The sequence below is a fragment of the Canis lupus genome, chromosome 5, assembly GCF_011100685.1.
Source record: "Canis lupus familiaris isolate Mischka breed German Shepherd chromosome 5, alternate assembly UU_Cfam_GSD_1.0, whole genome shotgun sequence".
NCBI lineage: Eukaryota > Metazoa > Chordata > Mammalia > Carnivora > Canidae > Canis > Canis lupus.
The window spans coordinates 19680114-19752022 of record NC_049226.1 but is presented as its reverse complement, the minus strand read 5'-3'; the positions used below and the strand labels follow the sequence as shown (position 1 = coordinate 19752022).

Here is a 71909-nt window from a genome sequence, read left to right as displayed (position 1 = left end):
TTCAACGACTTGGAAAACACACGGTATTTTTAAAGACACAAATCCTGTCAAATCACTGCCTTGCTTAAAGCCTTCAAAAGATCCCCTTTGCATCCATGAAACTTTAGGAGGGCAGGTTCCTGCTCATTTTATTGCCACCAGGCTTGTAGTAGGAATTTGATAAACATTTGGGAATACAAAAGAATTAACTTACAAAACACAAAAGAATTAACAAGACATTCACAGGTGGAACATGAGAAGCACAGAACAGAATGTTACTTGCTGAGTTCCCTGGAAGACTGTTATTGATAATTGAGTGTTATAACAAAACTAGCATTTGGGTAATGTCTAATTTAATGTCAGTTGCATGGTTGGTGCTTCCTAGCTGCTTGTTAAATACATGTGGTGCTTGGTAATTTAAGGGATTTAAATTATAATATTTTATAATCCTTACAACACCTCATTGAAAAAAATACTGAATTTCTTAAAGGTTAAGTAAATTTCCCCAGATCACTCAACCAGTAAGTAGTGAAGTCACACTTGGATCTTAGCACTTTGGGGGTGGGGGGTGCACAGAATCTGTGCTCTTTCCTTGTTACTCAGCAAGTAACATTCTGTTCTGTGCTTCTCATGTTCCACCTGTGAATGTCTTGTTAACGCATTTGTACTTTGTAAGTTAATTCTTTTGTATTACCAAATATTTATCAAATTCCTACTACAAGCCTGCTGGTGGTAAAATGATGGACAGGAGACAGAATGTGTGCTCTTTCCCTGAAGCACAGAGTCCACATACATGTGAAGTGTAGCACGAAGGAGCCCTTCGCACAGGGGACACCCGAGCTGGGCTGTGACAGATCAGTAGCATTTGGATAGAACAAAAGCCGTATGGAGACGAAATTCTTGGTGAGAGGACCAGCAGGAACACAGGAATGGAAAGGGGATGGCACCCTGCTTTCAAGGGACAGAAAGGAGAGGGTCTGCTTACGGCCAGGGCCCTGTGGCTGGGGAAGCACCCTGCCCAAGGCTCAGGTTGAACGGAAAGTGCTGACTCTGAACAGCAGCTCTTTGGCTCTAATAATTTGGCTCTAATAGTTGTGCACCAAGCGGTTGTAGATTACAAGCATCCTGAGCAAAAAAGAAGCATAACTAACACATGGCTTGCTATCAAAGAAGAGAAAGGACATCATATGCTTCTCCGCCCTCAATAGTACAAGGCTCCCTAAGATGCCAGTATATAGCCACAATGCTGGATGTGTCTGTGTGCACATCTGTGTGCATGTCCCACGTTCGTAGGACCAGCAGAAGATGCCTATTCCTAGACAAAGCTGTGTGACTCACTGGAGTGCGGAAGGCCTCGAATAAACTTGTAGTGTAAAGTTATGAGCTTAGGAATCCCTGGGTGGCTCAGCGGTTTAACGCCTGCCTTCAGCCCAAGGCCTGATCCTGGAGGCCCGGGATCGAGTCCCACGTCGGGCTCCGTGCATGGAGCCTGCTTCTCCCTCTGCCTGTGTCTCTGCCTCTCTCTCTCTCTCTCTCATGAATAAATAAATAAAATCTTTAAAAAAAAAAAGTTATGAGCTTAACTGCTTGCAGATCCTTCAATGGGTACAAAGTTTCAGTAATGCAAGGTGCCTAAGTTCTGGAGAGAGACCATATGATACAATGTCTAAAGCTTACAATTCTGTATTGTGAACTTAAAACTCTATTAAGAGGAAAAACGTTTATTAAGAGGGTAGCTCTACTGTTAAGTATTATTACCACACGCAGACTCACACAGAGAGAGACTGCAAGGAGGCACAAGGGAAGTTTGGAGGTGACAGATAAGTCTGTTACCTTGATTGTGAGGGATGGTTTCACGGGTGTATGTGTCTGTCCAAACTCATCGAATTACATACAGCAAATATGGGCAGTATTTGCACGTGTCAATTATACTTTGATGAAGCTATTGTAAAAATAAAATTTGTAAAGCATCCAAAAGGAAACTAGAGAATGTAGCTCTAAGATACAAAGACCAAGAGGAAAGTGGAGCCAGGTTTGGAGATGTTGGTGAGAGGCACTGCCTGGGGCTGGGAATGGCCCTGTGCCTGTGGTGGAAAGTCTGAAAGAGGCTGCGGAGTTAGTTGAATGAAGCCTATAAGCGTTTAAACCTTGTTTCAGTTGAATTTATTCCATCTTCCCCAACTCAATTTTGAATACTTTCTTCATACTTACCAAGGAGACTAGGATTTTCTCTACACTAAATGTTTTATCTAAGCTTACATTTAAGTGATTTTACATCTTCTGGCTTTCCCTTCCTTACCACGCACGCTGGCGGCTCCTGCACTCGAATCCACTTAGTAGGAATGACAGTTGAGCAAAAAGAATGAAATGCACCCACAATCTCAGCACCTGTTGACAAATATTTTTCCCAGAATCTTTGGATGATTTTTAAAATAAAAATAAGGCCATACTATACATGCTATTTATATTCTGATTTTTTTTTTGTTTGGCAATATAACATTGAGCATCTGTTTGTGCCAATAAATATTCTTCTGCAGCATCTTTTTATGGCTGTGCAGTGTCCCTTGGTGTTGGTGTCACTGGGAAGCTATTGTTTGACATCTGAGTTTCAGATCTCATAGTCGTGGCTGATGCTTCAGTGAGTCTATGTGCCACCTTGAATTATTTCCTTAGGGTCCCTCGCCTCCCTTTCCAGCCTCCCTGCTTATCAATCCCTCATTCCTACTTCTCTTTCTGGCCAAATTGAACTTCTTTGGATTCCTTCAGCATGCTGTGTTCTCTGCCTCTTGTGCTTTCCTATGGCCTAGAACATTCTTCCTCCACCTGCAGCCCCATACCTCCCTAACCCCGAATCATCTTACCAAGATTGCTTCCTTTTTTTAAAAAAAAGATTTTATTTATTTATTCATGAGGGACACAGAGAGAGAGGCAGAGACACAGGCAGAGGGAGAAGCAGGCTCCCTGCAGGGAGCCCAATGTGGGACTCGATCCAGGAACCCCGGGATCACAACCCAAGCCAAAGGCAGACACTCAACCACTGAGCCACCCAGGTGCCCCTCTGACATTGCTTCTTCAGATTAACTCCTCCCGACACCATATCATCCCATCACAACCATGGCCTGGGACAGCTGTCTTTGTCATGGTGGCTACCACCACCTGGCTTCATTCTGCTAGAGCGGGAATCACATCTGTTTCCCCACCTCTCTCCTTCACCAAGTTGTAATGTCCATAAAGATTGGGATTCAATCTTTCTTGGTAAATGTACCTGGACCATACAATATATGTTATATAATTGGTACTTCATAAAAATCTGTCGAATAAATAAATAAAACGGCTGGGACAAAGGTATGTGCTCATAAGGCTTAGGACACAGATTGCCAAGTGGCTCCCTCAAAAGACCTTCCTAGTCTAATTTTTTTTTATAATGTGTGTGCTCATCTCCTCCACAACCCGGCCTTGCCAAAAATTCTGAGGATAATTTCCCTGCACAGGGCTTTATTTAAGGATCACTGACTGGAATGATGTGCAGTGGGTTATTGAAAAGTCTCAACCCAGTAGTGTATAAACACGAAAGTTATTTTTTTTCCAGTCACTGCTTTCTGCTGTGTTCGGTCAAATCCCTTTCCCCATCATTTAATGATATTTTGGGCAGAAAGTGAATGTTCCTGTCACTTTCAGTTATTAAGAACTCAGGCTAGTCAGTGTAAGACTCCAAAGCCACATCTGATTCAAAGCTCTTCCTCCCCCATGTCCCCAAACGCCAGACAGATGGAGGCCCTGGGGACCCGGAGGTGGAAGGAGCAGCAAGAGGTCTGCCTTCACCTCTGCTCCTTCTCCTTCTTCTGTGTCTGGCTTTCTCAGCCTGGGGGCAGGAAGGGGGGCTGGGGAGGCTTGAGGCCCCTCAGTGAGGCCAAGGGCCAGTGGTGGTGAGAAGGCACCTCCCATCTCAGCCTGGTTCTGGTCCCATGTGAGGCTAGGGGACCCTACTGAAGTGACAGTCTTCATGCGGAAGGTAGCTGGTGGTTTGGATTAAAGCTCAACTCAACCTGGGTCTCCTCCTCTACTAAGACCCACTCAGAGAAAAAGTGGCAAAGTCCCCCTTGATTTGGGACTATGGCCCTCAACCCTTTCTGGATGAAGGCATTCCTCACTTGTCCTAACAACCATCTGGGCAGCCCCCACCTCCTGACCCTCCTCATTCTACACCCCTTTAGGTGGAACCACAGGAAATGTGTGGACTTCCTCTGTATTCTCCAAGGGCTGAGGGGAAAGTGGGATGGGGGTACCTCTAGTCCTTCCTTCCAAAGGCCTCTAGAGCCCCTTCTCCTTCAACTGCCATAGGCCACCTCCATGGTGGCCTCTTATAAAAGTCTCTAGCCCAGAAGTAACCGATGGTCTCTGTGATAACGCATGTCTCCCAGTAGAAAGTAAAAGGAATCATCTCTCACCACAAACACTGTAAGGTTGGCAACTCTGATGCCACCTCCCCACATGGCCTGGTCTTCCCCCTCTGTATGCAAGAGTGCTGGAACAGGGGTCAGGATGGGGGGTGGCTTGAAGGTGGCAGGCTGGTTCCTAAACCTGTGGTTGCAGGGATCCCTGGGTGGCGCAGGGATCCCTGGGTGGCGCAGGGATCCCTGGGTGGCGCAGCGGTTTGGCACCTGCCTTTGGCCCAGGGCGCGATCCTGGAGACCCGGGATCGAATCCCACGTCAGGCTCCTGGTGCATGGAGCCTGCTTCTCCCTCTGCCTGTGTCTCTGCTTCTCTCTCTCTCTCTCTCTGTATGTGACTATCATAAATAAATAAAAAAAAATTAAAAAAAAAAAAAAAGCTAAACCTGTGGTTGCAAACCACATTGTCATATTGCCAGGCTGCATTGGCTCTGCTCCTGGGCAGCTCTCTTTAGAATGCAGGGTTCCTCAGTGCCTCTTGTCCACTGCTTTGGCTTGGACCTTAGCCACAATTCTGGGACACCAGACAAATCTCCCTCGTCATCTTGTTGCAGATGTACCAGTCGTGGTCCTCAACAATATTTTTACGATAATTGCAGAAACAGATTACACATGGCTATTTCTTGTAGCAGTGCTAGATAAAAGCTGAAGGCAAGACAAGGCACATTGGAATTAAAGGGAAAAGAGCCACATAAAACAAGATAGATGGAGTCCAGAGCTCTGTGATGTGGGAGTGGGGGAGGGGCCAAAGGGTGGACAACGAGGGAGGAGAGTAGGCGCTCTTATGCCTCCAGGGGCATCTCTGGTCAGGGGACCTTTCGGTCCAGTCTCGTCCGTTGTCAGGGGCAATCAGACATCTCATGCAAAGAAGAGAGTTGGAAATAAAGGGGCCCCAGTGAAACCCTCTCGCCCTACCTCAGTCCTCTCCATGCAAATGTCACATCCAATTGAGCTGATGCTCTGGCTGAAGCCCCTCCTGCACCACTGCTAATGGCCATAATCATCCACGTGGCCACTTCCTGAAGGCTGAGCTATTACAGGCTGACTGGGTAAGTGCTGCAGAGGTAGCCACAGGATGGCTAAGGATTGTTTCCAGCGCCTAGCATCCATGAGAGAAGGAAGCTTGGACAGGGTTTCAATGAATCAATCACAGTGAGAAGGGCCCTCGTCCCTCCAAGCTCTCTGGCATGGTTTGTGGAAATGAGCTCCTCAATATTGCAATTACAGTCAGAGTGTTGGGAGCCTTGGGATTCATTAATCTTGACTTCAGCATCGATTTCTTGTTCAGTAATTAGCTTACCAGAGCCCCTGATGGCATAATCGCCCCATTTACATAATTAAGACATAAATCTTGAGCCTGGATAGTAGTGAGGACACTAAGGACAGTGGACACTGAGGGTGGCAGGTACTTGGCAGCTGGTAGTCCCAGTTCTCCACTCTCAACTGCTGGTTCCTTTTGCCTCCATGACTTCAGTGGGCTTAGAACTTCTACTTAGAAACATTTTTTTGAAGGTTGATGCCAAGGAGATCAATCCACTTAAACTGGGCTTACAGAGAGTCTGGAACGTTTCTTTTTTATTTTTTTAAATACACTCACAATTTCTTCAACACTTGTCCTTCAAAAGGTGGAGTCTTATTCCCTATCCTCTTCAGTGCGGGCCAGAATCCATCAGCAGCTTGCTGCTAAAGAACAGACTGCGGCAAGTGGTGCATTATTTCCAAAGCTAGTTCAAAATGATGGCTACTTCCTTCTCTGTCTGTCTGTCCCTCTTTCTTTGCCTGATTCGGGGATCTCAACTGCCATATTATCACAGTATTACAACAGCCTATGAAGAGTCCACACTGAGGGAGAAACCGAGGCCTTCTATCAAGCACTGGCACTGACTCACCAGCCACATGAGTGCACCATCTTGAAAGTGGATCCTCCACATTCAGACAAGACTTCAGATGATGCAGCCCAGACTGACATACTGATGACGCTCTGAGAAATCCCACATCAGGACCACCCAAGCCATTCCCAAATTTCCAACTCACAGAAACTGTGAGAATAGTCAGTGTTTATTATTATTTTTATTCATCAAATATAAGAGTAATTCGTTACCCATAATAAATAATACAGAGGGCGCTTCCCTCCCAATGCTTCTTCTTCAGGAGAGGAGCTGGTATCAGAACAAACCTAGCTAAAACTGTTCATACTTTGGGATCCAGCAATTCCTCTTGTACGAATTTACCTTTTCTAAATATATCATATATATTTGCAAAATATTTGTATAAATGTGTTCATTGCAGCATTCCTTGGAACAGTGAAAACTGAAAGCAATTAACATTTCCATCAATAGAATTCAATGAAAGAAAGAAAGAAAGAGAAAGAAAGAAAGAAAGAAAGAAAGAAAGAAAGAAAGAAAGAGAAAGAAAGAAAGAAAGAAAGAAAGAAAGAAAGAAAGAAAGAAAGAAAGAAGAAAAACTGAACAAGTCTATGGAAGAATAAAAGAAATTGAGTTAGCAGTAAAAAAAGAAAATTTCTACATGTAAAACTCCCCATCCAGATGGTTTATCAGTTACTTTACCAACAATTTATGGAAGAAACGCTTGAATTTTTATACAGTCATGAGGAATTTTTTTTAAAAATGGGGGGATCCCTGGGTGGCTCAGTGGTTTAGTGCCTGCCTTCAGCCCAGGATGTGATCCTGGAGTCCCAGGATCGAGTCCCACGTCAGGGTCCCTGCATGGAGCCTGCTTCTCCCTCTGCCTGTGTCTCTGCCTCTCTCTCTCTCTCTCTCTCTCCCCCTCTCTCTCTCAGACTGTGTCTCTTGTGAGTAAATAAATAAAATCTTTAAAAAAAATCTTTAAAAAAATGGAACACTGCCCAACTTGCACATAACCTTAATATCCAAACCTGACAGAAATATTAAAAGAAAGGAATATTGAAAAAAAAACTCACTCTTGAACATAGATGCAAACATTTTCAAAAACTTTTAGAAACTGAATTCAACAATTTATAGAAAGATATATAACATGAATAAGTAGAGTTTAATGCAAAAATACAAGGCTGATTCAAACTTCAAAAAGAATCTAAATACTTGGGGATCCCTGGGTGGCGCAGCGGTTTGGCGCCTGCCTTTGGCCCAGGGCTCCCGGTGCATGGAGCCTGCTTCTCCCTCTGCCTGTGTCTCTGCCTCTCTCTCTCTCTCTGTGTGTGACTATCATAAATAATAAATAAAAAATTTAAAAAAAAAAGAATCTAAATACTTTACCTTATTAATAGGACAAGGAGAAAACTCTTGTGACTATCACAACAGATGTAGAAAAAACAATCTTCTGGTAAAGTGCAACACTCATAATTTTTAAAAGATTTTATTTATTTATTTGACAGAGCACAAGCAGAGGGAGCAGGAAAGGGAGATGGAGACTCCCCCTTGATCAGGAAGCCCAGTGTGGAATCATGACCTGAGCTGAAGGCAGACACTTAACCGACTGAGCCAACCAGGCACCCCAAATTTATAATTATAATTTTAAGGAAGAATCCCTTGACAGAATAGAAATAGATAACTTATAGATAACTTAGTATATATATATATATATATATATATATATATATATATTAGTTTTTATATTATTATTTGAGATCTTTATTAACAGGTGCCTGCAGTTTGTGGACTTTTTTGAAAACACTCAGCTTACAAACTTTTTTTAGAAAAGATGAGAGATACAGGGAGCAGGGAGAGGCAGAGACATAGGCAGAGGGAGAAGCAGGCTCCTTGTGGGGAGCCTGATGAAGGACTTGATCCCAGGACCCCGGGATCATGACTTGAGCCAAAGGCAGACGCTCAACCACTAAGCCACCCAGGCTCCCCAATAAACTTTTATTACAAATTAAAAATGTTCTTAAAAATCTTAAGCCAATACAAAACTATGTTAAAGCCTTTAAAGATGTATTGAGAAAAACCAGACTTAAAAGAAAAATTACAATAAAACAGGTTTGCTATTACTAAAAAGAGATATTGCAGTTAGTTCCGGTTATCTGGTCAACGGGGAAATAGTAAGCAATTAAGGGCTTCTTCGCCCACAATCTTTTGTTCATTGTTTATTGCTGAAATTTCATATTCATTTCTTCTTGTTTGACTACACCGGATGATGGCCACGATGGGAGGCCGGCAATGATTCAGCCCTCCCCACCCAGCCTTGGAAAGGAGCAGATGAATTCTCAGCTGGTAGATGAGCTTCTTTTGTCTCCTTGCCTTCCTGTGGCTTAGGGTTTTCGGCAGGGTTGTAGATGCTGAGATGGCTGCTGACCTTGGGTCTGCTGTCCTTGGTTTTCCTTATCTTCTTCACTGCCATCCTGTCTTGGCCAGGAGGCCCTGCGGAATGGTGGCCTCTAACGCCAGTGCTGTGTCGCTGGTCTACCCTGCCCCTGGCTGTCAGCCCCTCCATCCCCTCTCCCTGCACAGGTGAGCTGGACCACTGTGCTCCAACGCTGCCCACAGGTTCTCCACTGGGGGCAGGGGGGCACCTGGCCTGTGATGGGGCTGGCCCTGTGGGCTGAACTGCGGGAACACTCCCTATTGCTCCTTCTGTCCCCACTCCCACTGGTAATTCTGGTAATCCTGCTGTAATCCTTCGTGGGATCCTACCCTGTGGGTGGTGGCTAGAATGATTAGGGTCTCCTGCATATTGACTGCCTTGCCCTGGAGCCCACCGGGGTCTGCGACATTTGGCTCTGCACCTCTTTCTCAGCAGCATCAAACTCGGCTCTCTCTCCATCTCCTGCACCATGAAGGCACTTCTGGGGTTATTCTTCCTCGTGGCAGCCAGGTGTACCAGCACATCTTCCTTGGTGTCATTCCCACCGATGAAACTTCTTATCCGTTTCTCACATTGAGCTCTTTTACGGTCCCCAAGGATTGCTATGATGACTTTCTTGGTGCCAGAGGGGAGGCCCCCAGGCCACCTGCTGCCCCCAGGCCCCTAGGCCCCCAGGCCACCTGCTGCTCCACCTGCAGCACCTTGCAGGGCTTTGGGGTCTCCTTCCTGCTGGGGGTTGTTGTCCTGGTGCCCTGGGCTGAACCTCTTCCCTGGGTAATGGCAGCTAGTCGGGTGGCCCTAGGGCAGCTCGGGGCTTTCTGAGAAGCTGTTTTCCTAAGGTGGTACAGAGTGTCTGTAAAATGGTTAATAAAAAAAGCAACAGACTTGATTTAATAGTTCTACTTACAGGAAACATATATTATTTTTACATCAGTGGAACATTTGCAAAAATTCATCATGTATTTGGGACAAAGCAAAGCTTGATAAATTACAAATCGTAAGACTTGTAATAGGCCATGTTCTCTGACCATAATCTTTAAAAATCTGAAACTCAACAATAAACAACACTCTCCTTCCAAAAATAAAACCCTAGCAGTATAACGACTAACTGAAAGCAAGGTACACTTCTGTGCTTGTAATTTCAGATACAGTCATTTCTTTCTTAAATAATGCTACATTTAAATTATAACTAGGAAATAATTAAAAAGAAAATACTACACATCAAAACGTACCAAGCATAGCTAACTCTACTCACAGAAATTGTAATGGTCTTAATTTTCCCCTTTTTCTATTAGAGAAATTAGAAATAAATTAGGTAAGGGGGCACCTGGGTGGCTCAGTTGGCTAAGCGTCTGCCTTCAGCTCAGATCATGATCCTGGAGTCCCAGAATGGAGTCCCATTTTCGGCTCCTTGCTCAGTGGGGAACCTGCTTCTCCCTCTCCCTCTGTTGCTCCCCATCTGTGCTCCTCTCTTGCTCACTTTCTCACTCTCTCTCTCAAATAAATAAATAAATAAATCTTTTTAAAAAATTAAGCAAGTATTCAACTTAAAATCAATAGAGGATATGATAACAAAATAAACCAGAAGAGGCTAGAAAAACTAATAATAATACATGTTTAAATTAATGAAATGGAAAACAGTAAAATATTAGAAGAGCAAACAGTAAAAAAGCTAGGGTTTTTAGAAAAAAATATGACATAAGATAACCCCTGTTGACTAAAGGCAAAACAGAAAAGGCAATGTACATAATACTAGGGAAAAAGGATATAAGTAGCCACAGGTATGCAATACAGACAATAAATGAATATTATGTGCAACATATCTGAAACTCTAAAGGAAACATTTGATTTTTCTAGGTAAATAATAACCCCCAAAATTGACTCAAAGAGAGAAAAGAAATCTGAACAGACAATAAATGTATAAGAAATTAGAAAGATGGGATGGATCCCTGGGTGGCTCAGTGGTTGAATGTTCAGCTTAGGTCATGATCCCAGGATCCTGGGATCGAGGGCCGTAATGGGCTCCTTGCAAGGAACCTTCTTCTCCCTCTGCCTATGTCTCTGCCTCTCTCTCTCTGTGTCTCTCATAATAAATAAACAAAATCTTAAAAAGAAAAAAAAAAAGAAGGGGAGGGTCTCTGGGACTGAACAGAAAAGATCTAGGAAAAAATCTCTCTGTGGGTTGATTTTAAATGTCACATAAGGGGTCTTATAAATTGATAAAGAAGACAAATAGTGTGATAGAAAAATGAGCAAACTATAGGAACTGGTGATTTATAGAAGGGGAAATACAAATAATCAATGAAGTTTCAATCTCATTGTGTAATGGAAATGCAGATCAGAGCACATATGAGATAACCACTTCAACTCAATAGATCCACAAAATATATACTTAAAGAATATTGATTCTAACAAAGAGCCTGATTCATCTCAAATTACTAGCTGTGTAAACTTAGGCCTCTCTGTGCCTAAGTATCTTCATTTTTAAAATGAGAGTAGTAATCATATCTTCACAGGGTTGTTGTGAGAAAGAAATGAGAATTTAGAACAATAAAGCTTAGAATGATGGTGTCTGGCGTGAAGTAGGTAGTCAATAGTGTTAGCTCTTGTTATTACTAATATAACAATTGGGGAAGTGGAATAATGGGCACTTAATGCACCACTGGCTGGTGTAAATTTCTCTCAGCATTTTAGAAAGTCGATTGGGAATTTATTTTGAAAAATTTTGGCCGGCACCTGGATGGCTCAGTGGTTGAGTGTCTGCTTCTGGCTCAGGTCATGACCTAGGTCCTGGGATCGAGTGCTGCATCGAGCTCCCTGCAAAGAGCCTGCTTCTCCCTCTGCCTGTGTCTCTACCGCTCGCTCTCTCTCTCTCTGTCTCCCATAAATAAAGAAATAAAATCTTTTTAAAAATTAAAATAAAAACACCAGCATATTAGTACATATTTGCTTCATTATTGTTTGTAGTGACAAAAAACCTGGAAGTGGCCTATCCCTCAGTAGAGGGATGGTTGACTGGGGGTGGTCTGTCTGTGGAATATTACATTGCCATTGTTGGAATGAGGAAAAGCTAGATCTTTCCCCCAACTCTTAGCCTCTGTCCTATACTGTGTCTCAATAAAATATACATTATAAAGAGTATTTTTGCTTTTCTAATAAAGACATCTTTAAAAAAAAAATTAAAGAAGTCAGCCCTCTGCTGAGACTCTAGGTATTCCCCTAGACTCTCCTAGAGATGGAAGGAGGGAGAAACCTGCCTTTGCCCATCTTGCTCTACTCTATAAGCCCAGAACCTCCTTCTGTCTCCTCCTTTATTCTATCTACAGGCAGCTGAGGAATGCAGCCCTTAGAAGGCTCAGATGGGGGATACCTGGGTGGTTCAGTGGTTGAGCGTCTGCCTTCAGCTCAAGGCTTGATCCCAGGGTCCTGGGACTGAGTTCCGCATCAAGCTCTCTGCAGGGAGCCAGCTTCTCCCTCTGCCTATGTCTCTGCCTCTCTCTATGTCTCTCATGAAGAAATAAAATCTTTCAAAAAGAAGAAGGCTTGGAGGGCAGGAAGCCGAGGGAAGAACACACCACAACCATCCTGGTAATCATGGGTCTTGATCCACTCCTGCAAACGGCTCGTGTGTACACTGTGCCAATGAAGACATTTGGGGACCAAGTTTAGGTATGTGGTTCAAGGTTAAGGTTCTGACTGTAGTGTGTGTATGTGTGTGTGTAAGAGAGATAGAGACAGAAAGAGGGAAAGAAGACTGGCTTGTGTCAGACAAAAGCAGAGTGAAGAAGGAGGCAAAAATCACGATAGTCAAAATGCTATTTATGAAAATCAACAAGTGACAAGCCTTGTGTGCATGCAGGTTGGTCCCAGAGGCATTTAGAGGAGCGTGCTCTGCTCTGAGAAGTTGCATGGCTGCTAAGTGGCCCCCCCTCCACCATACAGGCCGAGTCTGGTGGGAGGGGTGCTGCACCAGGGGACTTACAGGGGATCAGAAGACCGGATAACCAGAGTTCAGACAGATGTTCTGTTCCTCCCCTTACCTGTAGGGCCAGCTACTCCTAAGCCTCCCGGACAGAAAGCAAGCCTCCTGGGCCTTGAAACCGCTGGACACCCCTCCCCGACCGCTTGCCGCACTGTGCCAATTTTCCTGCTTTGCTAAACTCTTTCCTTGGTTGAAGCAAAACCGGGGAAGTCACCCTTCTTGGAATAAATGCCCTCCTCACAGGACGTGGGCCATCTTTCCCATCCTCCATGACAAGGTCCAGATCTCAGGGGGTTCGTAAGAGCTCTGCCCCAAATCTTGAGCCAGCCTCTGCCTCGTCCCCAGCCCCTCAGCATCCTTCAATCCAACAAACACTGTAGGGAGGATGGGGGTGGCAGGGGCACAGACAGCTTCTGCTGCAGGATTGGAGTTTGGGGGCTGCCTGCCGTCGCTGGCACTGGGAGCTCTGACTCTCCTGGCTTCCACGCTGGTCTTTGATCTCAACTGGCTTCCTGAACACCCTATTGCTGGCCTGCCACCCACCTCTCCCTGACAGCCCTGTGTCCCATCGCCTATCGCCTTCGGGTCTGTGATAGCCGCAGTGGCCCTGGTGGGTGGTCACTGGAAACGATCCTCTTCTGGAAGGCCGGCCAGCCTCTATCGGCTTAGCCACTTGCCTCGCACTACCTGAGGCTGGAAGCCGAACTTAGTCTGGTTTTTATCTTCCTTGGCGAGATCGTGGCTCTGCAATGTGGCTCTGCAATTCGAGGCGGCTGCCCCGGGCTGGCCCTTCCCATTATGTCTATTGCATAACAAGCGCCTTTGTTCCTGGCTGAGCAGCGACATTACTCAAATGTGACAATGCTCCCTCCGTGCCCCTCCTCCCCGGGTCTCTGCGTCTGCGTCCGCACCTCGCCGCCCTAAAAACCGAATCAGCGGGCGCCTGCTGGAAACTGATGCGTGATGCCTGAGAAGCTCGCTCCGGAGGTAAAGAGATGCCCATTACTGGCGCCTTCCCTTGCTGTCTCAGAACTGCTTGAGGGCCCTGTCGCTCTGTCAGCTGCGCAGGTAATGAGCTGTTAAGCCTCACCTACCTCGGCCAATTGCACGGTCATCTCCGGACTCACTTAAGCGTTTCTAGAGTTAGAGATTCCCAAGCAAGGCAGTAACCCCAACAGGTCATCCAGCCCATTCTCCAGCTCCCGGGCTAACCAGACTGCCAGCCAGCTGCCTAAGAAAAAAAGCGCATCCCGTGATCCCTGCAACCCTCGTAAGCCCCCAGGGGAGGAGGTGTTCCATTTCCATATTACAGATGAAAACAACGAGGCTTCGCAGGAGTACAAGGCTAGCAGGTGGTGGCACCGGCCAGGAACCCACGCTGAGGGTTTGTTTCACTCCCCAGACTGGCCCTGCAGACTTCGAAAAACACATTCAAGGTCATCTTCCCCTCCCCTGCTTCTCAGCTCCCCCCGACAGAATAGAATAGCACTTGAAAGGGGAACCTTTGCCCCAAAGGCAAGCAGAATCCCAAGTCTCTTTTTTTTCCCTAAGATTATATTTATTTATTCTTGAGAGACACAGAGAGAGGCAGAGACATAGGCAGAGGGAGAAGCAGGCTCCCTGAGGGGAGCCCGATGTGGGACTCGATTCCAGGACCAGGATCAAGACCTGAGCCAAAGGCAGATGCTCAACCCCTGAACCACCCAGGTGCCCCCAGAATCCCAAGTCTATCTCTGTGGAGCTGTGTTCCTTATAGGAGGAGGGTGGCAGGAGGTGGGGCAGTGGAAAAGCATGACTGAGTCCAGCTAGCAGCCAATCCCCAAACTTCAGGGACAGCACCATCTCTGTAAGCCAGGGCTTTCCTCTCCCCATCCCTGTACAGGGGAAGGAGAACAGACGCTCGTGTAATGCAGGCTTACAGGGTCTCCAGGCCAAGCTGCAGCCACCCTACTGAGGGCATCCAGGCAGAGACATGGCCTGACTGAAGCCTAGAGTCACAGACGGACAATTTCAAGCCTCCTTTAATGAAGTTGCTAGCTGCCCCCCCCAACCCCAGTCTGTAAGATGAGGCTCACTGAGTATGGAGAGCCGGCCCTCTTCTCTGAGCTGGAGGAGGAGATAATCTCCCTCACTTTGATCCCCAGCCCTGCAGGGTGGCTTATCAACAACAGAAACTTCCTTCTCACAGTTCTGGAGGCCACACGTCCAAGATCGCGGTGTTCCTATGGTCAGCTTCTGGTGAGAACTCCCCCTGGATTGCAGACGGCCGACTTCTCGTGTCCTCATGTGGAGAAAGAAACAGGAAGCAAGTTCTCCGTGAGATCTCTCATAAAGGCACCGATCCCATTCATGAGGGCCCCACCCCATGACCTCATCTCATCGAAATAACCTCCCAAAGGCCCCACTTGCACCATCTCATTGGGTGACAGAGCTTCAGCAGGACATTTGGGAGGGCACAAATGCTCAATCTAATCTGTAAGGGGCTAGAAGGTTTTTCCTTTCCTTTTTTGTTCTCTGTTAGCAACAAGAGCTGCTTTCATAGCTCAGTTCTCATGGCGTGTGGAGTGGGAAGCCCACCTAAAACGTATCACAGGTAGTGGTGCCTCTGGCCTCTCCAGACAGCCCCGCTCCCCTCACCTGCCAAGCGTGGCTCAGCCTGGGTTGCCCAGGGCTCCCAGGACTTGAGTCAGGGAAGGCAGAGATGGCGGGAGGGGGAGACCCGGGCAGGACAAGAGGGGAGAGAGGAAAAAATAGAGACAATGGAGGTGGAAGAGAGAAGAGGAAAGAATAATAAAGCAAGGAAGTGATGGATAAGGGCAGAGAGGTGACACCAAGTGCTTCTCACTATGGGGACTGCATTGGTTTTGAGGCCAGATTGTGTGAGATTCCAGCCTGCTGCTCGCTCAGGCCTGGCTGGCGATGGTTTTCCTGTGGGTGATCCAGCCTGAGCAGCAGGGAATAGATGCTGTTCTAATAATGATGATAATACTAATAAATAAAATGGCTAATGTCGAGGGGAATTAGGGCTGGGAAAAAAAGCTCACAGCGGTGGGAGAAGCCATCCCACTGCCCATTTGATTTCAACTGGTGTCTAATGGGGGGGTGTTCAATGCCTTAGAACGAGTGTTTTTGAGCCACAAAAAAACCTTGGACATCTTGGGCTTTCAACCTCCTCACTTTATAGCTAAGGCTCAGAGAAATTAAGTGATTTTTTTTTCAACACCACTCAGCAAGTGAGTAACAAAATCTGACCCAGGGAAGTCTGGCCTTCCAGTCTGGGAGGTGGCTTCCCAGGTCTGAGAGTCCGAGGGCTTCGGATGGACAGCCCTGAGTTCCAGCCCCGGCTCTGCCCTCTGCCCGGCAAGAGAGACTCGTTCTTTTCGAGTCTCCTCTTGGGGAAGGGTTTTGAGAACCATCATGATGGAAGAACAGAGTCATGTCTCCCTTGAGAGCAGCAGGATTCAGTGGTAGCTTCCCCTCGTGGTGCTGGAGGCGCTTGAGAAGGAGGCCTGCGTCAGCCCGAGGGCCCGAGAAGCTCCGAGAGCCTGGCGCCCACTACAGGGACGTCCTGCAGCCCGCACAACAGGGACTTGCCATGCAAGCCCACATCGCGTGGAGCTGTGACCACGGTCCCCCTTCCCACCTCCTGCCCGGGGCCCCGCCTTACAGCTCTGCGCCATCCCATAAGGCAGCCACTAGCTTTCCTGGCTATTTGCATTTCAGTTCATTCACATGAGACAAAACATAAAATTCAGTTCTCTGCTCACGCTTTAAGCGCGGCTTGGCAGCCGGTGGCTGCCTCATTACACAGAGCAGTATAGGGCATGTCCGGGACTGCAGAGGCCCCCGGGCGCTGCCGGCACCGCGGCCGCTTCTGTAGTTCTGTTGTCCTGGGGATGCTTGTCTGTTTCTGCTCGTTCTTCTTCTTTTTTTTTTCACTTTAAATATTATTAATTTATTCATGAGAGACACAGAGAGAGAGAGAGAGAGAGAGAAAGGCAGAGACACAGGCAGAGGGAGAAGCAGGCTCCATGCCGGGAGCCCGACGCAGGACTCGATCCCGGGACTCCAGGATCACACCCCGGGCCGAAGGCAGGCACCAAACCGCTGAGCCACCCAGGGATCCCTCTTCTGCTCGTTCTTCTAAATCACTACAAGCCCACCTGTTGGCGGTCTGCAGTCCCTAGGCAGAGGGACGGTATCACTGCCTGTCCCCTGCAGGCCCAGGGGGGCAGATGATGAGACGGAAGAGGTGACTTCCCGCTACCTGCAGGGGCTCACTTGCTGGGTCTCTTTCCTCTCCGTCATCCCTGGCTTCCTCTGTCACTCCCCAGCATCCCCAGTGACCCCAGGTTAAACACCTTCGAGAACTCCTCAGGCTCCAGAGTCCTGCTGAGTGGAGCTGAGCACCAGGGGATTTATGGCCAAATTCCCAGTCGGCTCACTCTCCCCCCTCCACCCCGCCATTTCCCCCTCCTTACCGTGACCTCAATTTCCAATCTGATGTGTGTGCTAACAATAAGGGAGCAACCGTAGCAACCTGCAAATTGGAATCTGAGGAGTCTAGGCTCCTGTTCCCCGGCAATTGTTGGCTTCTCTTAGCAAGAGGAGAGGAGACACAGGAAGGAGGCAACCGCTACCTCCTGCTTCCCCAGCAAGTGCTGTTTATTTTGCCACTCAAGTGAAAGGAGACGAGACTAGCAGAAGATGATACCCACCAATTTCCTAAACCCAGAGAGAAAGCGCCTCTGTCTTTGCTTCTTCAGTTTCTTGGTCCCAACAAAAACTCTCCATTAGCTCAGCTGTCTCACACACTCATTCACTGATTCATTCACTCACTCGTCTTCTTAATCAAAGCCGCATCTTTGGCATCACCTGTAGAGTTTTTGCAAAGCACACGAACCCAAATGATAGGCAGGCAAACTGAATCTGAGTTAGTGAAGGATGGAGATGGAGGGACATGGAGAGTGGAAGGGGTGCTGGGACTGGGCTCATGTGTTTTGCAAAACATTCCTAGCTTATTCTCCGGCTCCATGTTGGGTAGGAAGCCCTGCATTCATCCATTCCCTCATCATTCCTGCCTTTATTCATTCAACAAACATTCCTCGAATGCCAAGGACGGTATCAGGTGATGGGGAGACAGTGGAGCTGATGCAGAGGTTATTGGGCTTGGCCTCACATTAGAAACATCTGGAGAACTTCTGAAATTCCTGATGCCCGGGCTGTGCTCCAGAGCAATTAAATCAGAATCCCTTAGGGCAGGGACCCAGGTAGGAACATTTTTAAAGTATTTTGGGTAATTCAAGATTGTGGCTCAGGGTGAAAGAATTCTATGAAAGTGTGGGTTGGGGAGGATGGGGGGGTGGTTCTCACTTAGGCTTGTTTGCTGGGTGGGGCTCAACAAGGCTGCCCTCTAGATGGATGTGGTGACACCGTACATGCAAGCCAGCTAATCATCTCCAGTGTCCTTCATCAGGCAGTGATCAGGGCAGAGAAGATGGGCCAGACTGACCCGGGGCAGAATTCAAAGGACACAAGTTTCAGCGCTGTCCCAAAGAGGACAGAAGCCTACCTCATGTTGGTCAGACCACAAACTAGAACTTGCAATGGTCTTGCCCCATTAACAACGTGAAATCTGATCAGGAGCAGGGACTGTGTGCTCGTGGAGACGCCACCATCTCTGGGGGAAATGACCATGGAAAGGCATCTCTCTCATCTCCTTCTACTAGTTTTACTCCTTTATCAACATATTTGTCCATGTTTTTGTCAACATTTCTCCCAGGAGTCAGGCACTCTGGCAGACACTGGGGAGCTGGTCCCAGACTTGGTCTCAGTTTCTTTATCCATAATGGAGGGCATGAGGGAGGAAAATCTCGGACTTCTGAAAGGCTCTAGCATCACTTGCTTCTATGTCACTCTGATGAGGGGTTAGAGTGGAAACAGGATCTTTGCCTCCTTGAGCTGATTTTTCTCATGGCTGGTGAATAAATGCATATAGTTTTGTGCTGTTACGAGGCTGGCCCAACTGTCGTCCACTTCTGGAAATTAAAATAAATCCCAATCACATGTCTGCAATCAGGAGTTGAGCTCTGGTAAGAACTGTGCAGTCTGCAGAGTCTGTGGTGAGACCTCAGCCCATTCCCTTTTACTCCTCAGGGCTCCTTGTCTCTCCAGTCTGCCCCATCTCAGGAGCAGTGCTGTGTAAGCAACTCCATCAGCTCTGGCATTGCCCACACATTCCTACTTAGACAGCTATTTGTCTCTGTGGTTGTTGTTGTTCAGAGCCGAAAGTCCAGCCAGTGTGCTTTTGCCTAACAGCCCTTAGAGATGGCACCTGTTCAAGAAAGTCTCACCAGGCCAGTGCTCCTTACAGCAGGAAAAGAGCCTTCCAGAGTTGAGAGAGAAGGTTAGAAGGGCTCATGCTCTGTTCTGCCAGGAACCGATTTCCTTCTGTGTTGTCATACCCTTTGAAAACTGCCAAAGGAAGGCTCTGCTATACATAAGGGAAGGCAGGAATTCTACAACTTGGAAAGAACTGGGGTCAGGGGATCCCTGGGTGGCTCAGCAGTTTGGCGCCTGCCTTTGGCCCAGGGTGCGATCCTGGAGTCCCGGGATCAAGTCCGCATCGGGCTCCTGGCATGGAGCCTGCTTCTCCCTCTGCCTGTGTCTCTGCCCTCCCTCCCCGCGTCTATCATGAATAAATAAATAAAATCTTAAAAAAAAAAAAAAGAACTGGGGTCAAATCCTGATTACTATGTAATTAAGCTGAGCCACATGAAGTTCACTATATTCTTCTGTGTTATACCCACAGAAGCACAAATTTCAGGTGTTTCGCCCTATGGATGAATCTAATCTCTTTATGTCTGAGTTTGTTCATCTGTGAAATGGGGGCACAGCTACTTACCTAGCAGAATTGTGCGGAGCTAAACGAGATGGGTACTCATCCGTCCACACGGTACCTGAATACAATCCTTTCATGTAAAACCCGAAACCTGGCATCTACTAAGTGCCAGGGCACTGGCCCCCAAACCACAGCAGTCATCATGGTAATAAACCGCTTGACGGCTGGCTGGTCACCCCTCCTTGTCTGAGCCCCAGCCCCTGCAGGGCCCATGTCACATCCTGGCACGGTGAAGGACTGGGGTCACATAGACCCCAGAGCAGGTCTGAGCGCTGCCCTTTCCATCCTTAGGGCTGGAGCAAGTCAGGCCTTCTAAGACCCCTGGCTATCCCTCTGATGAAAGGAAGGGGGCAGGAGGTGTCACTCTTCTTCCAGAGTTGTTTGGAAAATTAAATGATTGCATTTGCAAAGTGCCGGGTCAGAGTAGGTTCTAAATAAATGGCCTGAGGTCATAAGGGACACAGGGTGGGGACCTGACGGGATCAAGAGAGGGGCCAGGGGGTGAACTGGAAGCTGGGCTGAACCCAGAAGTTTCCCTACCCATCCTCTGAGACATCACCTTGGAGAGAGGTTTCTGCTAGTTGGGAAGGATCCCCTTCCACTGGAAATTGTCCTGGAAAGTGAGAGAGAGAGAGAGAGGGAGAGAGAGAGAAAGAGCGAGAAACAATTACCATAGCCATTGGCAACCAGATGCCGGATGCAGCTAAAACCCAGTGCCTTAATTGGGGATTAGAGGCTGAACTTTACCGACGCACTGCCTCGGTGGCTTTGTTAATAGCTGGAAAATTCTCCATGCAGGTGCAGTGACCTTTTGTGACGTGACCCAGAGGCTGTCTGGGCCCCAAGGAGTATGCTGCCCCCAGCCAGACACCGCGGCGACCTCCCCACTGGCCTCTCTCCTGCTCAGCAAACTATAAGTTTGCACTTATCCTTCCCCTGCCCCCTGCAGCACCAGCCCTGAGACACAGAGAAGGTAGACAGACCTACCAAGGACCTGTGCCTGTGTCTGGTGTCACTTGATAGGGCCTGAGCAGCCCTGGTGTCCCTAGATTTCTTTCCTTCCCATGGGTCACTTGGTCTGAACTTCCACCATTAGATTTAATAAAATCACTTTAAGACTCAGAACCTAAAACTTCTCTTTAAAATGCAGGTAACAGGGATGCCTGGGTGGCTCAGTGGTTAAGTGTCTGCCTTTGGCTCAGGTCGTGATCCTGGGGTCCTGGGATCAAGTCTTGTATCCGGCTCCCCACAGGGAGCCTGCTTCTCCCTCTGCCTGTGTTTCTGTCCCTCTTTCTGTGTCTTTCATAAATAAATAAATAAAATCTTTTTTAAAAAATAAAAATAAAATGCAGGTAACAGTGACCCGTCTACAGGGTTTCACGTGATCCAGGTGCAAAGTCCCATTATGATGCCATCTTGTTTGATTCCCTAGTGATCCTATAGATGGGGAAGGACAGGAGATGCTCTTCAAAGTTCCAGAAGCAGAACTCGGGCAACCTGGGGGTCAAGACCTGGTCCAGGCCCAACACTCAGTCCTCTCCCAACAGCTTTGTGTGCCTGAGCTTGGGGGGACTGGAGAGGCCAAAAGCCCCAGACAACCATTGTGATGGGGGGAGCAGGTGCCGCTGACCAAGAGGGGAGTGAAGGACTCCATGCTTTTCTCCACTTGACCTTGGTCATGGGCCACAAACCATCATAGATGAAGGATGTTTAGAACAGAAGTTGTGGGAGAAGAAAATAAGCCCCAGAGATATTCTGAGAACAAGGGTGAGAGCTCAGGATCTACCAGGACAAGTAGAGGGTCCTTCCTTGAAGCCCTTCAGCAGGGGACAGCTGCTCCTCTCCCGCCGGGCCTGGCCGACCTCGGGGGTGCACAGGGTGACTCACAAGGCCTGTTGCACAGGGTGACCTCACAAGGCCTATTGACTGGCATCTGGCGTGTCTACCTCTGACCAGGCAGCACTTTCTCTGGTCCTCCTGGGTCCAGGAGGAGATTAACCCAGCAGCCACCCAGCATGGGTTGAGACCTGCTTTGCTGAGGGTGCCCCGGAAGTCACAAAGCAGGATGACTCCCGTTTCGATTCACGGAGCCTGAAGCCTAAACGGGGATCCAGGACAGACAGACATCAAAAGATGAGGAGGGACAAGACCATCTTCAATTTATTTGCAACTTTACCTAATTTTAAAGTATTTTATTACTTGGTATTATAACCTCCTAAGTAATTATCTGGATGTAAAGCATTTAGCCATGTGCTCTTGAAAGCACAAACATGAAGCTATTGTTAGTATTTTTTTTTTAAAGATTTTATTTATTTATTCATGAGAGACACAAAGAGAGAGGCAGAGACACAGGCAGAGGGAGAAACAGGCTCCCTGCAGGGAGCCCGATGTGGGACTTGATCCCAGGACCAGGGATCACACCCTGAGCTGAAGGCAGATGCTCAACCACTAAGCCACCCAGGTGCCCCTATTGTTAGTATTATAATTTGGGTGATTTTCTACTGAACCACAAGCTGCTTGACAGGGAAGGTGTATTTTATTCATTTTCTGTCCTCTGCACCTAGTCCTCTGTGTTTTGTGCCCAAGATTGCGAATCCTAGAAACCACCAAGGAGCTGACACTGAGATGCAAGTACACGAGGGTTTATTTACAAGCTCGAGCTTGGGTCCAAGTATACTCCACACAACAGAGCAGGGGCTTGGACCCTGAAGTGGGTTACAGCTGGGTTTTTTATGGGCTGGTCTAGGGGATTTTCAGAAGGGATGGAGGAATTTTTCCATTCCAATATGGGGGACAGGGTGGGAGAGTTTCTTAAGATCTGATATGGGATTCTCTGCTGAGGGCATTCTGAGCTCTGTTGTCTTTCTGATATGGGATTCTCTGTCAAGGACATTCTGCAGTTTTTCCTGTAAAGTTCAGCTCTTATTCACAGGGGCCTAAGACGGCTGTACTTGTGCTAATGCTAAACTTGAGGTGGAATGGCCTTAATTTTTTGGCCTCCACATGTGTTCTGAACCAAATACAGAAGAAATGTTTGTCAGTGTTCAATGAAGGAAGATCTTTGAAGTTGCATGAAAAGTCTGTGGAGGGATTTTTCTTTCCTCTAAAGATAAGAAATCTGAGACGCAGGGAAAGCAAGAGTTGGGGCTAGAAGACAGTCCATGGGAATTCTACATGGAAGGTGGTCAGGGAAGGATTTGTGGAGGAGGTGTCGCTTTTATAGGCTTTTTCATAATGAGCCTCAGAGAGGCATAGAAGGAAGAGGAATCTATAAAGGGAAACTGCATCAATGAACTCCTGCAGAAGGAAGAATGTGCTGCAGGGTTTAGAGCACAAAAGGTCCAACCCAGCCAAGACCAAGCCTGAGAGAGTCTTGAATGTTAGACTGAAGGTTGAGCTTTTACCTTAAAGCCCATCAGAGCTGGGGCACCACCCGGACCATGTTCCGCTGAGAGATACCAACCTTGGTCCTACATCCATTCAACGTGGGGGCTCTGCATTGGCCACTGGTACCAGACCCTGAAAGAATGGGTGTGCCTTCCCGCCAGTGCAGCACAGGGCCATCTGCTGGGCGGCATGATTCATTCATTAGCACCCGGAAGAGAAGATGAGCAATCTGCCTCAGTCCCTAATGAGAAAGATTGGAGCCACATGCTTATTACTGAGGGGGCCGCATTAATTATGGACTCTGAAAGGGAAGGGTGGAAGCTGTGCACCCGAGCTGCGCAACATCTGAAGAGGTGGCGGGAAGAGGTGGCAGGAGCAAGGTGCATATCACTCTGGCCCAACCTCCAGGTCGCACACTCAGTGCCCCCAAGAATATTCACTCAGCTCTGTATTCATTCATTCACTCAACAAAGACTTCTTAAATACCGACTGTGTACAAGGCGGCTAAGGCCCAGAGACTGGTGACTTGTTGGGAGTCAAGTGCACAATCAAATACTCAGAAGAAAATCTGCTGGGATGGACTTACCCAAAACATGGACTCCTAACCTAATCTGGGGGTGACCCAGAGAGACAGGAGTTATCTGGAACCCCTTGTAAGCCACTTAAGAGGCTGGTTCTTTAACTTTCCAGCAAGGGGAACCACTGGAAGGATCAAGAAGGAGAGTCATGTGGTCAGATCTGCTCCATCTCTCCCCATGGCACCCAACAACACCCCTCACTGCCTCCTGCCTCTCTCTCCTCCTTCAACCTGCCTGTCCTGAGCTCCAGCTGGATTGGATGGCAGATGCCAGGATGCTCCACCCCAGGGCTTCTGGAGTTGTCATGTCCAGCAGCCAGACAACTGTTTGAAGGCAGGGTGACCAATGGTGGGAAGCATACTGCATAGACCACGTGTTCACTTTGTTCCCCCAACCTGACCTAAGGTAGAGGGCAGCTGTACCAGATCAAGAGCCATCAGGGGACCCCGGACCAAAGCTGTCATAAGACCTAGCATTGGGGCTATGGCATCCTAGAGACCACGTGGCAGGGGGCCATCTAACAGAGCTCTAAGCTCCCATCACCCTGATTCACCACTGCGTGCCCAGTGTTGAGCACAGATCCCGGAGGAATTGTGAATGAAGGAAGGAATGAGTGAATGCATGAATATCTGGGTCTCAGCTCAGTCATTTTCCAATTTGGTGACTTTGGAAGTGTCACTACTCTACCATCCGAGTCTCTCTTTCCCTCTCTATAAAACACTGATTACAAGGCACCCTGCACAGAACTGCTGAGCGGGTAATGTGGTGCCTATGAGTCTAGTACAACGTCTGACACTCAGGCAGCATCAGGAAATTCTTAAGGACATACAGCCTTGGATGTGTGTGTCTTGTAGGAGTGTGTCTAAAGTAGAGCAGTGTGACCACCTGGAGAGGCAACGATCCTTTTCCCAGGGATGGCCTCCCAGGATGGTCATTTATGAGACACTTATTTCTGCTGAAATTGAGAATTAGGGAAACCTAGTGATTTGGCACAGCTCACACTTCTGGGTCTCTGCTCTAGTCTTCTGTGATTCCATCATTCAAGAACATTCAGCAAGTGTCCATTGTGCACCCCCAGGTGCTGGGCACACCCAGCGTTCTCTCCTCTGCACCCCAGCTGGGACAAGATGAAGACTCCCCAAATGCCTGTCCTTAGAGACCGTCTTGTACACTCTCCCCACCTCATAGGCTAGGAAAAGGGCACTGCTTGGTGACAGGTACAAGGCCACTGACTGGGAGTGGTGAAGTGAGCCTCAGGACCTGGTCTCCAACCCCCAGTCTGAGCTCCTCCTTTATGTAGCTCCCTCGTCTCACTGAAACCAGCAGTCTCTTCCCAAGGATCAGAGAACAGCAATGATTACATTGCCCAGGTGAATAGGGAGCAGAAGAGAAGAGGGAGGGACTGAGGAAAGGAGGCAGAGTACAGAAGAGGACCAGAACTTGTTCCCCAGGGAAGTGAATGTCGTTCAGCAGTACCCTCCAGGAATATTCCAGGAGGCCTGGGTAAGGTGGAAGAAACTCCAGGCATGGAGTGGGGACCAAGCTCCTCCAGATGGGCTCCTAGGGTCAGCCCCAGGATTCCTGTCTGCTCTTGGGATGCCAGCTCCACCTCTACCCCTATCCATCCTTAGGCTCCATAGGGACTGTGTGGATAGGTGTGAGGCAGATGAATGGAAGCAGGAGAGGGAAGGAGTGAGGTAGGAAGGCAAGGAGGAACAATTATACTGTCAAATCCCATTTTGCCCTACAGCCCCAGAATGTGTGTGTGTGTGTGTGTGTGTGTGTGTGTGTGTGTGTGTATTCTTCAGAGAAAAGAAATTAATAGTCTGTGTGTATATATAAAGATGTATTGTAAAAAAATGGTTTGCATGATTATGGAAACTAGCAAGTCCAAACTCTGCAGGGAGGGCCAGCAGGCTGGAATCCCCCAGAGCTGATGTTTCAAACCTGAAAGCTGTCTGCTGTAGGACCAGGAAGGACCGATGTTGCAGATGAAATCCAAAGCCAGTCTGCTGGAGAATTCTCTCTTGCTCATGGGAGACTGGTTTTTTCTCTGTTGAGGCCTTTGACTGATTACATGAGGCCCATCAGTCAAGCAGGGCAATCTGCTTTCCTCCAAGTCCACTGACTTAAATGTTAATCTCATGCAAACACAGCTTCACAGAAACACCCAAGATAATGTTCAACTAAATATCTTGGGCAGCCCATGACTAACCCAAGTTGACACACAAAATCCACCATATCACAGAATGTGTGTGTGTGTGTGTGTGTGGTGCTTGGGGGAGGGGTTAAGGGCATAGTGTCTCCCACACCCATGCCACCTCCTGGCACCACAAAAAGTCCCTGCCATGGCACGTGGTTGTGAGAAGCCAACTCTTGCCCAGATGTCCTCTCAGTAGGCCTGGTAGGATAGTGCTCAGGTCAGTGAGTGTGTCCCCACCACAACGTGGCAGTGCGTGTCTCCTCCTGGAGGCCCCTGGGTGTGGGAGGCATGTGTCATTCTGTATCTGGGTCTGGGGTCAGGGAGTGAACGTGGCAGATACTGTGAGAGATAGCAGATGGCTCTCTCGACACTGGCCAGGAAAATGAGCATCTGTCTGCCGTGCCCATGCCGCTCGCCACTTTCCCAGAGCTGATGACCAGAAAGGCCATGACCCTGATGTGCAGGGCTTCACCCTGACAGCTCTCTGTGCCACCCACAGAAGCGCTAAGTGGGAGCTGCCAAGTCAAAGCACTAGGCTCTGGGCAAACTGATCATTGATCAGGGGCTCACCTATCCGGAGACACGAGCAGTGGATGTTCATCAAACCGAGAAACATCACACAGGACACAGGGAGCTGGGCAAGCGCTGGCATTCTCATAATCAGGGAGCTCCTAAATTATTCGGTGAGAAATACCACTGTTTGCCTTGGCCGACCAGTCTCATGCCTGACCCTCTTTTACCTAAAAACCTAGACTGCACCGCTTCTACTGAAATTCAAGCCCATTTCTGTTGTTCCTGTCTCTGTAGAAATGGCCAACAGCTGGCTGCACCCCCCTCAAGGCCTCACCCTTCCTCTTTGACTGGTGGTGCCTCCCTCCCCATATCCACAACCCTGGCTCTGGCTACCACCTTCCCCATCCTCTCTGTGCAGCACCGTGCTGGTTTTATTTCTATAGCTTTGAATCTGTCTTGATATATAGGCAGGCAAGGAGCCTTTCTTTCTTTGCTTTTTTTTCTCAAAATTATTTTCCCTATTTGGGGGCTTGAATCTATCATGTGGCTTCTGGAATCATTTTGTCAAATTTCTGAAATGTTCGACTGGGAGTCTGATTAAAATTGCCTCGAACATAAAGATTAATTGGGGAGAGAGGGTGGTCTCACAGTGCTGAGCCTTCACATTCACAATCTTCTCCAAAAAGGTATAGTACTTTTATGGTTAGGTTTATTGGTTTGGGGGCCCCCAGAAGCAGCCTCTGAGCCAAGGTTTCAAGTGTAAACAGTTTATTGAAAAGTACAGGAAATAGGGATAGCCTGAGTGGCTCAGTGGTTGAGCGTCTGTCTTCGGCTCAGGTCGTGATCGTAGGGTTCTGGGATCGAGTCCCTGTTGGCCTCCCCACAGGGAGCCTGTTTCTCCCTCTGCCTAGGTCTCTGCCTCTCTCTGTGTGTCTCTCATAAATAAATAAATAAACTCTTTTAAAAAGAGAGAGAAGTACAAGAAATACAGAGAGGACTAATACAAAGGAGAAAATCAGCCAATAAAGGGTGCATTAATAAACCAGCTTTCCCATAGGTGACTCGATCAAGATCCTGCAGGGGAAATCTGGCAAACGGTGCAATATACATGCATCAGAATTACCTCAGCCAAGGGACAAAGAGCCCATCCATCCATCCATCACTCATTGGTTAAGGGCTGCCCTGGGGAAGATCATTCTCAAGCACTTCTGTCCAGGCCAGTGGGTTTTCACAGCCCGACCACAAGAGGCAGGAGCTGGTATTACAAATAGTGAAGGTAGCCCAGGTGGCATGAGCACAGCATCTGGCAGCTTGTAGGGGGGAAAAGCAGGGCAATGGATGGAAACCAGAGACAGTTTAACTGGGATGAGAGCTTTCTCTGCCTACTGAAGCTGCCGTGTGGGGGTGTGAAGATCACCACGCTGGCAGTTTTCAAGCAGAGGCCAGCCGATGTGTCAAGGATGTGTATCCATCATTGACAAGTAGTTCAGAGTGGAACAAGGATTCTCAACCTTTTCCTGCAGAGATCTCTACGGTGATGCTATTAATCGGAGCTACTCATGCTAGCACAATGCCCTTTCTCATGCAGCCAAGAAGGCTATCAGAATGCAATGAAGTCATAAGCTGTAACTTCGGGTCCACTATAATTTATGGTTTTTATGCAATAAGTCATTTGCAATTTTTATTACTTGGCTGTTTGTTCCCAACTGTGTGCAGTACATGCTCTGAGTCCCGGCGACACATCAGCTGTCCCGGTCCCTGGGATGGGAACTTCAGGGCCAGATGACCTCCGAGGGCATGTCCTACGTCACCAGCTCTAGTGTGTGGACAGACCAGGGGGTTGTGTATGAGGCCTGGCTCCCCAGTCCTGAGGGCCCTTCTCCCCCTTTTGGCAAATCACTTGGAGTGTTGAGTTATGCATATTCTTCAACTTGAAGTAAACATCACAATGAATTATTTGAGCCTGAATAATCCTAGAGGGGATCTCAGCTGGATACCACCAGATGGATCCTCTGTATAGAATTATTGTCAGAACATGGCTTCCAAGTACTGATTTTTCTTTGGAATCTGGGGCTGAGTGAAGGAGCCAGGAGCACAATTGAACAATTTCCTGTAAGGAGTGGGATAAAACAAGGTGCTCTCCACCCCAGTGAGTCCATTCCACCAACTGCACTGCAGGTGCTCTTCCTAAGAGCTCGTGCTTCAGACCAAAGGCTGATGGTTCATGCTTCAGAGCTCGTGCTTCAGACCAAAGGCTGATGGTTCGTGAGGCAGAATGTTCATGGGGGAACAGGGGAGAGAGAGCTCGTGGCTAGAAGTCAGGGGGCTAATTTGCTGAGACATCCCTTTCCCCCTACCCCTTGGTTGCTCCATCTGTAAACGCAAGATGAACACTCTTGCTCCACCGTGCACCAAACATGTTCAGAGTCGACGAGTCCTTGACACTCTTGCTCCACCGTGCACCAAACATATTCAAGGTCAGGGAATCCTTGCCACAAACAGAGGGGATTCTGGGTCTTCTGGAGGCCGAGCTGCATCTGCTCCCCCAGCTCCCACCCCTGGAGGTGGTTGTCAGGAGCCAAGGGCCCACTTGTGAGCAAGACTGTTCTCACCCTCCCCTGGTCTCCCATCTCCGTAAGCCTGAACACTCAGAGCCTCCTGACACCTGGCAGGGCTCCTGGGAGCCACTCCCCTGTCTCCACCCAGGCCCCCCTTCCTGTGACCCACTCCCCAGCAACACAGCTGGGGTGATAGTCACATCAGCCTTGGACAGTCGCCTCCCCATGGAATCAGAGCAACATAAAGCCTACACTTCTTCCTTCTCCTCTCAGCAATCACCTCAGTGCAACAAGGCAAATGAGAGGCAGGAACACAAACTCTATCTTCCTGAAGCAGGAGAGACCATGGACATGTCACCCGATAATGAAGACCCAGTTAGAAAAGGAGGAGGAGGGAGGAAGTCCCAGCAGTGGAGCTCATTGGTGTTCTTTACAGAAAGAACTTGCAAAATACATTTCCCTAAGGTGAGAAGCCCTCCTTGAAAAATAAAACCTAATCTCCATGATTGCAAGAGCAGGAGCAGGGTACCCGGTGTGGGCCAGGAGAGTCTCTGGACCTAATTCCATGAAGCAAAGAAGGTAGGGCAAGACCCCGTGTCACACGGACCAGCTGTATTTGCAAGAAATGCTCCATCTTTGTGACAGTGGGGAGGAGGGACGCTTTGCCCTGTGAATCACCCCCCAGATGTCTGCCTTCCCTGGCTAAAGAGAAGGAAAGCCCAAGCCACATACATATACACAAAACCCTGCATCCTAATGAGAAATTCTGGTGGCCTGAAATGCAGCCCACCCCTCCCCACACACAGGCCAACGGTAGCTGGTTCCGGGTAAAACTCCCCTCCTTCAAAAGGGGGCATTTGAAAAAGCACTGGCATGGGATCCATAGCAAAAACTCAAGAGAAAAGGAGGAAAGAAAGAGGAAAAACAAGTAGTAGATAAAGAAGAATCAACAGGAAAATGTTTTCACAGGGCTGAATAAATTGTGACCAAGAATTTCAAATGATTTTTTAAAAAGAAAGTAATGAGGCAATTATCTCGGTGAACCGAGCGCATGGAACAAAGATAGGAAAGAAATCACTACCTATTATCTCAAGAAATAGAAGATTGAATGTATTATATAGAGAATTAACAGATCCTGTCTAAAGAAATTGGGGGTTAAGCGTATTGTATAAAGTTATGGTTATGAAGGTAAAACCACCAGGAAAATACAAACCTTCTAAATTACACTGGGTAGGGAGGATAGGGAGTCCACACAGAGAAAAATTCATAAATAAGAAAATCAGAAAGCATCATGTAAAAACAACAACAGAACTGAGATCAAACATATAGGCGGTGTAAATACATGTTAATGAGCTAACCTCACTTATTAAAAAAAACCTTTGGATTGTATCACAGAGCAAAACCAACTCTGCTGCACATAAAAGCCACACCTCGAACAAAGAGATCTAAAACTTTGAATATAAAAGGATGAACAATGGAATACCAAGCACATGCACAGAAAGATAAAGCAGGTCATGATCTAAATACAAGAGAGGCTGGATTCGGATGAAAAATAACAAAGGATAATGCTTTGCAATGCTAAAAGATACAACTCTCAGTGAAATAAAATTAGTTATGACTACCTATGCACAAATAGCCTAACATCGATACTAACAAAGCAAAAAAAAAAAAAAAAAAGATACAAAGAAAAATAGGCAAAAACACATCAGTGCTAAAAGGTTTTAACTCAGCTTCCTAAGATCAAAGATCAAGTACAAAAAAATTAAGTTTACAGAAGACCAAAATAACATAGCTTAATAATTACATTTAATTTATGTATTTCCAACTCTGTATCCTCTAAACAGAGAAAACGTCTTTATTTCTAATGCACCCGAAGTTTAAAAAGTACAAAACTTGTTCTCTGGTCATACTGCAGAGCTGTGTGGGATACAGCTAAAGTGATATCAACAGGGAATTTTATTTTATTAAGTGGTATAATAATCAAGGTTACAGAAAATAAATGAATTAAACATTCAATTCTAGAAGCTATAAAAAATAATAAAACAGCTTTTAGGAAAGCAGAAGGCAGGATTTAATAACTGAGGGAAGAAATAAATATATTAATTTGAAAAGGAAGATGTTAGAATAAATCTGAAAGCTGGCTTTTACGAGCATAAGTAGGTGACAAATCTAATTAATAAAAAAGAGAGAAAGTAAAAATCTATCAAATAAGACATATGGAGTGGGAGGAACTACACATCGAAAGGAAATTAAACCACTACTTTACTCAACTCAGTGTAAATACATTTAAAAATTTCAAGGGAATGAATAATTGCCTAAGTCATGTAATTTTCTGAATTGATTCCATAAAAGATAGAAAATCTAAACAGACCAATTATGAAAGAGCAAATAGAAAATGCTGGCAAACTTTCTCTTCATAAAACTATCAGGCCAGAATATAAAGTTACTTTTAAACCATTTTTAGAAGAAGAAAATGAAAAATAGTGATTTCCAAAAGCTCTTAAAATTTTTTAGAGCAAGTTATTTCCAATGAAGCAAGCATAATGGTGACTTCAAAACCCAATTATAGACCAGCACCCTTATAAATGTAATTTGCAAAAATCCTAAATAAAATGACAGACCAAGACCAAGTAATATTTTTTTCCAGGAATGCAAGAGACATTCAATATTAGGAAATCCATTAACACATTCACCTTATTAATAGCTAGATGGACAAAAATGATTATCTCCACAGATGCCCAAAAGGTATATGATAGAATTCAACAATCGTTCTTCTTCTTTTCTTTTTAATTTATATGTACTGTATATATACAGTAAAGAGAACAAAACTTGTGTACAGTTCAATGATATATATATATACACATACACACATTTATATAATCACCACTAAAATACAAATGTAGAGTATTTCCAGCCCTCCAGAAGACTCCCTCAAATTCTTCTTTCATGTTCAATAATTCTTCCACCAAAGTAACAATTGTTCTCACTTTGTTACCTTAGATTAGTTTTTTGTCCATTCACTAACTTTCATATAGATGGATTCATACAGTGTATGTCTTTACCATGTTCATTCATTAAAAACTCTTGGTTGGGCAGCCCAGGTGGCTCAGGGGTTTAGCGCCGCCTTCAGCCCAGGGTGTGATCCTGAAGACCTGGGATCGAGTCCCACGTCGGGCTCCCTGCATGGAGCCTGCTTCTCCCTCTGCCTGTGTCTCTGCCTTTCTCTCTCTCTGTGTATTCTCATGAACGAATAAAATCTTTAAAAAAATAAAAAATAAAAAAATAAAAACTCTTGGTTAAATAAGAATACATGAATCGTCCCTCATCATGATAAAATACATCTCTCCGAACCCCAAAGTTTAATGTGGAAACATGAGAAGCATTTCTGTAGGAATGCAGGAAAGATGTGCATATCTCCAGTAACAACACTGTTCTAGAAATATTAACCAAGGCAATGAGACATAGGAAGAGATTAGATTTATAGATATTGGAAAGGAGGAGGTAAAATTATCAAATTTTCATATGGGAATTCCAAAGATCCAACAAAGACTGAAAACACTAAATAAACTATGATGAGCAGTAAGAGAACTAAGTTGGCTGGAAATATAGCTAGTATGCAGAGCCTTCATATAAGCAAAGAACCACTGGAAGGCATAATAGGAGACAGGACTCCATTTACAACAGCAAAAAATACATATGCAAAGAAATATGAAATACCAAGTGATGAAAATCAATGATAAATGTGCAAGTTTGGCGTGAAGAAAACTAAAAACACAAAAGAAGCCCTGAAAAAAATGAAGAAAGAAGCTTGCTATGGTCTTGGCAACACTCAACATTATAAAGACATAAATTCTCTTCAATCTTTGAATTTAAAATGTATGTAAAAAAGTACTACCTAGATGTTTTGAATTTCATTTGGGAAAATGAACAAATGGAAAAGTCAGAATATCATGAAAATAGTAATAATGAAATGGCACTAGTCTTTCTATATATTCAAATATATTATAAAGCTATAAAAATGAAAGCATTGTGATATAGTATATGAATAGACTGACGGATTATTGGAACAGAATGAAAAGACCAGAAATAAACTCAAATCACTTGGTGAATTAATACATTATAAAGGAGGGATCTCAAGTGAGAAAGGATATATGGATTTTTTTTTAAATGATGATGAGAAAACAGGATGGAACTCCCCCAAACAAATGAAATTTTATTCCTAAAGCACCTACATAAGAAGAAATTCCAAATGAGTAATAGTTTTTAATGCAAAATTGATACATTAGTAATACCAGAAGAAAACATGATAGGATGTTTTTTAAATCATCTCAGAGCTTGAATGTCCTAAAAAAATGACACAAATCTCAAAAGCCATAAAAGAGAAACTGAAAAAAAAAATCATTAACATAAATATTTTTAGAGGCTGGCATAGCAAAAACTACCACATGTAAGATAAAAGACAAAGTCAAAATTGTGAAAATATTTGCCAGTCATACCACAACTCCTTTACTGTGTAAAGAGTCCACAAATCAATGAGGGAAAAACAAAACCTAACAACACCATAGAAACACGAACAAAATGATTTGGAATAGTTTGCTGAAAGGGAAATGTGAATGGGTTTTAGACATAAGGAGAAAAGTGCTTATCTCCACAACACTAAGAGAATTGCAAAATAAAACTACCCTGGAGCACCGTTTGTCACCTATCACATTGGCGGAAACCAGAAAGCTAGCTATTGCTAAATTGCTCTCTTAGATGTTATCCCAATTCACGGTCGCTCCAATGATGTATGATGACGTTCCGCAAGCTCATCCAGTGATGGTGGAAGAGTGAATTAGTGTAACTTCAATGGAATTGAGCAATAGCTAACAAAATTAACAATGCATGCACATTTTTGATCTAGAAATTGTACTTCCCGAAATCTATCCTTATCCACTCCAGCACGAGTACAATAATGCCGGTAACATCCTGAAAACTGTGTAACAGCAAAATGCTGCACAAGAGGACATCAGAAAAGACTTTAAAGAAAGTGCTTCTGTACTCATGAAAAATTGTAGCCAAAAAATTGGGTGTAGAAGTACAATATAGTGTTACAAAGTGTATCTCCACTTACATAATAAAAAGATGGAGGGTATATGTGTTTTCTTGGACATATATTAGCTGTCTTAAAGGAATGCCCCAGAAGCCAGTTACATTTGTCACCACCAGGAGAAATTCTAGCTACTAAGCGAGCAGTGGTGAAAAAAGAGATTTTTCCTTGTATACATAATTTTATACGTTCTGAATTTTGAACCTTTGTAAGTTGTACCTATTCCATAAATAGACCAAAACTGTTGATAATTATTCCACTTGCATTTATCCAGTGCTTTCTATGTCCAGTGCCCTTCTAAGACACTGCAAGCCTCATCCCATATCATCCTCACAATAACCCTATAAAGTATCTTTCTTTCCACAGATGAGGAGACCGAGGCATAGAGAGTGTAGATGGTTTGCCTACAATCAGAGCTAGAACATACCCAGCACCTGAGCCAGAATAGAATCCCAGTATTTCTACCTGGGACACTTAGGACACCCAGCTGTTCTCCACTCAGAGTCACAACCTGTTTGGACCACATCTATTTCTGAGTGCCTGACTACAAGGTGGATGGTGTATTAATATAGATCAACCCTGTCCTCTCCCAAGAAGACCTTCCTTTCAGAGACACATCCTATCCGGGCACACAGACTACAAAGCAATTCCTCTGGTCTGTACTACACTCTCTGTGCCCCCTAGACATGCATGAACGGGGCGGGGTGCGGGGGGTGCGGGGGTAAGCAGGAGGCATTAATCCTTATTTCCTTCTCTTTAGCCCTCCTACTGCCTCTACACCAAATCTCACATTTGTGACTTCCTGAGCGCCTCTCCGATGTCTCCTTTGCTCCACATTCCAACTGCCTTGGACTCCCAACAGGCTGCCATCGAATCATAACTGTGTTTCGGCACCAGTGTCCTTATTCAGTGGATAGCCGCCAGAATAATGTTTTCCCCTTTGTATTATATCCTACACAGGTAAATGTGTTTATTACAGGAAATGATTTAAATGCCATTACACAAGAAGAAGATGTCTTTTTAATGCTCTCCCTTGGTTTCAAAGGATTGGGGCTTGATAAAGTACATGAACCTTCATGTTCTAGGTTTTCTTGGCTCATTCCTTCCTTCTAGATGTGTGGAATAAGCAACCACATCCCATTTTTCTGGTGGTGTCAAGGCATCTCTCATCCCTATGTCTTGACACACTATCTCCTGAGTTTGGAATGTCTAACTGCAAATCCACCCAACCAACCTCCACTGTTGCCCCAAAATGCAACTCAAATATTCCTTTCCTAGGGAAGTCTTCTCTGCCTCCCCTAAACTCCGATCTGACTTAACTTCCTCTTCTCTTTGACTCCATAGGATACAAGACAAAACTCAGTTCAGGTACAGATCACACATACTATAGAATTGTCTACCTGTCTGTCTGTAGCCAATGATCTATGGGCTCCTTGAGAGCAGGGATGGTGTCTTGGTCATCTTGGTATGCTTGCTCACTGTCTGGCACAGTGCCTGGTACTAGCTGGAGTGTCTACTTATCAATAACTGATTGAATGGGACATGTTAAAGCTACATGTACCTCCCAGAGCTGTTCTTTGATTTTCTAGACTTGCCTGATCAAGCCCTATGTGACCTTCCTGAGAGTTACTGATAACTGCACTTCCAGCGGCCACATGGTAGACTGTGACATCAGTGGTCACCACCATGCCACATTTCCCAGTAGCTACCCCTTGTGCAATCCCCTCCCACAGTGATGCTGGACTTGGTCATGTGCCTTGGTTTGGCCATGGGATATTAGCAAAGATGATGCGAACAGAGGCTGGATTAGTGCTTGCACACTGGGGCTTGTCCTCTTGGAACACCCCCTCTTGGAAGCTGCCTGCCATGTTGTAGAGAGGCTTGGAGTAGACTATTGAAAGATGAGAGACCACATAGATGAAGGATGACAGGTCATCTTGGATGTTCCAGCTCTGTCCAGCTCCCAGATGAATGCAGACTCATGAGAGATTCAGCTACAACTTGTAGAATAGAGAAGAACCTCTCAGCTGAGCCCAGTTAACACTCAGAACTCTGAGAAATAAGTCATTGTTCATTTCAGCCACTGCTTGTTCTGATAATTTTGGGGTGCTTTTTTCATGCAGCAACAGGCAACAGAAACAGGCTGATATGGAAACTCCCATGCTCCTGACTCCTGGCACAGCAACACAGCCTCCCTGGCAAACCCTGGCTGGTCACTGCAGCTGCCCCATATGCCAAGGTCATTTGCTGGAACCATTTGCTGGCTTATTTGCAGGCTGCCAGAACCCAAGTGAGAGAATTGGAGCCCTCAAATCAAAGCACAGCCATAAAATAGAAACATGGGGAAGAACTACAGCTGTGCCTGAGTATGGAGCAGACTTTGTCAAAGAGAAGAATGAACGATCGGCCTTGCTTTGATGTGGCCTTCCTCTGGAACTTCCTCACAAGGACACCTGGCCTTGAAAATGCATGAAACTACAGCCTTCCAGGACTCGTGAGGTTAGGAAAAACAGAGTCGTGTTCAGCACTCTTCCACTCCATCCAGAGACCCAAGGGGAATCCTGGGCTCTGTCTCCCATCTCCCACAGGGTAGGCTCCTGCCCTGCTCCCTTTGCCAGCATCCTTGTGTGCGGCACTGGGTATGCACCTAGGATTGCAGCTTATGGGTAAAAGGAGATGAATGGCCTACCCAGAAAAAAGACAGCAAATCAGGGAGTTCTGAAAAGGAGAGGAGCCTACAGGGAAGGAGAGTCTCCTGTGGATTTATAGACCGTATCCTCTCCTCCAAGACTAAGCTAGATTCCTTAAAAAAAAAAAAAAAAAAAAAAAAAAAAAAAAAAAAAAAAAAAAACTTTGTGACTCTTTTTTTTTTTTAATTTTTTAAATTTATTTATGATAGTCACACAGAGAGAGAGAGAGGCAGAGACACAGGCAGAGGGAGAAGCAGGCTCCGTGCACGGGAGCCCGACGTGGGATTGGATCCCGGGTCTCCAGGATCACGCCCTGGGCCAAAGGCAGGTGCCAAACAGCTGTGCCACCCAGGGATCCCCAACCTTTGTGGCTCTTATTTTAATTATAATTAAATTATTTTTAGTGAATCTTTCTTCTCCAGGAGAAAGCTCCTTGAATGCAGAGATTATGTCTGTCTTGCTCCATATGGATAACTGCTTTGCCCAGCACACAGCATGGCGCACAGGAGGTACCAGTAAGCAGCTGTGGGGAGAATGAATGAACCAACAAATCAATACCCAGCCCAGCACTGTGCAGACAGGGCTTCTTCTTCTTCTTCTTCTTCTTTTTTTTTTTTAAGGATTTTATTTATTTATTCATAGACACAGAGAGAGAGGCAGAGACACAGGCAGAGGGAGAAGCAGGCTCCATGCAGGGAGCCCGAAGTGGGACTCGATCCCGGGTCTCCAGGATCATACCCTGGGCTGCAGGCAGGGCCAAACCGCTGTGCCACCAGGGCTGCCCCAGACAGGGCTTCTTAACTATGATGCCAAAGACAGGATCCACCCCCCCCCCCCATGCCTCTGCACTGGCTGTTTCTGTGCTGGAATTCCCTTTCTCTCCTTGTCCATCTGGCGTTTCTAATAGCTCTGGAGAGATGAGCTAGTTCTGAGCCTTTTGGATCCTCAGTTTGCTCCTCTGTGTATGGGGTATAGCACGCTGCCTTGTGGAGAGGGAATACGAGGAGGTCGACGGTGCCTACACATGCCTGATACACAGTCAGGGCCCAGCGATGCTAGTTGGCTCTGGCTTCAGGCCAAGATGCCTGTGACCATTTCTCTGTGCCATGTTCTCCGCCCCTGGTGCTGAGTACCCAGAAGTTATCTTGAGCGTTACCCTTACCAGAAAGGAGCTGGGCAGTGATGAAAGCCCATAGGTGAGCAGAGGTATGTTTCTCAGACTTTAAAGTGCACACATATTCTCTGGGGATCTTGTTAAAATGCAGATTCTAACTCCGTCTGCCTGCGGAGGGAGGAGGGCTGAGATTTTGCATTTCTAACAAGCACTCAGAAGTCACAGCAAGGTACTGATCTAGGGAGCAGTCTGAGGAGCAAGAGGCTACAGCACCAGTTACAGGATGAGTACAGACAGAACTATGGGGCAGCCAGGGGTGTGGCCACTGGAAGTGGGGTGGCCGTGGTTGCAGCTGCTGGGATGAAACCGGCCCCCTGGATAGTGGGTAGTGGAACCTAACAGAGTAGCTCTAGGGCGCCGCTCTACAGACCAAAGAGCTGAACTGCAGAGAACGCCTGGAACATTTCATTCCTGGTGGTGGACTTGGGAGGCAGCTGGGAGCCTTCTTCTGGGGAGTTTGCACATTTTCCCAGCTGCAAGTCTCTACCCCTTCTCTCAGTACTATAGGATAGCTGAGAAGAGCCCTCATGGCTGATGGAGGCCAAGTGACAAACGTTCTGATGAACTGGCAGTCCTCCCCAAGTAATGCCCTAGTTTGGAGCTGGTATTGTAGAAGAGGAAAGGGAAACATGCCAGACTTTGCAAGGAGCCTGTCAGTGGGTGTGTGCTACATTCTTTGTCACCCAGCAGCCTGGCAGGAGAGAAATCAGAGCCCTGCCCTGGCCAGGGAGGCCCTCCTCCTCTGGGGAGCAGGCGCTTTCCACACATTACCTCCAGGCTTCCCAACCTTCCTTGGGGGGCCTCTGAGGACTCTCATCTCATAGCAAACACTCCACAGACCTCCGCAGGAGAGCGCTGGTGCTTTGTGTCTGTTGATTAAAGAAATCATCAGACTCAGAGTCTACCACGCATTCCGGGATGCTTTTCCCTCAATTCAGTCTTCTTTATGATAAGAGCACCAATGTTCGCGTGGAGAGTGGTTGGACACATGTGAGCGGCAGGGTGAGGTCAGTGTGAGGACAATGGGCGAGTTGTGCCCCTGGGCACCAGGTCCTTGGCAGTGATTCTTTGCCCCGCCCCTCCCACCCTGGTCTGCACCATCTCATTTAGTCCTACTTTATCTCTTCTAGTCTTTGGAACTAGTCTTCGGGGTAGGTATTGCCACCCCCATTTGACAGATGAGGAAGCTGAAGATCTAAATGGTGAAATGAGCTGTCCAAGGTCACATGCCAAATAAGCAGAATCAGGGCATATTTATATAACACATATATATGTATATTTACGCTTATTCACTTTTTAAATTCAAATATCATTAACTTAGAGGGTTACACTGGCTTCAGGTAGAATCAGCTTTCACCTGGTCTTTGTGCCCCAAGTCCTTCCTCCTTCATCCAAGAGGAACGACCTCGGTTTTGTTTTGTTTTGTTTTTTGTTTTTTGTTTTTTGTTTTTTGTTTTTTGTTTTTTGTTTTTTTTTAGCAGCACCTTAACATTGAATCCCTCTGGCGCCCTCTGGAGGTCACTCCTCCATCCTGCCCCCTGACAGAGGTCACTTCATCTCAGGCTCATAATCCTCTTCTCTTGTGCAAGGTCTGGCACCTGGAGAAGACTCTTAAGTGCCACCTAGCTGAGTATTATAAAAATCTGTCCAGGAATGGAAATGCGTAGAGGGCCTCTCAGCCCCCTCCCACAGCAGAAAGAGAGAGAGGGAGGAGGTGAGAGCCCCCTCCACCCCCACCCCACCCCCTCGCGGGCCCCAGCTGTCTGTCTGCGTCAAATGTTCTGAGCAGAGGTTGGGGGCTTCAACTCCCCACACAAAGAGAGTTCAGAGCTGTCAGTACCTTTCCCACGATACACTAGGTGGTGAGGAGCAGGTGATAATTGTAGCTCTGTCACCCTTGTCACCTCTGAGCTGGCTGGGTTTTTTTTTTTTTTTCTTTCTTTCTAAAAAACAAATGTTGTGCTGCCTGGAAATCAAACTTGGAGTTTCAGTTGAGGAAATACCCATATACAGGCCGCTGCTCTTTCCCCAGAAATCCAGAGAGGAAAACAGCCTCAGGGGCACCAGGGTGGCTCAGTGGTTGAGCATCTGCCTTTGGCTCAGATCATGATCCCAGGGTCCTGGGATCGAGTCTCAAATCAGGCTCCCGTCAGGCACCCTGCTTCTCCCTCTGCCTGTGTCTCTGCCTATGTCTCTGCCTATGCCTCTCTCTCTGTGTCTCTCATGAATAAATAAATAAAATCTTTAAAAAAAAAAAAAAGAAGAAAAAGAAAAAGAAAGAAAGAGAGAAAGAAAGAAGAAAGAAAGAAGAAAGAAAGAAAGAAAGAAAGAAAGAAAGAAAGAAAGAAAGAAAGAAAGAAAGAAAGAAAAACATGGACTCAGAAAGCACCTCCTTCAATATTTCTGGTTTGGCCTCTCCATAGGGGAGAGAGCCCCAGCCTCTATATGAGCACTCCCCAGGGGATAAGCCTGTCCCACAGCCACCTGGGATGTCAGAGCTCTCTCTCTCTCTCTCTCTCTCTGAATGGAAAACTGCCTTCACCTATTAAATCTTCCTTCTGTGCTTTGGAGAACACACACAGGACCCCTCCATCTTCTTCCCACTGAGACCCTTCTAGTTTCCGAGGGACTCTCTCATGCTCTGACCCTGCACTTCTGAGGTCACCTCTCCTCTCCAGCATAGATGCTCCGGCTCTTCTGACCCTTCCTGTAGAAGGATTCCACCCCTATCCCCCCCCCTGCCCTCAGGGCACACTGTGCTCTATCTGTGAATGTCTGTTAAAGAGTAACAATGAGCTTTAAACATCCCAGAGGCTTGTACTCAGATTTCCACATTCTGATTCACACACAAAAATGCAAACTGAAATAGTCTCGTGTAACAACAGATGCAGTTGTCCATAATAATAATAACAATAATAATAATAATATCCCAAGTTAATGGGCTCTTTACTATGCTCCACGCATTGTGAAGATTTTACCTGCATTATTTTACTTAGTCCTCGTGCACCCTGCGAAATGCCATACCATCACTTTACAGGTAAGAAAAATACAGCTTAGAGATGATAGGGATCTATGCGAGTCTCAGAGCTAATCAAGTCTTTAAAAAGCATAAAAAAAAAAAAAAAGCACTGGAATCCATGTTTTGTCTCGAAAACCAATGTGCGTACGACTCCTCTATATTGTTTTACGTAAAATTGCTCCAATGTAGTAAAATATACTCCATTGTAGTTCCTCTTAGACCCCCCCACGGATCCATATTACAGAAACATGCACAGATAGAGATCCACGTAAGTCCCTCACAAGCTGTCGTATAGACAAATCAAAATTCCTCAGAAAGAAAGAAAGAAAGAAAGAAAGAAAGAAAGAAAGAAAGAAAGAAGAAAGAAAGAAAGAAAGAAAGAAAGAAAGAAAGAAAGAAAGAAAGAACAGAAATATCATTTCCCAGTCTAAATTGTTTAATTAATCTTATTTATAACTACGTTTCATTGTGGGAGCTATCCTTGCAGGAAAAAGCAGAAAAACATTCAATACAATCGTGGTTTCCCTCAGCAATTTAACCTCCCAGAAAGCAGAGGTTGAGGACAGGGCACAGCATTTATTTTGAACCTAATTCCACTCCAGTGAGGGTGAGCTGCTTGGTGAAAGAACAGGGAGAAAAATCCTGAGCAACAGTAGCCAGGTCATCTCACAGGTTATGCTATTCATGATGGGAAAAGCTGGGCATGGTCTGACATGAACCTGAGACTTTACAGAGGCAGATTGCAAAAACCTTTGCAGGAGAGAGGCTGGTCCCATGACTTCATACACTCTGGGAAGACAGCTCTAGAGGGATGACTTTCAAAAATGAAATTCTGACAATCCGATTGCAAATGACTCCAATGTGGGAGAAATGCAGTAGCACAGAATGAATACAAAGGAGTGACACAAACCCTCAGGTATAATGTTAGCAAGGCTGAAGCCAGCATGAGCCACCAGTGATGACATAAAAGGCCTTTCTGGGAACAGAGTCATGAGAACAGAGAATGGCTAGATCCACCTCTCAAGCACTGGCTGTATGACCTTGGGCAAATTTCCTAACCTCTTGGAACCTCAGTTTCCTGGTCCATATGATGGGGATAATAGTTCTTCCGCTGCAGGTGTGTTGTGAGGATTATAGGAATGATGCCTTAGAAACAGACAGACAAGCAAAACCTCGCACAGAGGAAAGTTCTCAAAAAGTATCTGTTGTCAGGTCCCTCCTGTCGTCCTAGTACTAATGGTGTAAAACCAACTGAATCTTCAGTTCCTGCACTGCCTCCATCTCCTGTCAAGGACAAAAGTCCCCAGATTAGAACATCTAGAACAAACATCGATAAGGAGAATTTGCCAATCCGAGCAGCATGCAGATTGCTGAAATGACGTTATGCCTCTTGACCAGGAAGAATTATATTCCATGGCTTGAGGATGACATGCAGAGTGTTCAACCCGTCTTGTTGGGATCCCTCCAAGAGTCTCCAAGGATAAGGGACGGGACAAAAGACATGCCTGCCACATTGCAAGCACTCAACTGAAATTTGTTAAACGTTATTGCAAGAAACAAATGCCTCAATCTTTCTAAAGGGATGGAAGATGTGCCCGAAGTCCATCCCAGGATAAACTCCAGATCTGCCTATTAAACAGGTGACTTTTGTACCTTCAGGAAGCTGCTGACATCCCCAGCATGGGTCCATCCTGAACCTGCCACACCTCACATACCTTGTTTTCCTTTCTGATAGAATTATTAGATTAATAGCCAAAAAGGCCAGTATCTTTGGCTTCACAATCCCAGATCCTGAAGTTGGACTTAGATGACAATGCAGTCAAGGGGCCGAGGAACCGATGGAATGACCGTGTCCAAAGACAGCAGGTTGGCTGGGTCAGTACCAACCTAGAATCCTGTTTGGTCAACCTTTTTCTCGCCGGGGAGAGCATAGATGGATGGCTGACCAGTGGTGAAGGAAACACGGAGGGCCAGTCCATGTGTTGGTGAGTGGTCAGGATCCAGCTCCATTGCACCAGCTGAATCTGACGTCAAAAAACTAATGCCGGTTCCATAAAATCTTTTCTTTCTTCAGACTCCAGACGCTTCTCTCCCTCACTCACTCCCTGAATGCATCCACTTGCCAAATTCACAGGTTTTAACTCCTAAATCATTCTCAGACTCTTCCTCTACTTTCAATCTGCCCAAACATAGGCCCTTGTCAGCCAAGGGTTTGGAATCTGGGGGGAGAGAGCCATGTTCAGATCCCAGTTTATACTGGCAGCTATGTGACCTTGCTCAAGTTACCTCTTTGTTCAAAATTTCGGTTTCCTTGTAGGTAACACGAGAAAAATAATAATACCCACCTCACAGGCTTTTGCAAGGTTTCCGAGCTGACTCCTTTGTAGAGTGCCCAGCACCATGCCTGGCATAGAATAAGCACTAGGAAACATCAGTAAATATTACTGGGCGCTGTGATGACCTCCCAGCTGGTCTGTCTACCACCAGCCCCACGGCCCCTGCATTATCTGCCTCTTATCACAGAGATTATCAAATCCAGAAACCATCAGTGATTCTGCTCAGAGTAAACGCCTTTACACACACATGCACACACACATGTACAGGCACACACGGACATGTCACACACACACATGCACACACACACACACTCAGCATTGCCCCAGGACAAAGTCCCAGCCCAGTGCATAAGGGCCATCCTGATTTTTCTCAACTGCAGCTATAATTGAGCATTTTTTTCCCAGCACAAGAGGATGTTTCTCACCCTGAAGCTATTGGGAGGGCTTTCCCTCTGCCCGTAATACCCTTGCCCTCTTATCTATCCAGGGACCTTCAACTCATCCATGAAAATCCAGGCAGGTGTCTGTCCTCTGTGGAGCCCTCCAGGTCGTCTCGAGGTGCCCCACACTCTTCATGCCCATTAGAGACATCTAGGAGCCTCCATGCCCTTCCCTGAAAAATGTTGCTTAAAATACCAACTCCAGTGAGTGTCTTCATGAGAACTGAAGGAGGTAAAAATACCCGGCACGTCTAGGAGAGTGGACCGCAGGAGAACGCTGATGGGGCTTGAACCTTTCACTGGCAGGTGGTGGGCGGAAGTGGGATGCTCACTGTCTCAGGGAAGAGAGTGGGGACTTAGAATGTGAGCCTTAATGATGATAGATAACCAAGGAAGTGGGTCAGACATTCTCTCAAGGCCCCTTCTTCCCGAAATGCACATGGGCATCGTTGGGCCGGGAGCTATACCAATAGTCACACATCACTTCTCCATCTCATGGATGTGCCCCATTCCATTAAGACAAAGACGACCACACCACTCCTGCCCCCAGCTCACGAGGAAAGGAGGGAGTGGGGCGCTGGGGTTAGATACTCCCTATGCTACTCCAGCCTGTCACTCGCAGCACCTGCCTCAACTGAGGTTCAACCCCCTGTGCCCTTTGCTTCCTGAGGACCCTGACAGCCTGGGGACTGGTGGACCAGCCTGAGAAGCGTGCTCATTACTCGCAATGGCAGAAGGGCACTGGAGAGCCTGGACAGACAAGCAGACAAGCCTGACCTCTCTCCCACCTGCCGTGGGACGTTCCCAAGCTGTTTCTGCCCCAGGCGGCCTGGGCTTCTGTCTCTGCCATGACCAAGGGCAAGAGCCCCCTCCACTTTCTCAGGATCTTTGAAAACTGCATGAGGAATGGATGTCTTTCATTTCAGGGCCACGAGACCCAACTGCTGCCGGGCCAGGCACCAGCTCAGACCAGGTAGGGAAAGAAGTCAGACTTCATCCAAACGAAAAGCAGGAAAAGTCACCCATTGACCCAGAGAGTGGACATCCTGCAGACAGGGAGAACAGAGTGAGAGACTCCTCCAGAATAAGCAATGGACATGTCTGCCATTCGGGCAGGACAGCCGGGAGCCCTAGACTTGTTTCTATAAAGCTACTGTCCCCAGAGCAAAAGCCTGGGTCCGCCAGAGAGGCCAGGACACTACGGAGTCCATGTGGCAGCCAGGGCCGGGAAGCACATCCTAGGTCCTTACCCAGATTGGCACCTGCCGATCCCTCCAAATCTAGCAGCGAGCAGAACCTAACACCCCCTCCAAGCAGGATCAGCCAGCATGGGTGTCAGCCAAGCCCATGAGGCTTTAGGTCACCTTGGGATATATATTTGATTAATTTGTCAGCTTTTCAAATATACTCAGTTTTCCATCTTTGCTTCATAATTTTTTCAAATAGGTCAGCTCGTGTAGGCCAAGCTAAGGATAAAATGTTTCTCTCTCCCGGTGATCAAAGCACCTGTAGAGACCAGGTGAGATCAGGAAAGTCCAGCCAGAGATTGGCTCCGTCAATGCTTCCTGAGCACCCACTGTCTGCCAAGCCCTGTTCCACACACCAAGCAGAAACAGAAAGCAAAGCAGAAAGGGCCCTGCTCTCTCGGAGCTGAGGTCCAGAGGGAGGGAAGCAAACAATACAGTGCTAAGCAAATACTATAAAGTGAGTTTAGAGTAATCAGGGCATCCAAAGGTGACCACGGGCACCTGTCTAAGGTGGTAGGGAGGTACCTTTGAGCTGCATGAGTAGAAGCAGCCAGTCTTGTAAAGCCCTGGGGAGAAGCAAAAGCAAACACAAAGGCCCTGATATAGGCCTGGGCTTGGCAAGCTGGAGGAAGAGTCAGAGGGTGAGTGGGGTTGCACCTGGTGAATATAGGGGGTGAGGGCAAATAGGCAGGCATCCTGGATCGGCAAGCTGAGCCCCGGGGGACGTCACCTCTTTGCTGTGCCCCAGTATCCAGCTGAGCTCCTGGCTCAGATGAGTGTTTAATAAACACTTGTCGAGTGGCTCAGTGGTTGAATGGTTGAGCGTCTCCCTTCAGCTCAAGACGTGATCCCGGGGTCCTGGGATCAAGTTCCACATGGGGGTCCCCGCAAGGAGCCTGCTTCTCCCTCTGCCTATGTTTCAGCCTCTCTCTTTGTGTCTCTCATGAATAAATAAATAAATAAAATATTTTAAAAATAAGATAAAATAAGCACTTGCCACATGAGCAACTCTGTGAGAGCATGCCTGGGTCAATGATGAACAGAGCAAGGCAGATGGAAGTGATCGTGGGTGGCTTTCTCATGGTGGACCTCCTCCCACCCTCTGGGTCCACGGGTGCTCCCCCACATGGTTCTCCGGGCAGGGACCCATCACTAAAGCAGAAAGGGACAGACCAGAATGAGGGCCTTTGAGTTGGGAGACCCTAGAGCTGACTTCAGTCTCTGTTCTTTGCAGAAAACATGAGCCTCTGGGAGGCCTTGACCAATTCACCAGCCAGACCTTCTTCCCCGGCACGTCACGTTTGGCACCCAGGGACTCCCAAGCCCGGTCATCATCTGGAAGTTGCAATGAGTTTACCCCAAAGACCCAGGCTGGGCAAAGGGGGTTCTGTTCTACTGGTGCTGGTGACCGTTGGCCCTGCTGTGCAGATTTCATTTTTTAAGGAGAGATTTTTAAGCTTTGTTTGCATTCGTCTGGTGACAGAACTGAACTGAAGAGCTCCGTTGGGATCAATAAACATGTATCCGCCTGGCTTGCTAGCACCAGGCACTGGACTGGCCTGGGGATTTGAGGCCAAGTGAGGAGCCATCTAGAGCAAAGGACAGCCACACAAACAGGGCACAAAAGCCCCATTAACACTGTCGCACTGGTCAGTAATTGCCTGGGGCTTTTCTTCTGCAGAGCCCCGGGGTGGGACCTGAGTGAGGATTTCACTCCTGCTCTCCCTCCCTTGCTTCTCCATCTTTTGTTTGTTTGTTTTCTTCCATGGGCAGAACACACAGACACTGAAGTCTGGAATTCTGGAAGCTTGTGGTTCCCAACAGGAGGATGGTCTGTGGAAGCAGTATGCTTGTTAGTAACACACTCCAAATCTCTGGTGCCTGTAAGACTATGAGCCTCCAGGAGGTTGGTCTGTTCACGCCAAACACTTTTCAGGGAATAACTCAGCATCCATTAGGATGCTTTTAGAAGAGTGGAAATGGCCCATTTCCCCCCGAAGATCTACTGCAGGGGCGAGGGAGAGTGCAATGTCTCAGCAGCCTGTCTTCAACCATTGCTAAAGGCCCAAGCAGAGCTGTACAAAATCCAGGGGACCCACCCAGCTTTAGGGATCTTGGCACACCTCTCAGGGGTTTCAGTCATCTGTTCCTGCCTCTCACGGTCCCACAAGGTCTGCAGTCCCTGAACTGTACCGTCCACCCAAACCTCACAAATCTGCCCCTACTGCATGGAAACCTTGGGGAGGTGCCCAGCCTCTCCTGGGATGACCGTGGCAGTCGGCACCCAGGGCTCCCCCTTGGAACTCTCTGCCCCCTCTTTCTGGGCCCCATAGACAGTGAACTTATCTAGAGCTCTGCCTCCCGCACTTAAACTGAAGATTTCCTGATTTAAAAGTACCACGAGTACAATAAATTCAATAATTCAATAATCAGCAGTTATTCATTCCCTGTCTGCCAAGGGTACTTGGCACTGATTTGAACAAATCAGACAAACTTTAGAGCATGTGGAAATTACTGAAACCTACAAAGAAGAAAAATTAAAATATGATCCATAAGGCAATTATCTAAGAGCAATGGGGTTAACGTTTTTAGTATATTCTTTCCCAGACATTTTCCTATATATTTTTAATATGGTTGAAATCGTATTGTAAACCTAATTTTGTGTCATGACTATCTCAGTCCATTTGGGTTGATATAACAAAAATACCATAGAAACACAGTTCAAGAGGCTAAAAGTCCAAGATCAAGGCCCCGGCAGGTTCAGTGTCAGGTGAGAGCCCACTTCTGGTCATCTTGGTATGTTCTCACGTGGCAGGAGGGGCACAGGGGTTCTCTGAGGCATAAAGGAACTAATCTCATTCCTGAGGGCTCCACCCTCAGAACCTAATCACCCCAAAGCCTCGCCCCCTAATAGCATTGCTATGGGTGCTAGGATTTCTACAAGTGAATTTAGGGGGAGGGAGACACAGACATGAAGTCCATCATAGTGATTTTTAAACGTGACACTATGTCATGACCATCTTTTCTCCTTTAAGGTTCCCAAATTTAGCAAACAACAACAACAACAAAAATCAGGACATCCAGTTAAAATTGAACTGGAGACATAATGAGTCAAGTTTTAGTGTAAGAATGTCCCAAATATCTGCACGGGACCTGCTTAAACTAAACAATTATTTACTGTGTTTCTGAAATTAAAATTTAACTGCTGTCTTGTATCTTTATCTAGCAACCTTCTGGTTAAAAATTCACAGAAGCCTTTTTTTTTGCCTCATTTTTGCTGTTTGCCTACTTCTCTCATTCTGCTTGGAATGTATGAATCTCAAGCAGGTCACCTGCACCTGTCACAGAGCCTCCTTCTGCCTAGACACCCATGCCCCATAGTTGACTGACTTCTTCCTCACTGATCAAGAGGCCTCCCATCCCCCCCACCTAAACACTCTCATCCCTCCTTGTCCCTCTTTTTCTAACTAGTTTTCTTCATGGCGTTTATCCCCCACGTAACCTTACATAATTGTTTATCTTCTGGCTCCATCTATTTAAGTAAAAGATACTTGGGAACAGGGACTTCATCTGTTGGGATTTTGTTTTGTTTGTGTTCCTGCCATACCCGTGTGTAGAGCAACACCCACTCAAGAAATATTTGTTAAGTGGATGATACATGTGTATACATTGTATGTATCTGGTTATGGATTCTACTGAACAATGGTCTATTCTTGAGCCATTAGCACCCTGATTTAATTATTACAGCTTCAGGAGTTTGTTGTTGTGGTTTTGCTTTTGGTTTTGATTTTGATCTTTAATATCTGATAGAGCCAGCCATCTCATTAACCTTATTTTACACTGTTTATCCTTGGTCATTTTCAACTGATTGTTCTTCTATCTAAATTTAGAGGCATGAAAATGGCAAACAATTATAGAGCACTTACTCTGTGCTTATAAATGGGTAAGAAGTCACTTAAATATTGGGCTTGAGTGTGCAGGCAGATGGAGGCTCTGTGGCAGTTGCAGGTGACCTGCTCAAGATTGGTGGTACGCTCCAAGCAACTAACCCCTGGGGCGGGTACTGTATTTATTCCCACTTTCCAGATGAGCAAGCTGAGGTATAAGTAACTACTTCAAGGTCAGCAGAGCCGATATTTGAACCCAGGCTGGCTCCAGAGGACATTCTCTGAACCACCATTCTGTGCCACCACAATGAATTGCCACAAACTCTAGAGTGGCTCTGAGGCAACACACATTTATCATATCATAGGGCCACGGATTGGGAATCTGGGGTACAGCTTAGCTGAACCCTCCGCTCAGGCGTTGGAGGCTGAAATCATGGTGCTGGTGGAGCTGCAGTTCTCATCTGAGGCTGGAGTCTTCTTCCAGGCTCACTGGTTCTATGGCATGTGGTGCCCACAGCCGCTTGCAGCACAGCAGCTGGCTGCTTCTTCTTGAAGCCAGTAGAAACACCTCTCTATAACTTCCTCTCCTGTCACGGGCCAGAGAAAACTCTGTTTTTAAAGGGATTCCCCGATTGGGTCAGGCCACTCAAATAATCTCTGTGTTTTAAGGCCAGCTGTCTTGGGATTTTATTTACATTTTGTGAAGTCCCTCCACAGCAGTAGCTAGGTTAGTGTTTGATTGGCATTAACCAGGGCCAGGGTTGTGAGGGGCCTCTCTTAAGAATTCTGCCCACAGGGTGGTGGAAGGGGAGGAGGGCAAGGGGTGGGGGTGAATGGGTGACGGGCACTGAGGGGGGCACTTGACAGGATGAGCACTGGGTGTTATTTTGTATGTTGGCAAATTGAACACCAATAAAAAATAAATTTATTATTAAAAAAAAAAGAATTCTGCCCACCAGGCTGTTTATATGAGTTTAGTTATTATTAAGGTATAGTTAAGTCCAACAGATTAGGAAACAACTGCCCCTGAGAACATGTTTTGTTCTATTCAGAGATCCCAAGTTGAAGGGTCATGCCACAGCACAGAGGGCCCAGGGAAACACTGGAGTCAGTCGGTCAGAAACAGGGGCAGGGCAGGGGTGGGGAGAGCAGGGAGGAAACCAAGGGTACGAGACTTTATTGTCACTTCTCTGGGAAGCAACACTTCACATTGGCCAGTTTTAATAATTTCAGCAGGCCTCTGTCTAGTTGTCCAATACCTGGCGCTCGGTGATTAGGGCAGAGAGATAGAAGCTCACATATAATAAAAGAGGGGACTGGGGCTGTGGGCTCTGGATTGGCTGGTTTGTGTTTGAAAAAGACTCGCAGGCAATTTCTAGGAATTGGCTAACCCTGGGAGAGGGGGTCCCTCCCAGCTCAGCTCAGGGAGGCCCCAGGTGTTAAAGCAACAGAATATGGGAAAGATGCAGTGAATGCACACAGATGCCCCATTTGGTCAAGTTCCAGTCTTTTCCCCCATCTCCCACCACCTCTCCCAGAAGAAAATAATTCTTTGTCCTTCTGATTCCCTTTGTTTTAAATTTGCATGGCAATTTAGGAAGAATGGCATCTTTAGGACAGTCTACCTATCCAGGAACATAGTATACCTCTCCATTTATTCAAGTTCTTTTTATAAACTCTAAGTAAAGTTTTGTACTGTCATTTATGTAACTCCTCACTCTTTCATTATGGCTGTTCCAGATATTGTATGTGTTTTGTTGCTATAACAAACAGGATTTTTCTCTATATTTCCTAATTTATTTTACCAATATAGAGGAGCTGCATGCTTTTACAGCTTTATTGAGAGATAATTGAGATCTAATAAACTACCCATATTTAAAGTGAGAATTTAATATGTTTGACCAATGTATACACTCATGAAATGATCACTACAATTAGGGCAATGAGTATATCTGTTATACCCAAAATTTCCTCATGCCTTTTTGCAATCTCTCCCTCCCTGCCCTCCACCCCATTACCAGGCAACCACTGGTCTGCTCACTCTGTCCATTTTTTTTTCCATTTTTTTTTATTGTATTTTCAGCTACTAAATTGTCATACTACTTTTCATAGTTTTTCAACTTAATCTGTAGAGTTTTCTAGTACACAAACAGATCATTGGTACATAATAACAATTTTACTTCCTCTTTCTGTATTTACATCACCTGATCCTAGCTCCAGCACAGTATATCAGCAAGAATGCCCAAAACAATGCCAAACCCCATCAGGGACTCTTGTGTCATTTCTGACTTTCATTGGAATGACTACAGTGTTGCATCATTGTTGCAATGGTAAATCCGTTGCCACCCGGAGCCAGACATCAAAACACAGAGGGTTCTATGACCAAGTAGTGTCCTTTCTGAGCCTGGATCCATCCACATCCTAACCCTGTCTCCTGTCTTGTCATTTCCAACCCATTTTCATGACTCCCTCCTCTGCATCTGGTAGAGGCATCTCTCACATTAGAGCAGAATTAGTTTTCATCTGTCTTTTTCCACTACCAGACTGAGAACTAAAGCAGAAATTGTCTTTTTCATCTTATTGAGCAAAACACCTCACATAGAGTAAATACTTCACCAATGTTTATTAAACTAAACTGAAATACAATAATGTTTACCTAAAAGCATGGGTCCCAGACCTGGATCTACATTAGAATCACCTTAGTAAATTAGTGGAGGGAAAAGCAAAAGATATATAAACATACGTATTTTAAAACAGATTTTTTTCAATTAGCAAATGAATAATTTTTTTTTAAAAAAGGATGTATTTTCCCATGTCCCATCCTGTATCCCATAAACTTGAATCAATGGTCTGGTCCTAAAGCCTGGAATTTGGATTTTTAATAAGCTCCAGATGATTCTTAGCCAACCAGCCTTGCATGGGATGACGATCAGTTTGGAGAGCCAGTGTCTTTAAGTAATAAAAACAAGCTGGGAGCAAAGATCCTTATATTATAAAATGTTAGTGCTAAAGGAATTCTAAAGAGCTAGTCTACTCCTGCATTTTGCAGTGGGGAAAACCTCCAAAAAGCGAAGTGCTTTGCCTAGCACATTTTTGATCACCCTGGTTAGTCTCAAACAAAAGCTGGGACCTAGAGGGGTCTGTCTCCACCTTCCCCTTGACCTCCCTGGAACTCCACCCGGCCCTTGGCAGAAATGAATGTCTCATCCCAACCTATGCAGCAGCGAGCAGCAGCAGGGGCAACTGGGGAAAGCATATTAAGAATAATTACTTGGGGAGGGATATGAGGACTATAAACCAAACCAAATTTTTCGGCCAAATGCTTCGATCTGGGTTCTGAAATAATTCAAACTCTTCAGATAGTTATAAACAAACACGAAGCCAGACAGCAGGCGATAATCCTCCAGGCCACCTCTGTCGGATGCATTATTTATAAGGTGGGAAATATATTTTGTGCATTTTTTTTCTTCATAGACATTCAATAAAAAAGCGAAAAAGCAAACAAAGCAGTTCTTACCGCTCGCTCTCTTGACACCGTCGGGCACAGGTCACATGCTGACTCGTGTCCCTCGGTGCTCCCCGGGGAAGATGTCTTCCAGGCCTGACCGGATCACCCCAGAGAATGTGCCCAGGTACTACTCAGCAGCAAAACCCTCAAGACAGGAGAGGAAGTTGTGGACCATCTGGTGCAGTCTGGGGGCTTTTCAGAGAAGAAAAGCAAAGCTCAGAGAGGGAAAGTGATTTGCCAACAGCCACCAGCATGGCCGGGCAAAGCTGAGATGAGGACGGTCCTGGAATCCAGGTGTGCTCTTGCTACCTTGAACACTGTGTGCTAAATTCTGTGCACTTTATTTGTGGGGAAATGTCTTTGTGTCTCATCAGATTTACAAAGAGGTCCGTGCCCCTTAAAGTATTGAGTCACCTTCCAGAAGTGTCCAAGTCCTCACCACCCCATGACCCCCTCTCCTCTCTCAGTGCTTCTCTGCAGCCTTCTCACATATCACCTGCATTCGTGCAACACCTTCCTGCATGCCATGCTGCCTCTGGGTGTGATCCGTTTTCCCTGCTGCTGGGGCTGGGGGCGGGGGAGGACTTTACCTAAAATGCAAACCTACTTCGTTACCCTACCTATAGGACCACAGTATATCACATGAGGTCCTCCATAATCTAGCCCTTTTCTGGATCCTTAGCCTTAAAACTCACTGTTTTGTTGCTTTTCCCACCCACAGTTGAGGACTGGGGCCTCACCAGGGAGATTTGAACCTCCATCAATCTGACATCAAAGCACTGTCTCTGGATGACAAAACAGTGTCCCACACCAGTGAAGAAGGCCCCTTCATCTCTATTTTGGCCCTCAATAGATACTTTTTAGGTGTTTTCTTAAACCCACAGAAGACCCACCCACTCTGGCCATAGATGCATGCTCCCTCTACCAATGGGAGCCTGATGGGATTCATTCTAGTATTTAGAATTCAACTATCATGTGTTAAGCATCAATTTTGCCCCAGTCCATGTGCCAAGTGCTCAGATAGGAGCAGAAATCAAACACAGTACCCAATTACTAGCTATCTGGAAAATCCAAATGAAAACCATGGAAGACTCTTCACACCCACTGGGATGGCTGGAATAAAAAAAGACAGTATATGTTCGTGAGGATGTGGACAAATCGGAGCCCTCAAACCTGCTGCGAGAAGGCAAAATGCTTTGGAAAACAGTCTAACAGTTCTTCAAATGATTAAATGGAGCTGCTATATGACCTAGCAATCCCACTTCTAGATACCTACCAAAGAAGAATAAAAACATATGTCCACATAAATATTTGCCTGTTGATGTTCATAGCAGCATTATTCCTAATCACTGAAAAGTAGGAACAACCCAATGCCCAATGTATGATAAATAGACAAATAGATGTGCCAATCCACATAGTGGAATATTATTCAGCAATTAAAAAGGAGCAAAATATCGACACATGTGACAACATGGATGAACCTTGAAAACATTACACTAAGTGAAAGAAACCAGACTCAAAGGGCACATATTGTATTACTTCATTTACATGAAATGTTTAGACAAATTCAAAGGAACAGAAAGTAGATTAATACAAAGCTGGGGGCATAGGGGGTGGAGGTTCATTAGGCAGAAATGAGGGACTTCTTGCTAACAGGTCTGGGGTTTATCTGGGAGTGATGAAAATGTTCTGAAATTGGTTGTAATGATGGTTACACACTGTGAATGTACTAAAAACCCCTGAACTCTACACCTTAACTGGGTCAATGGGTGGCATGTAGTTACTCTCAATAGAGTGATTATAAGAACACTCTCGACGAGGGACACCTGCGTGGCTCAGCAGTTGAACATCTGCCTTCAGCTCAGGTGGTGATCCCTGGGGTCCTGGGGTCGAGTCCCGTGTCAGGATCCCTGCATGGAGCCTGCTTCTCCCCTGCCTGTGTCTCTGCCCCCCCCCCCCGTATGTCTCCCATGAATAAATAAATAAACTCTTAAAAAAAAAAAAAAACACTCCACGAGAACTTTAGAGTGATCAGTTTGCCCTGGTTTGCCTGGGACTTGCCCAGTTTTGGCACTGAAAGCCCCACATCTGGGGAAACCCTTTGTTCCAGACAAACCAGGATGATATCACCTTTCTGGAATCCCCCCCAGCCACTGGCCTGGGGATGCTGGGGCTGGAAACAGGGCAGAGTGTGGCTGGCACAGAGTCAAATGTCGAAACGACACCTACAGGAAGGAGGTGAGGGGCTGAGCAGGTACTCCAGAGCAGGGCCAGGGGTGGGGGGGCGTCTGGACCCAAGCTGACAGGGCTGACCCTACAGGACCCTGGTCCCTCAGGGGGAGCTTGTGACCAGGGAGTTTTAAAGCACAGTGTCACCCCAGCCCCGTCTCTCCTTGAGAGCCGGTGTCACTGAGGGCAGCTGGTCCCCACTCTGGGTCCTGAGTGTTTAAGCTGCCAAACCGGGTTTAATCTCACAATCTGCTCTGGTGTCGCCTCAGCCCTGCCTTCCAGAACTCCCCTCCCAGCCAGCGGGCTCCCACCGGCCTACGCGGCCCTGCGCCTCCCGGCGGCCGGGGAAGGGCTTCCCAGACAGCAGATCGGGGAGGCTGAATGACGTTTGGTCTTTCTAAAGCACTTGTAATCATCTCCCATGTTTTAGGGCCCAGTTTCCAACGTGGCAAACGGTCCAGCCCCACCTGAGTGGAAGGCTTGCAGCCGAAGGCTGAGGAGGGGGATGAGCGTGCAGCGTCTGCGGGGAGGCCGGGCCCAGGCCCAGGCCCAGGTGAGGATGGCAGGATGGCTCCCCCTGCTTCGGGCCCCAAGCTGCCACCGCGGCCACTTTGCCAATGGGAAGGTGCTCCCCGTCACCCTTCAGCAATCACACAGCTTCCCCAACTAACCCTGCGCTGTCTTGCTCCAGCTACAGGTAATCCCCTCTCCAGGGGCTCAGGTACCATGGGGCCTGCACATCACTTCCTGTGGGGCTGCTATGAGCTTAAGAAGCACTTAAGGTTCGCAGCTTACTCTAGAACTGTTTTAAAACATAAGTCAGTCGGGGCATCTGGGTGGCTCAGTGGTTAAGCATCAGCCTTCGGCTCAGGACCTGATTCCAGTGTCCTGGGAGCCTGCTTCTCCCTCTGCCTGTGTCTCTGCCTCTCTCTGCGTGTCTCTCATGAATAAATGAATATAATCTTAAAAAAAGAAGTCAGTTGATTTCACAGTCCTGCTCAAAACCTCCTGTAGGCTTCCTGCCACCTCAAGAATAGAACCTCATGTCCTCTACGTGGCCCTGCAAGGCTTTGAAGGATCCAAGCCCAGGATGCTTCTCCAACCTCACGTCTGAGCACCCTCCCTTCCTCCCTCCCTCGGTCCCAGACACCCTGACCCACGTGCTCTTCTTCAAACAGCAAGCTTTTGCTTCAAGCTCTTGCACACACCGCCTCTTTGACTCGGAATATTATTCCCCCAGATAAGCCTGGGACTCTCTCCCTCACTCCCCTCGGGTTTCACTCCAAAGTCACTCCCTTAAAGGAGACTTCCCTGAATATCTTGTTAAATGAAACGGCAGCCTTCTGTAACTGTCTCTCCCTTTCCCTTGCGTTATTTTTCTTCATTGCATTCATCATTACAGGAAACACTTGTTTGGTTATTTGTCTACCTCCCTCCAAAAGAACTAAGGTCTGTGAGAGCAGGGCCACTGTCTGTTTTGTTTATTGCTGTGACCCCAGGACCCAGGATAATGTCCAGTATATGACAGGTGCTCAAGTAGCATTTATAGAATGACCACTATTATTCAGCCTCCTGTATGAGGAGCTCATCAATCCACCTCCACTTCCCAGAGGAGGAAATAGAGCTGGAGAAAGATTATGTTACTAGTCCATAGTCATGTAACTGGTAAATGGCAGATACAGAACATGAGCCACAATCTCTCTGAAGCCAACTCTATGTTCTTTCAATTATACCACATTGCCTCACTTCTGAAACGGTCCTCTGTGGAACTGTGTGGGCAGGGAGCTTAAAAAGAGAAGAGACTTCTCAGAGAAATAAGGAACCTGCCGCCCTCTGGCTCCACCCCCCAGATCTCAGCTGATGTTATGTGACATTGAGGTTGGGGCAACGCCAGCTAGAAACACTGATCGATTCCAAAGTCAAGCATGCTGTAAGTGAGGTATTAAGGCGATTCCATCCCAGACTTGAAGTCGGGGGTGACAAGAAAAAGTTACGGCAAATCTCAAGGTGATAGCAATTATCCTATGCAGGGCTTAAATCCTTTTGGGGAGAAGACTGGAAAGTAAGGGAGAAATGACTGAACCATTAGCAGAAGCTGCACAGTCAAAGTCAATTCATGGCCTAATATGAAACTTTAAAGAAGTTCCAGAAAATCAATCAGCTATTTGTTATCAAGGAGGGCCATGAACATAGTGTGGGTGTTTCACAAAAGTGAAAGAGTATCAGGAGTATAACGGTCTCATGGTTCAGCTAAACCAGAAAGGGCAAACTTGTTCTACGAAGGGGCAGGTAGTAACTATCCAGGCTTGCCAACAACACTGTCTCTACAACTACTCATCTCCTCTCTTGTGGCCCCATAATGTAAACAAAGGAGCACAGCTGTGTTCCAATAAAACTTTATTCACAAAAACAAACAGTGGGCCAGATCAGGCTGTGAAGTTTGCCAAGTGCCTGTGTAGACCAATTTGTTTCTGTGACAAATGAAGAAACTAAGACATGGAGAGATGGGGTGACTATCACAGCCAGTTACAAAGGAAGGAAAAGAGTTAGAAAGTCATTCCAGGGGCACCCGGGTGGCTCAGTCCATAAAGCATCTGACTCTTGGTTTCAGCTCAGATTGTGATTTTTATGGGTGGTGGGATCGAGCCCTACATCAGGTTCCATGCTCAGCTCGCAGTCTGCTAGGGACTCTCTCCCTCCCCCTCCGCCTCTGCCTCACCCTCCACTCATGCTTGCTCACGCTTTCTCTCTCTCAAATAAATAAAATCTTTAAAAAAAGAAAATCATTCCACGTTCATTCAACAAATATGTATTGAGCATATATCACATTTCAGGCTAGTTTAAACAGAGGAGAAGAAATGGTGCAGAAAACATCAGAAGAGCTCCGTGCCCACCCCTTAGACCTCACATTCCGTTAAAGGAGCAGACAGTGAAACAAATGCCTGATGAGATTGCGTCAGATCCCTGCGAGGGCATGAATGCAATAAACACAGCATAATACGGCAGCGGGCAGCTGGGCACCCAGGGGTGGGTGGGGAAAAGCAACTAAATTGGTTTCAAGGAAGACACTTGAGCCCAGACCTAATAAATGTTGCCCCCTGGGAAGATCCCATCTATTAAGCTGCCACCTTATGTATACACTCATTTACCTCCTAGAGCCCTGTTGTCACAGATGGGCAATCTGAGGCGAGCAGGGCTGAGGAACTTGCTCACAGAGTGGCCTGCAAGGCACCAAAGGATAGACTCTTTTTTTTTTTTTTTTTCCACAGCGGATGACTTAGGAGTCCCTTTGGGAATTTTTAAAACACCCAGTCTCACATGTTTGGTTTGGGGCCTGACTGTGTATTAAATGCAGATTTAATGTTACCTAAGCTATTACGGCATGGAAACCTGCTTTGATGACCTGATGCTGGAAATGATGGGATTTTGCACTTTAAAAATTAAACTGGCTTATTTTTTTTTAAATTGTTCACATTCTGTTTCTAAACAAGATAGGAAAGAAGGTTTCAGGCTGCTATTCTCGAGCTCTGCAAACAAAACCTTCATGAATATTATTTATTCCCGACAAATGAAAAGCTGGAATGAAATGCATGTTCTCTTTCATATCGGGTCCTGAAGTACTGCAGATGCTCAAAGCACTCTACCGGAATTTGGATTAGCTACATGCAGCTTGCTGCTTTGATCAAGATGGCCATGAAGCAAGTAATTCTCACCGTCTCCTTCACTTCTGCTTGAGCGTTCCCCATGCGGCCCATCTTCAGCCAGCGGTCCTGGTGCGGAGTCCATGCTACAGAACACGACCACTGGTGGGAATGCTTTCATCCGTGGGAGTGTGGATGCTCACGCCCTCCCGAGAGGCTGAAGGCCAGGCCACTGCACATGCTCACTCCATATCCACTCTGTGCACCCACTGTTCCTTCTGGAGGGAAAAGGATGTTTAAGTAATCATTCTGTTGGTTGACTGTTATGGGCCAGAAATGGACACCAGGGCCTTTCAGTGGGAATGTCCACCCCCCTTCTCCCAGCCCAGGCCCAAGGGGAGGCAAGTGAGGGAGGGCACCCCCCACCGCCACCCTTGGGTCCCACCCTGCACCCCCACAATCCTGGCAGTAGGAGCCTCCTTCTCTTTTGCACCCTACCTGCCTCATACCCTTCATCCTGCTGCATGCAAGTCCTTGTGCACACACACATACACACACACTCATGCACACACACATGCTTGTTGACACACACACTTGCATGTGCACACACACATACACAGTAATTCCACTTTGCCATACACAGTCAGCTGTTAGGAAACACCATACCTCACCTACCAGCTCCTAGAACCTTCCAAACCAGACCTGAATTCAATTTTCCAGCCTAGGGTGAGAGTGGGTATAGGGGGGTGGTTTGTGGTCTTAGCAGAGCGGCTGCTGCTGCTGCTCAGCTTGTGTCTGCTCCTGCTGGTTACCCCCATGCCCCACTGTGTCTCTCTGATGTTGGGTCTGAGGTACCTGTTTTTATGACACCTTGGGGTATAACGAAAAATGTTTTCCTTTTTTTTTTCTTTTTCATGAAAATCTGGTTTTTTTCTTTCTTCTTTCAGAAAGAAAAGGACCTTTGGAGGAAAACCCAAAACAACAGACATCACTGATGGCTGAAATCCCCAATGCAACCAGGCTGTCATTTGTGGAGCTCTCCCAGAAGGAATTCCCAGGGGTCCCCGGGTCCAGCCGCCCACCTCCACCCGGTCATGGCCAAGCAGCAGCGTCGAGGGGCTGAGTGTGAGAATCCCGGCAGACAGAGCCAGACGAGCCGGGGCTGCTGCTCACTCGTCACAGAGTACTGGCAAGTGCGTGCTGCCCTAATGTGCAGGAACGAATACCCACCCTGGGTACCTGACAGGGGCTTGGGAAGACCTGAATACAGCAAGTTACACAACAATACTTTAAAAAAAAAAAAGGTCTTGGGGCGCCTGGGTGGCTCAGTCAGTTAAGCATCCAACTCGATTTCAGCTCAGGTCATGATCTTACGGTGGTGAGATGGAGCCCCAGGTTGGGATTCTCCCTTCCTCTCCCTGTCCCCCACCTCTCTCTCCCTCTCTAAAAAAACAAACAAACAAAAACAAATAAATAAAAAATGTAAAAAGTCCTGAATGCTACAAAATGAAATAAATACTTGAACATCTCTAGGAGTAGTGAAACTTTAGAATCCCTTCACCGCTATCTCAACACATAGCCAACCATGCAGAGAAAGTTTATCCTCACTCCTAATTAGCTTCTCCTACTGCACATCTTATTTGTCTTCTGGAAGCTGATAAAACCATATTCAAATCCTGATGTCACCATTATCAGCTGTGTGACCTTAGACAAGTCACCTAACCTCTCTGGGACCCTACTCCCTTATCTGTAGACTAAGGATGTGATACCTACCTCAAAGGGCCATTCCAGCTGAGTGAAGTAAGTCAATCGGAGAAGGACAAACATTATATGTTCTCATTCATTTGGGGAACATAAATAATAGTGAAAGGGAATATAAGGGAAGGGAGAAGAAATGTGTGGGAAATATCAGAAAGGGAGACAAAACATAAAGACTCCTAACTCTGGGAAACGAACTAGGGGTGGTGGAAGGGGCGGAGGGCGGGGGGTGGGGGTGAATGGGTGACGGGCACTGGGGGGGCACTTGACGGGATGAGCACTGGGTGTTATTCTGTATGTTGGTAAATTGAACACCAATAAAAATAAATTTAAAAAAATAAATACAAAAAAAAGAAAAAAAAAGGGCCATTCCAAGGGCTGAGTGAATCAGTGTGGGGCTCGTTGTATATCTCAAGAAATGGTACTGTCAAGAAACAATTTTATCACAAAAACAAAACTTCAGAGTTACTAAAAATCCATTTCATCCTCATGTTCTTCTCTGGAATCAACACCCCTGTTGCCTCTAACTGTTCCCAATTCTCTAATCCCTATTTTTCAAACTAGTGATTCTTAAGCTCTTTGGGGTTCTTAGCCTTATTGAGAATCTGATAAAAACTTCAGACCCTCTCTGCCAAAAATTTGCACACAATTTCAAGAAGTTCAGGAACCTTCTGAAGTCCATCCGCATGCCCACCCCCCCACCCCCCCCCCCCACCAAGTCCATACACCACAGCTGGAAGCGTCAGGTTTAAGAATTCCCTTACTGTGCGTGCCCCTCCTCACTAAAGTGTGGGCAGTGCTCCAGAAACAGCCCTTTCTGGCAGGCTCTGGTTTCTGAGAGGGGCCTGCCTGCCCTAGAGTGACCTCAGATACAAATTTTTGGCAGGCCCCGGAATCTGGAGGAGCCTGGGGTTTGGGCAGAAATAATCAAGCTGAGGAGAAATGCGCCTCAGCACAGCCTGAGTCTTGGCAGAACAGAGGCCCAATTACCAATCTCAGACTTTCAAAATGTCAGGCCCAGTTTATAGGAAATGTTTTGCAGTTAAGAGGCATTAATAGCACCAAAGGGGCAAAGCTGAGCCAGAGGCAGGAAACCCCAGGGCTGGCAGGGAAGCACCCGGGCGCTGGCAATTACAGGTCCCCCGACAAAATCGCAAAGCCCTCCGGGGGAGGGGGGGCAGGTCTGGGAGCTCCTTCATGCACCAACGCTCCCCACAAACCCAAATGGCAAGGTCCACGTCCCTTCCCCACACAGGGGCTCCAGGGCAGGCTATTACTATCTCTGGCCGTGACCACAGTGAATCTCACCTGGAGCCGCCACTTAGCAATATTGTGAGTCCAGAGAGGGGTCCAGCACAAGGGTCCCCAGAACCACCCAGGAGAGGGGTGTGAAGTCAGACAGATGCCTGGGTGGGTGTCCAGCTTCTGTGCCGCTTAGGTTACAAGCCTCGGGAGGTCACTTCACCTTTCTGAGACTGTATCCTGGCCCATGAAGGCAGGGTAATTCCCACCTCTTGGGGTTGTGTGGGCATTTGGTGAGGAAGATGCTAGGAAGCCCTCGTGAATGACATTACTCACTGGTATCATTGCAGTTATCAATACTGCCCACAGGAAATACTGCCATTTCACCAAATGTGTGGTAAGAGCCTACTGTAGCGATAAGATGAATGCAGGATCAAAATGGGAAGAAACCATTCTCTGGCAATTAGAGTCTCCATTTACCACCCATTGCGGTGACACTCTGTCCTTGCAGACCTCCAAGGAACTCTGTCTTGTAGGGACTATTTGGCTCGTTGCTCTATGTTTGGGAGAATACAACCACCATCGAGGGAAAATCCTACAGTTAGATTTTATGTTCATTCACACTGGCCTTTGCCCTAGCAAATCCTAATTTAGTGAGATTTGTCTATAAGGTTATTTGTTTATTTATTTGACAGAGAGAGAGGGCACATAAGCATGGGGGTTGGCAGAGGGAGAGGGAGAAGCAGGCTCCCCACCAAGCACAGAGCTCAAAGCAGGGCTCAATCCCAGGACCCTGGGATCACAACCTGAGCCAAAGTCAACGTCCAACCAACTGACCCATCCAGGCACCCTGGTTTGTCTATAAGGTGAGAAACCCAGTCGACTTACCACCTGTGAGCCAGAAGCTTTGAGAGCTGTTTTATTTAAGCATTGCAATCCTGCTAGGTAGGTATGATGATCATCTTCTGTAAGAGGAGACATTTCAGCTTAGGAGAGGTCCAGGGGTCGTTCCTTTTGTTTGAAATCACAGGTAGACCTCTGGGCCTTCAGCACAAGCCACCTCGATGATGCTTCACGTAGCATTGCCTTAGTACTTCAACCCGCCAAGCCCTGGTGTAAGCTGGGGTGAGCAGAGGCCAACTCAAAGCAGCCAAGTGTGGGGGCAGAGCAGGAAGGAAGAGGAGGACTCTCCTGTACCTCAAGGGTCCTACGGAAAATAAATTACACTGGACATTTCTTAAATGTGAATCTAGCTTGCCGAATTATCGAGGAGAGCCTGAATACATCGGGGCCTGCTGGGGACTTGTGGCAACAGGCGGGATGACAGAGAGTTTGGACAGCCACTAACAGGAGCTTGGTGAGGTATCAAAGATGGACATGATTGGGGAGGAATCTGAACACACGTCAAGGGGTGGGCGGGTTCTCCCCGAACTGGCTCGGCAGGGTTCTTGCTAAAACCACGCTCGCTTGCCAGGCCAAGGATGGAGCCAGAAACAAGGCCTCGTTGGAAAGAGGCTCAGGCAAGAGCTTGGTTCATGAGCAGGTCCTTCTCAGTCCAATGTGGAAGGCTGCAAAAACGGCCCCCCTTCTCCATCCCTTCTTGTGTCTGGGCCTTCTGTGGTGTGAAGGTACAGCAATTCCCTTAAAGGTGGTGCTATCAGTGGCCTCCTCCCTTGAACCTGGGCTGGCTTTACTACCCGTTTCAGCCAAAAGGCAACAGTGGAAGCCACATGGCACCAGTTCTGAGCCTAGGTCCCTCTTTCTCCTCTACCAAAAGCCTAGAATGGACTTACAGATGGCCAAGGAAATAAGACCCCCCCACACACACACCCTTTCCTTGTCCCTGCAACATCCCCCAGAGGCAGAGCTGCCCTCCTGGCCCTTGGCTGCCTGGAGGCACAGTGGCAACCAGAGGAACTGCCTAGCAGAACCCAGCCCCTGTAGACTCATAAACTAAATAAATGATTATTGTTTTAGGCCACAAATTTTGGGGCTATTATGAGGCAGTAGATAATTGATACAATGCCAAACATGTCCACAAATTGAAATCACTTGAGGAGCTTTAAAAAATATTGTTGCCTGGGCCTTGCCCCTATTCCCTTTAGAGCTTCTCATGTCTTTGGCCCAGAGTTGACCTCAGCATCAAGAGCCTTACAGGCTCCCCAAGTGAACTCACTATGTGGCCCAGATTGAGCATCACCACCCTAGGTCCTCTGGCCTGGGCCTGCCTGATACAGGCCTGCTGGACTCTCCAGGGGTGTGGAGGATACAATGGGGGGGGGGGAGGTACACAGGTCATTAATGATTTGAGCTGCCGTGAGATCCAAGGGTCTATAGATCAGAGGCAGTGCTTCTCAAACCTTAATATGCATACTCATCCCCTGATGCTCTTGTTACAGTAGAGAAAGTCAGATTCAACAGATGTGGGGCAGGGCCTGACAGTCTGCATTTCTAACACTCTCCCAAGTCACGCTTATGCTACCGTCTGTGAACCATACTTTAGTAGCTCTGTGAAAACCTGCTGGGACTCACTCCTTCCTACCACTCTTCAGATGCTTGGCAGCCACCTTGAGCTGGACTTTCTCATGGATACTTTATGGTCTGGAGGAAAGCAACCTCCTAAATGATGAGATTTGGGGCAGGCTGCCTCTCCCAGAGGCTCATAGGCAGGCCCTAGGGCTCTTCTTGGCTCTGTCAGACTCCCATGGGATCAATTCTAGGACACGATCCTCTGTCAGATCCAAAGAAGGGCACTGTATTCATTTGCTGGGGCTGCCCTAAGCCAGTACCACAGACTGGGAGGCTTACAGAACAGAAATCTACTTCCTTACATCTCTGAAGGCTGGAAGTCCAGGCTCGAGGTGTCTGTGGGGCTGGCTTCTACTGCGGCCCCTGTCCCTGGCTCGAAGATGGCTGCTTTCCCTCTGTGTCCTCACATGGCCTCCCCTCTGTACGTGTCTGTCTTGATCTCTTCTTATGAAGACACCAGTCATATTATACTAGGGCCACACCAGTGACTTCATTGTAACTTAATTGCCTCTTTAAAGACCCCATCTTCGGGGATCCCTGGGTGGCGCAGCGGTTTGGCGCCTGCCTTTGGCCCAGGGTGCGATCCTGGAGACCCAGGATCGAATCCCACGTCGGGCTCCCGGTGCATGGAGCCTGCTTCTCCCTCTGCCTGTGTCTCTGCCTCTCTCTCTCTCTGTGACTATCATAATAAATAAATAAATAAATAAATAAATAAATAAATACCCTATCTTCAAATACAGTCACATTGTAGGGGTTAGGATTTCCACATATGAATTTGGGGGGGGACAAAATTCAGCCTCTAAGAGGTACCTACTTTTCTCTTCCGTCCTGTGTGGAACCAGCAGCATGGCCATCTTTAGCTGGTTGCAGTCCCAACCAGCAGAGCCCGGAATGGGCAGCAGATGTGGGGCTCTTGAGACTTTCCAGGGTAGAAAGACAAGCCAACAAAGCCATGTTTGAAAGGGGGAGGACAGGCCGGTGTGGCCAGAGTGCATACAAAATACCTGAAGAAAAATGGCATCTTCTCTCAGAATAGCCATATGATAGCGTGGATCTAGAGTACGAAAAGGTCTGTCCCAGCAAACCACATGCCTGACATGCTCAACTTGAACTGGAAAAATGGTCCAGGGGTGATCAGAAAGGACCTGAGACCACACCAGGAAACCACAGAACAGTCTGGATCAGGACTCCTGGGCAAAGCTTGTGGCTTTGCCTCCAAACATCTTACCAACCCGGTTAACCTCTGAGCCTCATCTCTCCTATGTAACATGAGGTTGCTTTCACCTCCTTCCCTGGGTTTGGTGAAGATTAAATGATAGGATGTTTGTGACTAGGACCAGATTCATTGGCGTGTAAGTGTGCCAGTATTCCGGGACTCCACCCTTTCTCCACCTCCTTGGCCCCCACCTGCCTTTGGAGAATTTTGCTCGGCATTTCCTCAGCCCTGATCTTTGAGAAGAGTTCAGTCTCTGCCCACCCATTGTCTGGATTTTTTCAGAGCAGTTAGGATGGACAGAGGGAGAGAGAGAGACTGTGCCAGAGAGGCAGAAGGCAGAGAGACAGGTTCCCACCCTTTGGGTCAGCCCCTGGTCTGTCCTCCACCGTGGAGACAGCCCTGCATAACGGGCAAGCAGGGGAGACACTAAGCCCAATGTCAGAGAGGTAAAGATCTCAGGCAGAGAGGCAAGGCAGAGGAAAGCAGTAGCAAAAGCACTGAAGCATCAGGAAACATTCTGGAATGTTTGCCAAGTGAGAGCTTCTGAGGGAGGCCGCAGAGTGTGGGAGAAGGAAGGGGGACGCAGGCAGATTTTCCTGTGGCTGGAGTTCTGTTATTTAATGCTGTTTGAGAGATGCCAGTCAAGATTGGAATTCCTGTTGAATTACTTTTGTCTGCTAGAATTTGCTTCTTTCAACATGACTTAATACAGAGACTGGCGAACACGAAGCCCCGGGTTTTATAAGGGAGAGATCTGTCCATATTCATATCCTATCCACCTGTACATCTATCCCGTCTCTTGTTGCTCAATTAATGCTACTTCATAAATGGCAGTTTATAACTGTTATTATTAGCCACTTGACATCCACATCCTTCTGAGAAATGACCCAATATTTTGGAAAATCTCCTATACCTGTCCCCGTCTCCCCAGTCCTGGTCCTCCTCCAGACTCATTTATAGAAAGTCTGTTCCAGGATGACTGCAGGAGAGACTTCCAAGGCTGGTTACCACCTTTCTGAGCCTCCTGAAGGAACCAGGAACTATAGACTCTAAGACAGAAGATCCCTCTAGTGCAATAACTCTAAACTGTACACCTCTGAGGACAGTAGAGCTATTGGCAAATCCAAGATCCAAAGGCATGCCAAGCGTGGTCCGTGGGCTGAAAAAATACGTCATCACAAAGATAAGCTATGTTCGAAATGTATGTGCTATCCTAGAGTCACAGTACTTTCTGCTAGTCCTTTTTTAAAATAATTTCTTTAGATTTATATATTTTAGAGGGAGAGAGAAAAAGAGAGAGAGAGAGAGAGAGAGAGAGAGAATCTTCAAGCAGACTCCATGATGAGCACGGAGTCCCGTGTGGGGCTCAATCCCAGAACCCTGAGACCATGATCTGAGCCAAAATCAAGAGCTGTCAGCTCAACCGAGCCACCAGGCACCCCTCTGCTATTGTTCATCTTCTCTATTAATGTACACTTTATAGGAAGACTCTAAATATTTTTTCTGATGTAAAAATAGTTCTTATAACCAAAAAATGTTAGCAATCTCTAATTTAGGCAGTCTAATCTTTAAGGCAGGAGATGTGCCTTCTGTGGGTTCTGGACTCTCTTGCCCTTACCTGGCAAATAGCAATGGGATTTTGTTCTGAGTTGTGTAATACCAAGCATCTCTCCAGAGACTCACAGCATCTTGAGGGCAAGTGTGGAAGCAGTGGTGTCCCAAGGGAAGGAGACCTCCCTGCCCGACCACCCTGTCCTGTCTCTGGGTGCTTCCTCAGGGCCAGGCTTGTTCTTGGTCTAGCTGTGCCACCAACTAATATTGGTGTTGTTGTGGTCAGCTCATCTCTCCAGTCAGGATCTTAGGCTCCGACTGAATGGTGAGGTGGTGTCATTGGATGGTCTCAGAGTTCCCCTTCCCATGTTGAGCCATGTCTGCACGAGGGGGCATGAGGAGGACAGGGCACTCACTTCTCTGGCCTCAAGCCGACAAGAGAGCACTCTCAAAGCAAAGTGTGGGCAAGTGCGAAGTAGTGAGCCAACCCGGGGGCAAGAGTACTGAGGGGAGGGGCTGAGGGAGCAGAGAGCATGAGTGGTATGGCCAAGGAGGGCTTCCTGGGAGTAGTGCCCTGGGTCTCAGAGCACTTGTTTGCTGAGGAGCAGGACAGAGAACACTCTGTGCCAGACAGGCTCAGATTACATATGACGCACATGAATTTAAGTTTTTGCCCCAAAAGCCACATTATAAAAAAATCCCTTCTTCTTTTACCATTATGCAAATCATCTTGGTACCTATTGATTGCATTTGCATGTGAAGAGGGATGCTGTGTTTGTAACTAATGTATTTGCATGTGCATTTTAATTAATCCACTTGCTGGCGCTGGTGATTAGAGAGGTAGGTATGGAAATAGGACTCTCTCCTGCTAATAGAATTTGGCACCTCCAGAGGAGGCTGAGAGCCGTCTGCCGGGGGCATTATTGCAGGCAGGTGGGAGCTGAGTGGCCGCAGCCCCTCCTCACCTGCCCGGCAGGACTGCACCCTGGCTGTCTTCCAAAGCCACGCACTGTCTGGCCCGGCCTGAGGACGAGGCAGAGAGCAGGTGAGCTTTCGGGGAGACACCTTCTGTGTGGGGAAAAACTCCTTTCCCTTCACTCCACTGCGCTTTCATTTCCATGTGGCTTGGCCGGGGCCATGGAAAAGCTATCATGGGGTGTCTGCATACTAGCAATAGGCTCATCTATTCTGAAGAAAGCCTTGGGGCGTTTAACTCTCCCCTTTGCTCTTTGCAGCTAGAGATAATGTTATGTCTAATTTGCATCTAACATTTAAATGTACTCATTAAGCTCTAGAAGCCACAGCACCTCTTGACAGCCCAGTCTCCGGTAACTGCTCCAGCTGCTTCAGAGGAATGGGGCACTTTCACAGAACAGAACTTTCTAAAACACATTTTATGCAAGGTTTTTTGCATACAGAGGAATCAGGTGACTTCTCTGCCGACTGTCCCCAGGGAACGGAGCAGAGCAGCACGGTGATGAGGAAGCTCCAAGGCGGGAGGTCAGGGGGCACAGTCCTGACTGATCTCAGATTCAGAACTCTAACTATGTCTTTTGTCGTTGATGCTTTTTCATGTGTTGGTGCTTGTGTGTTTTCATTGACTCAAGATCTGCATGTGGAAGGAGTGCGTGAGACTGGCCACCACCTTGAGGCCAGGGACTAGGCCTCAGTTCTCTTTTTTTTTTTTTTAAGATTTTATTTATTAGAGAAAGAGCACAGATGCACAAGCAGGGGGAGGGGCAAAGGGAGAGGGACGCAGACTCTCCACTGAGCAGGGAGCCCTATGCGGGGCTTGATCCCAGGACCCCAGGATCGTGACCTGAGCTGAAGGCAGGCACTTCACTGACTGAACTACCCAGCCACCCCTAGGCCTCAATTCTTAAGGTCTCAACTGTGTGAGTTCCCCTTTCGTTCACGAGGACCACCTAAGATCCCCTACAGGTGCACTTTTCCAGGAATTGGGAATAACAGGGGAGCTGGAGCTGGTACTCCAATAAACAGACTCCAGAAGATTGTTAATATACATTTGATACATTGGGTGTGATAGCAAACAAGACAAAATATATCTTTGAAAAGAGATTTGAGTCAGTATTTTTGAAGTGAGTCAGAGTCCTAACATTAAAGTATACAACTGCAAGATTTAGAGATAGAGAGATGATAGATAGGTAGCCAATAGTTAGCCGATAGATAATATAGGTAGATAACAGATAGGTAATAGATTGATAATAGATCAATAATATAGTCAAGGGATCCCTGGGTGGCGCAGCGGTTTGGCGCCTGCCTTTGGCCCAGGGCGCGATCCTGGAGACCCGGGATCGAATCCCACGTCGGGCTCCCGGTGCATGGAGCCTGCTTCTCCTTCTGCCTATGTCTCTGCCTCTCTCTCTCTCTCTCTCTGTGTGTGACTATCATAAATAAATAAAAATTTAAAAAAAATAATAATATAGTCAATAGATGGATATATTATTTATCAATCTATCATTGATAGATTGATAGATAATTTGAAAAGAAAGAGGATCTTACTATTCAGAAGAATAAAGACATTGAGAGAATTAAACATTACAATATCTGTCACGTATTTCACATTTACCTGAGTTCTGGCTGGAGAATTGACAGTTCTGTCCTTGGCTCCCATCTCAACTCAATTCACGCTGACTCCCTTGAGCATCTCTCCCATTCCCCCAGCTTTAAATCCTATCTCAGGGGGTTCCCTGGGTGGCTCAGCAGTTTGGCACCTGCTTTGGCCCGGGGTGTGATCCTGGGGTCACAGGATCCAGTCCCACATCGGGCCTGCTTCTCTCTGCCTATGTCTCTGCCTCTCTCTCTGTGTCTCTCATGAATAAATAATAAAATTTTTTTAAAAATCCCATCTCAATGCTATGCCTCCCAAATTCATGCCTCTAGCCAAGCTCACTCCTATGAACTGCAGACTCGTAGCCAACTGTCTTCCAACACCTCCACTGGGGTGTCTGATGGGCCTCCAAGGGTAACAGTCCAACACAGGACTCCTGATCCCCCTTCCCCACAAACCTACTCCAGGCCCACAGTCTTCCACGTCTTATTCTTCCAATTGCTCAGGCCAAAAACTTTGGTACCACCATTACCATCCCTCATTCTCCCACTCCCCAACCTGTTGGGAAATCCTATTAATTCTGGCTTCAGAACATATCCAGAGTCCAACCACTCTCCACCAGTTCCACTGCTGGCACCCAGGCCAAACCCCCATCATCTCTCACTTGGGTAATTGCAGATGCCTCCCACTGGCATCACTGTTTCCCCTCCATATTCCTATAGAGAATATTCTCGGCAGAACACCTGAAGTAGTCCTGCTAAATGTCAGTGGGATTAGATCACTGCTCAAAGCCCTCCAAGTGCCCCTCTCTCAGAGAAGAAGCTGAATCTTTTCAATGCCCTGCAGAGCCCAGCCAGTCTGCACCCTGCTTCCGCTCCCTATGTCCCAAACTCCCACTTCTCCCAACCCTGTCACTCAGCTCCTGCACTACAGGCCCCCTCAGATCCACGATGCACACTCCTACCCCAGAGACCCTGCATTGGCTGGTCCCTCTGCCGGGAAGGCTCTGCCCTGCATGCACCAGGCCCATACTCCCAGATCCTTCCTGTCCTTGCTTGTATGTCACCTTCGTGCTGAGGCCTGCTTAAACAGCTCCATTTCAATAGCAGCTGTCACCCCCACCAGCACACCAGCCCCCCGCCCTGCTCTTGCTGTAGACTGCCTCCTGCCCAAACTGGAATGCAAGCTCCGCAGGGCAGAAATTATGGTCCACGTTTCTGTGCACCTAGAACCATCCTTGCGACACAGTAGGCAACCAAAACGTATATGCTGGGTGAATAAGCAGGTATTTCGGTGGGCGGGGGTTGTCCCAAGTGCATTAGATACATTTTTGTATTTAATAACTTGATCCCTGTTTTATTGATGAGAACACTGAGAGTCAAAAATTAAACAGTTGGCCTAGGATTTTGTAGTTAATAAATGACAGGGTCAGAATATGCATAGAGGCCTGTCTGACTCCAGAATGTTAAATAGCAAGCACAATTCCTGAACAAAAAGAGACTTTCCTCAGAAATTTCACATTCCTTGGTGAAGGATGCGACCCAGTGTCCACAGATGCGTACCTAAAGGTACAGAGGGTCTCTCCTCTCCAAGGTTGGTTCAAGGAGCTTGGCAGTGGGTGGACCCCGCCCTTCAGGTCTGCCCCTCCAACAGGTGGGCTATGTCCAGGAATGAGTCCAACACGTTATTACCTCACCTTCACCAGGGGAATCGCAGTGTGAATAACGCCTAAACACTGCTCAGCTGTGTTGGATGGTTAAAGGAGTAGGAGGGGAAGAAGACCAGGGCCAGGGCCAGGGCCTCTGTCTCAGAATCCTAAACTTCTACCCCAGTGTGATAAAAAGAATCAAATTGGGGCACCTGGGTGGCTCAGTAATTGAGCATCTGCCTTTGGCTCAGGTCATGATCTTGAGGTCTGGGGATCAAGTCCTACATCGGGCTCCGTGCAGAGAGCCTGCTTCTCCCTCTGCCTATGTCTCTGCCTCTGTCTTTGTATCTCTCATGAATAAGTAAATAAAATCTTTAGGGGTACCTAGGTGGTTCAGTGGTTGAGCGTCTGCCTTTGGCTCAGGTCATGATCCCGGGGTCCTGGGATTGAGTCTCATATCGGGCTCCCCATGGGGGACCTGCTTCTCCCTCTGCCTGTATCTCTGCCTCTCTATATGTCTCTCGTGAATAAATAAATAAAATCTTTTTTTAAAAAATAATCAAATTAAGGTTTATTCCAGGCATGAAAGTCACCACTATCTTGGCAGCTCCAAAATAAGTAATTACTATGCTTCTAGCCCATGACATGATCTCATTGATCTTATTTGGCCTTCACAACATCCCTAAATGGGAGGTCTTATTGTCTCCATGGAAGTAGAAGTTTAGACAGGTTAAATAACATGCCTAAGAATCAGACATTAACAGATGGCAGATCTGGATTCGAATCCACGTCTCTCTACTCCAAGTCCATGGTCATCCCATAATTTCACATTGCACACATGACCCACTTTTCAGGCAGCTCCAGGGATAAAGAGTTAAGTGTGGTGACTAAGACCCTCCAGACACTGAGCTCAGGGGAAGCATGAGCAAGCCTAAATCTCACTCAAGGGGCAAGGGAGGCAGGTCAGGATGGGGCAGAGGGAAGATCTTTAGGACTTGCACAGAGAGAAGTGAGGGCAAATCAGTACACCAGCCTTCTTGGACCTCCCTGGAAGAGGCCAGTCTTTGGTCTTCAGCTAGATTCCCCCAGCCACCAGCCAAGCCATTCTTGGCTTATAGCACATGGGTTACCACAGCTCATTGGCCAGTGCCCCGGGTGGGTACACAAGCCGATGGAGTTGGGGTGCTGATGTCCAGAGGTTTCGTGGAGAAGTAGCATTTGGGGAGGATCCTAAAGGATGTTTACAGCCTAAGGGAGGATGTTTACAGGACTTAATGGA

The 71909-nt window shown here is 46.9% G+C and overlaps 2 long non-coding RNA genes across 3 annotated transcripts; one reads left to right on the top strand and one right to left on the bottom strand.

Annotated features, from left to right (window-relative positions):
- Window positions 1-16755: 16755 nt before the first annotated feature.
- LOC111095830 lies at window positions 16756-21477 on the bottom strand. The gene is made up of 3 exons (XR_005359273.1): window positions 21402-21477; window positions 20175-20228; window positions 16756-18752 (listed from the first exon to the last, which is right to left on the bottom strand). It is a non-coding gene; the product is annotated as an uncharacterized LOC111095830 (long non-coding RNA).
- Window positions 21302-47241, top strand: LOC111095829. Of its 2 annotated transcripts, XR_005359272.1 has the most exons (5): window positions 21302-21802; window positions 34310-34598; window positions 34704-34903; window positions 36067-36442; window positions 46084-47241. It is a non-coding gene; the product is annotated as an uncharacterized LOC111095829 (long non-coding RNA). The 2 variants fall into 2 exon arrangements; XR_005359271.1 differs by lacking the exon at window positions 46084-47241 and having other exon boundaries at window positions 36067-36732.
- Window positions 47242-71909: the final 24668 nt, after the last annotated feature.